Raw genomic sequence first — 69,170 nt, forward strand, 5'->3', positions numbered from 1 at the left:
TTGTGTTAAAGCATGGCTGAAAAGGTGAATGTTGTGTCATCAGCACTTTAAGATAAGAAAAGGTAGCTCTAAAAATATCTGAGTTTTTTCAGGTGTTATAACAGACATCTCATTTAAATTTTTGTTTTACTGTACCGATCCGTTGTGGTGAAGAGAGAGCTGAGCCAAAAGGCAAAGTTCTCGATTTACCGGTCGATTTACGTTCCTACCCTCATCTATGGTCACGAGCTTTGGGTCGTGACCGAAAGAACGAGATCCCGGATACAAGCGGCTGAAATGAGTTTTCTCCGTAGTGTGTCTGGGCTCTCCCTTAGAGATAGGGTGAGGAGCTCAGTCATCCGGGGAGGACTCAGAGTAGAGCCGCTGCTCCTCCACGTCGAGAGGAGCCAGTTGAGGTGGCTCGGGCATCTGGTCAGGATGCCTCCTGGACGCCTCCCTGGTGAGGTGTTCCGGGCTCGTCCCACCGGGAGGAGGCCCAGGGGAAGACCCAGGACACATTGGAGGGACTATGTCTCCCTGCTGGGAACGCCTTGGGATTCCACCGGAGGAGCTGGCCCAAGTGGCTGGGGAGAGGGACGTCTGGGCCTCCCTACTGAAGCTGCTACCCCCGCGACCCGACCCAGGATAAGCCGAAGATAATGGATGGATGGGTTAATCAGTAATGGACATTACTGTTATGCTGGACATTACTGAATAATGTGGTGTAGACTTCTGTAGGAGTAAAAAGACTCCCGAAACCATAATTACATTTTATCATATTTAATCTAAAAGGCAGAGAAAGGCTTCAGTGGCGTACCGCGCACGTGACGTCACCATCTCATGAGCAACGCCCCTTGCCGCTAAGGTTGGGCAAACAGTGTGAGAGCGCACGTAGCAACCAGCCATTACACATGCAACAGATACAATGATATGACCGACTTTTCAGCTGTTAAACTATCGCAAAAGGATGTCCAGGTGCCCAGTTTACTGGTAGCACTGTCCAACAACATACCAACATTGAGCTCAAACGATGGCTTGAGTGTCGAGGGCTTAGAAAGACTGGAAAACGGGCCGAGTTGATAGAACGGTAAGTCGATGTTTTTCTCCTGCCCGGCGTTCATGGCGTCAGCGGCCGTTTTTTTTTTTGTTTGTAGTCACCGTCCAGGAATCGGTATAAATTGTCCAGCCCACCGAACAATTTAGTCCGGTCTGGTGGCCAAATGCATTATCATTATCCAACGGCTGTATCTCCTCGCTGCATTGACCGGTCTGCACCAGATTTGTTGTGAGTCATGGGGGAGCGCTTCCAAACGCGTTCGTGTGAATCGCCCGGTGGACGGGCCAGGAAAATGCGTGACAGCAACTGCGGTGGGGGGCGGCCAGCGGTGCACGAACCCCACCAGCCGGCCGGCACCGCAGCGGTGGCCAATAGGCCGGAGCGGCGCTTGGCTGCGAGGGCCGATCGACGTCGCTTGCGGCTTTAACATCCTTCATATGCGGCCTATGAGCGTACCTCGAGTCGCCGTTGCACGTTCCATAATAACAATGTTTAAAAACCATGGTTAGGAGACGTCTTAGACTTAGAAAAAGCGGCAGTTTTACTGAGTTAAACCAAGGGTAACGTACAGCGAAAGAGTGGAGGAAAACGCATATTTGCCCTACCTCGTACCACGTGATATGACGTCACGTTCTAAAAATAGCTCGCTCGCGGTATGCCGTTCCAGTACTGGTCTTCTACACAACAATGCTGATGTCATTTCCGGACTTCCGAGAGAGATAGGGAGAGAGAGAGAAAGGCATGGAGAAAGAATGAGACTTCAGATTGAGTCTCTCGATTGTTTTCCCCTCAGGCCTTTTAAAGGATAAGATGTATTACACCCATACAGGGGTTCTGTCCATCACATTGGTAGAGAGGAAGGTTTAATGCAGACGTGTCAGCTTGGACACGTTTATCCAATCAGCCATTCCGTCCAGTCAAAGTATGTCAGGTTCTGGCCTTCAGAGTCCGTTCCTCTGCAATCTCCAAAGCAACGATAATGCAGTCCAGTGTTTGGGGTCACATAATCTCCATGAATGCGCCTTTGTTAAGGCTAAGATCAAAATATTTTCTTATGTGCATAATGTTTCAATGTTCCCTGCAGATGTGAAGCAGCAGCTGATTAAGGAAGAAGCTTCTTTAGACCACAGCACTTGTGCTGACCTACATGACCCAGAGCCCCCCCACGTCAAGGAGGAACAGAAGGGAGTCTACATCAGTCTGCCAGGAGAGAAGCTCAATGGGAAGGAGGTGATTAATGCCATCAGGTTTCCAGTCTCTGCTCCTCCCATAAAGAGTCTGGATGATGAACAGTCTCTGCTGCTCTCACAGCTTTATCCAGACCAAATTAAAGGCAGAGAGCTTCCAGAAGAGAATGATGGAGAAGAATCCATCAGGATACAAGATCGTGGCAATGCTTCCATTTCTTTAGAGAATGAAGACACTGAGGAGGATGAAGAGGACAGTGATGTTGAACACCCTTTCTCTGACCTGAAAAACTTGTCAGACCCTGGATATAAGAAATGTTCTACAAAGAAGAAAAATGTGAACTCACGAAGGAAAGTCCAGACTGGAAAGAAACTTGCCTGTGAAGACTGTGGCAAAACATTTATTGGTAAATCCGCTTTAAACACACACAGGAGAATCCACACAGGACAGAAGCCTTTCTGTTGTGATCTATGTGGAAAAAGGTTTAGCCAAAAAGGAAATTTAAAAACGCACATGAGAATGCATACGGGAGAGAAGCCTTTCCATTGTGATCTATGTGAGCAACAATTTGGCTCCAAATCACATTTAACCACACACATGAGAATCCATACAAGAGAGAAGCCTTTCTGTTGTGATCTGTGTGGAAAAAGATTTAGCCACAAATCAGCTTTAAACACACACATGAATATCCATACAGGACAGAAGCCTTTCTGTTGTGATCTGTGTGGAAAAAGATGCAGCCAAAAAACTAATTTAAATATGCACATGACAATCCATACAGGACAGAAGCCTTTCTGTTGTGACCTATGTGGCCAAAGATTTGACCGAAAAGGATCTTTAAACACACACATGAAGATTCACATGGGACAGAAGTCTTTCTGTTGTGATCTATGTGGAAAAAGATTTGTCGAAAAGGGAACTTTAAACACACACATGAGAATCCATACAGGACAGAAGCCTTTCTGTTGTGATCTATGTGGAAAAAGATTTAGTCAGAACTGTAATTTAAACACACACATGAGAATCCATACAGGACAGAAGCCTTTCTGTTGTGATCTGTGTGGAAATAGATTTAGTGATAAAGGAGCTTTAATCACACACATGAAGAACCATACAGGTCAGAAGCCTTTCTGCTGTGATCTATGTGGAAAAAGATTTAGCATGAACTGTAATTTAACCACACACATGAGAATCCATACAGGACAGAAGCCTTTCAGTTGTGATCTATGTCAGCAAAGATTTAGCCAAAAATGTTCTTTAAACAAACACATCAAAATCCATACAGGACAGAAGCCTTTCTGTTGTGATCTATGTGGAAAAAGATTTAGCCTGAAATGTAATTTAACCACACACATGAGAATCCATACAGGACAGAAGCCTTTCAGTTGTGATCTATGTCAGCAAAGATTTAGCCAAAAATCTACTTTAAACAGACACATGAAAAAACATGCAATGAAAGACAGGGCAGGTTTATTTGTATAGCACGTTTAAGTACAAGGACAATGCAAGTGCTTTACATGATTAAAACGTAGGAAAATAACAACTTAAGCAAATAGTTGGAATAAAATGTTGGAAAAGTTAAACAAGATAAAAAAGGAAACGTGAAAGTAAGAGCAAATTTTCTTTCTTTTTTTTAAACAATTTGACTGCAAATTTCAACTAATGATGTTTCAGTTAACAATTTAACTAGAACACACTTAGACTTGGACAACTTTATTTGTCATTTTGTATGTACAGAGTGCATACAGAACGAAATTTCGTTGCATACAGTTTATGGATTATAGTCAGATTCTGGGTGGAATAAGATAACATTACAATATAAAGTGCAGCAGTGATCAACATGTAAACAGTGCAGGAGAAAAACAATGTGCAATCACAGTGTGCAGGATAATGTACAAATCATTTTTGTGTGCAAAATAATGGTGCAAAAGGCATTTGTCCAAAAATGCATTTACGTTGAGTAAGTCAATCCTAAGCAACTAGGTTTATAATCTTGATTTTAAAATAACTTTTTACAGTCTCCTGGAGGTGTGTTCCATATAGGTCAAATATAGGGAGTCAACTTGCTACAACAAGTTGTAAAGTGCTTTGGGGTCATTGGACTAGTTAAAGTGCTATACAAGTACAAGCTGATTACCAGAATAGATTTGAATCAGAAGACCTTAGTGGTCTGGAGGGTAGATATACGGATGTTGTGCCATCTGGCTATTGGGAAGGAATCAAAATGGATTGTGAACAAAGGAATTTCACACATCCATGCAGAGACAGCTTCTCACAGCAGAGAAACGCGCCTGCTATGCGCCTAGACCACTCCTCACACTCTTTCCACGTCTTGCATGGGACTCTCAAGGAGAGGGTCGGCCTTGGGGGCCAGCCATGCTCCCTCATGGGGCTCAAAAGACACACAAGCTGGTAATGGAGAGAAACTTGTTCTTTGCGGAGCGGAGGACCTAACTGGGTTTGGAGATCTGCCAAATAGATCTAATTGAAGTTTGCGGTCTAACTTCTGTGACCGGCCGCCGAAGTAAAGAATCACTATGCCAAAACGATCTTTGTTTATTCTTCTCAGCTGTTGCCTGAAGCTGAATCCAGACAATGTGGAGTGGCCAAAAGCCAACACAGGACTCAGTATCCCAAGCTGAGAGCAAAAGCTGATCTGGATTGTTGCTACAGGGCTGAGTTTCGCATCCCAGGGACTCGACTGCATGTAGGACTTCAGAGTGGCCTGTTCCGTCTGTGTTTCGGCTAGCTCATGGCCTCATGTCTGCTGCTGCTAAGCAGCTATGCCCTGCTTTCAACTTCTCCCAGCTGGAGGCCCCAAAGCGAACCAAACTCACACAAAGGCATCGACAAGTTTGACAGACAAACAAACAGGGAAAGTTGAATGGTTTATTTAGGTTTACGTAATGCGTTGTGTTTTTAAACACACGGAGCTAACCGACGTAGCTCCTGCTAGCTTCTTCGAATCAGTCCTTTGCTGATGTAATTCTAGTGTGTTTTTATGGTTATAACAAAAGTTATCTCCACAAGGGTTTCATACATCGATGGGATATTAATGTTAATGTTAGCCGGTCCACTCATTACGACCAGAATAAAGCCAGAGCTTTTTAAAATTAGCACCAAATGACTGCCATCCTAATGCTATTAGCTTCCGTTAACATTCGCTCTTCCCAGATATGCGACTACGATTCCTTTCAAAAATAACGTTTGTTTTGTTTCGCTCCACCATCGTTCATAAATGCTACGAGCATTATCACTGCATTAACATGGAATATTAATGTGGATTTAAAGGCATTTTGTTTAACTTTAGGATTAGCCGATTTTAGCGACCGATCACTAAAGCAACCCCTACCTTCCAGAGGTATAATTGCGTTAATAAATCGCGTATCGTAAATGTTTACTGAGGTTTACTGAGACAGTCATTCTTTAAAATGTTATTTTTATCAAATAATGTTTTTTTTTTTTTTGTGGCTCGGAATTTGCATTGTGAATGGGTTGAAACACATACCAAATGTTGTTCTGAATTAGTTAGGGTAATTAAGCTCATTCCATGTTTTTTTTTAAGATTAACTTTTGTTCTTTAAATCAGATCTGCAGGGAACCAGGATTCACTGAATTATTCTGCTGATCATCAACACTTTTATTTTGTTTTGTATGTACATAGTTCCTTAGCTTTTTATCTTCATTTTGCTTAGTTTGGTTAAGTCTCACTAGCCTAGTAGATAAGATTTGTTGATTCAAATTGTGTTAATTCAGATAAACAGCACTATATTGTGATGTTCTCTGGATGTTTATTTCTGTTAATAAATTCTTGGACTTGAAGAGAATTTGTCACTCATTTATACTATATCTGTGCAGAGTTTGCTGTTAAAAGATCGCCAGTGCTCGAATCATCCCTTTCAACTATTGTCCTGATGTCAGGAAATCAGGACAATATCTACTGGACAGTTATTTATTAAACATTAAATAACTTAAAACAGTGTGTAATTGCACAACAGAAGTATTTTAAAGTCTATTCTCTGAGATACAGGGAGCCAATGTAAGGACTTTAGAACTGGGGTGATGTGCTTTCTTAGTCTTAGTGTGTCATAGTATGAACGCGAGACTCTGAATGAGAGGAATAACTGAAGCAATGATTTAGTTAAAAGGGCGTTATTGAAAAAATGAGGATGAACAAGAACCAATGGCGGCGGGTCGGAGGTCTTGTGGGTTCTGCTGGAAAAGATTAAGAAGCTGGTGAATAACTTGAGTGGGGGATTTGTGAGAAAACTGATAAACTCACTGAAGTGGTGGTTGGATTTGGCCTAGGGGAAAAGGTGCTGTTCAAAGTCCGGGTTGTTGGTGCAGGTCCTGGTTCCTTCTCTAAGTTGGTTTGTTGGAGGGTGGGCTGGCAGGAGGGCTGAGCAGAGAGTTCCGTGGTTTCTTTCAGGTTCTGAGCATTTAACAGGAGTCTTCTTGATGCGGGTCCAGAGGCTTCAGGGTTCCAGGTCTCTCACTGGTGGATCCAGGATTCTAGGAGGGAAATACAAGGTCTCGGTTAGGTTCAGGTTTGCTAGAAAAGACTTGAGTAACAAGGAGTAGGTCTGTACCACGCTGACGCATAAAACGAACTGACGCCCTCCTTCTTCTTCTCTTTTTTTAATGGCGGTTGGGAAACAACTTATAGGTGCATTACAGCCACCTTCCAGAATGGAGTATGGATCAGACAATCTATTATATTCTCCCTAAAATACCCGTTCTTCTTAGAAAACTAAAAATACTCCCAAAAACTACATCCCCAGATGATCTCTGAAAAAATTCTCTTATATCTAATTTATTTTTATTCCTGCCTAACTCTCTACGCAATATCTGTCTTTCCTGGGTATATTTATTACATTCTAAAAAAATATGTTGGACTGTTTCTAATTTCCCACAATTACAACACCCTGTATTGTGCTTATTAATTACTACAAGAGTACTATTTAATCCTGTATGTCCGAATCTTATCCTAGATATATCTTCTTTTTTCATTCTATTACATTTTCTTAATTATCCAACCTTTGTTTGAATACTATCATAAAAACTAGCATTCCCTCCTTTATCCCACTGTTCTTGCCATTTCTTCTTGAAATACATTTTAATATTCTTTATCTTATTACTGACGCCCTCCTCCTGGCTCCAGCTCCTTTTTAAAGGGTTGATAATTAGCCCTGATGATGCCCGTCCAGCCCTGCAGAGGAGGGAGAGAAAGAAAACCAGACCTGCACCTTGACCAGAGAGTGACATAGTGAGGACGTGGAGAAACTGGGGTCCCCAGACCATTGGTTGGAGGTCCGTGAAACGATGTTATTGGGCCTGAGGAGACACTGCTGAGGATGTGTCGTGGTTGAGCTAAATATCACAATGGACAAATATTTAATTCCGTCCACCTCGTCATGTAAGGTAAAAGCCAAATCAGCTAAAATTAGGAAGTATGACAACAGATCGAGTTTGGCTTGATGGACAATGAGGATGGGAGACCAAAATGTTTTTGTCTTCAAGTGCTAGCAAACGAGCTTTGTATGTAGTGGCATAGCGCGTCAGAAAAAGTAAGAAGCTACACTCAATAGGAATGGACCTTGTGCTTCCTGCTGTGGTGGACATGTGTGAGATTCTACTTGGCAGAGATGCAGCTAACAAGTTGAAAACTGTCCCGCTTTCAGACGACACTGTGAGGAGAATTAAAGAACCGTCGGCTGACATTCAGGAACAGTGATTGGATAGACTGTGTTCATGTGATCAGTTTCTATACAGCTGGATGAACCTACAGACATTTCCACTGCTGCTCAACTGATAGCTCTGGTGTAGATGTTCCCTTTTCCTCAGTGGGTCAGTCTAGTCTGATCAGCCAGTGTTTAAGACCCCTTTGTTTGTTGTGTGTCAGATCAGTTTGTCAGTTTGGGGTTTTGTTTAACTTTGATATATTTTTTTCTTGAGTTAGTTTCTTCATTTGACCTCTTTTAAGGGCCCTGTAATTATTGTTTGGACTTTTGTTACTTTGGGGAAATAAAACCCATTTTTCTTGAAAACCACCACTGTGTCTTCATGCTTGTCCGGCTCGTTCCCTCACAACATGTTAGTCTTGAATATTAAACAGATTAATTGTTTTTGTTGTACACATTGTTCATTTTGCAGATGTGTATACACCATCTTCTGTTAAAAACAAAACCTATACATATAATTAAAACAAATAAAATGAAAATTATCATCAGTATGTCAACTCTGTTTAAGAACACTACTGCTGGGTCCTGGGTAGTTACACTGCAAAAACCTGCCATCTAAAAACAAGTTAAAAATGATAGGTATTAATCTGAATCTCCTCAAATTAAGTAAAATAATCTGCCAGTTCAGTAAAACAATTGCACTAGGTAAGAAAAAAGGAAAAATATCCAGGCTTTAGACAAGTGAGAAATATCTTAAAAGAAGTTGTGAAATATTTATTCCAAGTACGTTAATAAGTCAATTAAACTCAAGACTAGCCTGTTAATGCTTCTTTCAGTTTTCATTCTCAATCACTTTTAATTTGTTGGGCTAATTTGTGGATTAATCAGTTACAGGAATCGCTTGATTGCAGTGCAAGAATATATTACGGGTACCATCATTTTTATCCAGGCCTGTTACATGAGTTTATTTTTTTACATAGTTTTGTTGAAGCAAAAGCAATGACTGATTTTTATTTGTTTATTGTCATAGAATTTTCCTTTATTAATACTTTTTATTAATAATTTCTGTTACCATTGTGGGGTTTTCTTTCATTAAATCAGGTGTACCAGCAATTTTGTCTGCCTGTGTATAGAACTTTATTTAAATTGTTTCTCCTAAACAAAAAAATGTTTTCAATCACTGAATGAAAAGACAAATAGTCTGTAATCTGATTTTATGTTTCTGTCAAAACTGGTAAACCACAGGGAATTCCCTTAGTTTTAGTCATTTGGTTTAGTTCTTTTATTGTACTTTTTTTTTTTTTTGCATTGACGTGTTTTTCACGTAGAACAAAGAAACTAAGCATCCCATTTTTTGTAAAATGTAAGAGCTAATGTGTAAAATAATGTGGCTTCTCAATAAAAATAGTTGAAGAAAGAATCTAGGTAAAAACAAATTGAAAAAAGATTATAAAGAGAGTGGAGAGGGTTTATAAAGCTTTAAAATATATACAAATAAACACAGACACATCTATCTATCAGCCTGACTTCCAGCCAGCAGGATCATGACCCAAAACACAGAAGCAGCCAAGAACGGCTAAGAGTGAAATATTGGACTATTGTGAAGTGGCATTCTATGAGCCCTGATCTAAATCTGTTAGAATTATTTTTATTATTCTATACATATTTTATTTTATTTACCATTTTTATTGCATTTATCAAGTATTTACTCATTACTATTAATAAAGTTTTAAGGTTTGAGTTTATTCAGATATTAAAGTGTTTTTCAGATGACTAATCTTTCTCTGCTATGTTACAGAATAAGGCTTTGTGAAGAGAAAAGGTCTCATTATAAAAGTCGGTTTTGCAGCACCATCTGCAACTGTGATGAATTGCACCTGTGGTTACTCCTTTCCCTGAGAACTGAATGTTCAATTGTTCTGCATAACTGAACTGCTAGTTTATGATGTCGAAGGTCACATTGCAGTTTGCTGCAAACAAAATGGCAGGTATGCCTCAGAACAGATAGGGGATTTGAAACTGAGCATGTCCCTGTGTCGTTCTCCTTGCAAGAGAAGATCTTATGTTGTCTTTCTTTTTTGTGTTGTTTAATGAATGCTTTAGGTGTTTAAACCTGAGAAAATCCTATTGAACATGGATGGAAGGAGCTGAAACGGGCCGTCTGGAGAAGGCAGCCTTCAGTCCTGAGACAACTGGAGCACTTTACTCACCAGGAGAAGAATAATTATCAGTTTCAAGTTATTTCAGTACCTATTGTTACTATTGTCTTTCTTTCATTAACAGAGGGGTACCAACATCTTTGTCCACGTGTGTACAATACCACCATGGAGGCTTCCTGAGGCTGCAGTTGGTTTTACATGATTAGAAAAGAACAAGGAGAGATCTTTATGTTGAATGCATAAGCAGTGCAGGAATATATCATCCAGGATTATCATGATGTACATATATACACAGATATTTCAGAAAATGCAGTTAATCAGGTTGAGACAGCGTTCATCATCCCACTATTTTCCATCAAAGTAGGGAAAAGGCTTCAGGATGGAGTTTCAGTTTCTACAGGAGAAATGCTGTCGATACTGTTAGCTGTTCAGTGGTTGAAGAGGTGAGACCATTAAGATCACTCATTTATTCACACTCTAATTCATCTTTGGTCAGTTTACAGCACAGCCAGTCAGATAGTAGAGCAGACGTATTCATTTAGAGACAACAAACACTTTATAGAATCAACATGATGGGGCTCACAGTTAACTTTCTATGGGTACCAGCCCACTGTGGGGTTAAGGGGAATGAAATGGCAGATAATAGAGCAAAGGAAAGGCCCAAAGGTTTATTAGTTGATACTGATTTTATGTTTAGGAGAACAAAAATAAAGGACATAAGAAAGTAAATGAAAGAGACAAGACAAAAAATAATGGGAGAAAGGAATGAGGGGTTGACGGTTTTAAAATATTCAAAGGAAAATAAGAGAGACGAGAAGAACAGGAGGGAGGAGAGAATTATTTTACCACTCAGACTTGGACATCCTGGACTAAACAGGACTTAATTCATAGCAGGGAAACACCAGACAGGTTAAAGTGAGTTCTGGGAAGATGAGACAATAGAACATTTTTTTTTTTTTTTTTTTTTTTTTGCATTGTCAGAATTATCAGAGAAATCTACTAATTCAAAACCTGAATAGTATGAAAATAAAACTAAATCTTATTGACTTATTTCAGAAAGACTCAAGAGTAAAGAAGTAAAAGCTACCAGGCCAGTTTCTTTTCTAGACAGAATCATTTGTTTAATAGGATCAGGTTTGTTTTTGAGTGACATTAAAGCCATACTCCACACCAGTAGGTGGCAGTAATGCAGCATTAGGTTGTTTGCCAACCACCATTAAACTAGAAGAAGAAAAAGTTATTTCCGGTGCATCGACCGTTCTCGCCTATGGGCGCTGATGGGATTTGGGGGCGCCATCTTGGGGCGGTCGGCAGCTCAGCTCAGTGTATGGTGTTGACCAGGCACAGAATCAACTTAATCAACTATAACTCGTTGAATATTGAACTAATTTTCACGTTTTTTTCCTTAAAACTTTAGGAACTATAGCTATTATAACAAATGAACCAGTGCATTTAAATAATCTTAGTGGGGTTAAAAGAAATAGAATATTCTGACAGGATGTATGTAGCCTATGTTTCAAAACACAGCCACTCATACATTTTTATATGTTTTTTATTACTATATAAACAAACACATTTGTACATGTACACATATATATGTACATATACGTTCCAAAAAGAACCCGTGATGGGAGAAATCTTTGTAGTAGTAACCTTTATTTTATTTTTAAATTACTATATACAATGAAATACTCCATAGTACATTGAAACGAAAGAAACAAAACCTTTTTACAGGTCCAAGCATTTGTTTAACAAATAAAAGTACTATATAACGTTTTTATTATTATTATTATTTAAAAATAACTACTGTGCTGTAAAATAATAATTTTAATCATCAATACGAACTTAAGGCTTCAAATTGCAGAGATCAGCCCGAGTCATTGGATTAGAACAGGAGAAAATGAAAAATTATTATTAAAAAATACATACATGCATGCATGCATGTATGTATGTATGTATGTATGTATGTATGTATGTATGTATGTATGTATGTATGTATGTATGTATGTATGTATGTATGTATGTATGTATGTATGTATGTATGTATGTATATAGATATATACAAAGCTCTGATGCTTTCACAGAGCAGATGCAATTTTGGAGAGACTAAGTCACAAAGACTTTGACGTGTAGACCTGTATCTCTCTACCTAATATTAGAAAACTCACATTCTAATCAAAAATATAAACAATATAATTTCATCTTACTTGTGAAAAGTTATCCCTTGAGTCCTGACGTAGATTTAAACAAAAATGAGCCGCACAGTGCTGAGGCATCATTAGTGTGCTCAGTTTGAATCAGCAGGATTGGGTAACAACTCGACCGCCCCAACATGGCGGCCGTAATTCATGCGCAGCGACAGTCGATGCGGGGTCTACGCTTATTTTATGTCTATGCGGACTCTTCCTGGCAGCACAGTCACGTTGGTCCTCCGGGTTCTTTGTCCTTGTGTTGCTGTGAGGCCAGAAGCGGGAGTGTTGGTGAGGCTGAAAGAGAGCAGCAGCTGCTGCAGGTGATGAAGTCTGGAAAGAAGTCCAGCAGCTGGAGGCACAGCGGAGAAACTGGAGGGAAGCAGGAGCTCAAAGAGCGGCAGGACGCAGCAGAGGAGACACCAATGATGGGGGATGTTTTCCAGCCCAGAGTTCTGCTGCACCCATCAGGTTTGGAGATTTCCTTCTTCATGCTAACTGTGTGCATGGAGCTAAAGTTTAGGAGCCGTTTTCAGCAGCTGATGGATTCCTCCTCTTCATCACAACTCGTTGCAGGGTTTCCCCCAGAAAACTGGCTAAGCCTGCAGCACATCATGAGATAGTTAGCTTAGCATGTAGCAACATTCAGCACCAAGTTTATCTTGTCTAAAAAGAGGGTTGCATGTTTTCTTCTGCCTTTATGTATGGAGGGCCAATCCTGCCACAATTCCGAATAAATACAGAAATAGATCAATGGCTTAATACATAATGGGTCAAAAAGAAGCTAAGTTATAGAATTGTGTGCCACTAAAAACAAGCCCGCTCATATTCTTAATTGCTTGTATCTGGCCACTGTTACCATGGCTACAGTAATATAAATTACACTAACGCTGATCTTTGCTGTAATTTGTTGATAAACTTTTCCTTCCTTTGATGCAACTAGCAGCCATCTTTAAATCACAGCTGGGGTTATTTCACTTTTTCCCACTTTCTAAGCGGGACGTCTCACTGGAGACGACGTTCCAGTTGAGATTTACGAGTTGGAACTTGGAAATGTCCTTTTACCATTCCTACCGGAACGCAGCATAAAATGCTTCCCTGTCCTGCTGAAGAAAAGCCTCCCCACAGCATGAAGCTGCCCCCACCATGTTTTACTGAATGATCAGGGTGATGAACAGTGTTGGTGTAGAGCCAACCATGAAGCTTTTGGCAGTTTGATCAGTTTTAGTCTCATCTGTTCCCATGGTTGTAACATTGTAAAGATCTAGTTGTTGATAAAGCATGTAATGTGTTTCAGTGTTGGCTGCAGATGTTAAAGAAGAGGCTCCTGAAGAACAGAGTCCTGAGGGGGAGCAGCAGGAGTCAGAGCCCCTCCACATAAAGGAGGAACAGGAGGAACCCGGGGCCCGTCAGGAAGGAGAGCAGCTCCTTGTGAAGGAGGAGACTGATAGCAGCTTTCCATTAACTGCTGCTCCTATCAACAGTAAGGATCGGTTTACTTTGCTAGTACTAGAAGTGCACATGTGAAGCTAGCAAGTGGAAGCTAACAAGGAAATAGGACGCATGTTGGCGTCACATGAGCGCATCAGAATGATTGGCTGCAGCGATAGAAAAGGTGATATTTAGCTAACGCGTCTCTATAGTCTACTGTAATATTTTTCTTATTCAAGTCAGAAAACAAAACGATTGTTTTGTCGTCGTGTTGTTGGACAATTTTTGTAGAACTTCTGCTGGCAAAACAGCTGAACCCCCTTTTCTGTAATATTGTTTAATAAAAGAAAAGAAAAAACTGAAGTTTTCCTTTCATAAAAACAACTTTTATATGCCCAGGGTGTTCAGATCAATGATGCAGTGATGCCTTTATCTGCTCCGTAATGAACTTACAGATAAACTTACTTTCAACCATAAATAGTAGCTGACACATTTTGGATCAGGCCTGGCTGAAAAGTCATTTCTGGCTCCACTTCTGTAGGATCCACCATCGCAGGACCTGAAGGCTCAGAAACAGCCATTGTTGGGGAGTTGCTGGCGGCATAAGATGTTAAAGTCCATCCACCAGGAGATTGTCTTGCATTTCTCACGGTGCACATTATTCAAAATAATACGGCTGAACTTTAAAGAATGTGCAGCAAATTTTGTTTTTGGGAGAGCTATGGCACATCCTCAATCTACATACATGGAAACCAAATGTTCTACTTTACAGTTATGCACCACTCAATGCTGGTCTATACTGGAAATAACTATGGCTGCATGTACCGACTATTGTAATAATCGATTAATCAGTCTATTATTTTTAGGATTAATCGATGAATCCGGCAAAAAAACTGTTTTATTTCCACTTCAAAAGTTCTATTTAGGAAAAAAGGACTGAAGGAGCAAATAGGCTAACAAAAAGTTACTACTTAGGTGTTTTGGTACAATAATATCAGGTAATAAATAATTTTGCCTTAAATAATGAAGTTTATGTTGACTAGTTTGTAACTAAATCATTTAATAGTCAATGTTGTCTATATGAACTTCTTCTTCTGAGGGTTTTACATTGTCCTTTAGGGATGCTTATGTCTCAGTTTTCTGTAAGTGTTTTTAATTTACGTCTGACCACCAAAATTTCATTATGGTTACATCACAATAATAAAGAATCTTGAATCTTGTAAAAGTTTTAGAGCCCTGCTCCTCTCCCCTATACAGGACCTTCACTCAGACTTTGCCATCAAGTTAAAACTTAACAAATTATTACCTTCAGAATTAAATTGTATTCTGATTGAGAGGGCTGCTTTATGATCCATAATCCGACCAGAGTCCATCTAAACACCTGTTCCAACATCAGGAGTTCTCCACCACTCTCAGAACCTGGTGCAGGTCCATTCTGTGGAGCCGCACCAGAACCAATGCATCTCTGCGCTTGTTGTTTTTTTCTGCACCAAGGAGTACAAAACTTCTGTGGTTGTTTTATGGAAATTCGTCAACTCTGCTACTCAAGTCAGAGTTTCCACTTTGTACAAAGCTTGTTGTAAGTAAACGCACGTCATGGTCAGATTATTTGATTTCCAGTGCATATAAACGGTTAATTCAGAATACTTCTCAGAGAGAGAGACAGAGAGATCCTCCACGTCAGGTACCTGTATGGGCAGAGTCTGCGATACTCAAGAGTAAAACCTGTTGGTGCTCCATGATGGGAACTCCAGAAACGGCCACCGGCATGAAAACACCCTGTTTAGGATTATTCTACCGCTTCATGTATCAGTGACTGTGTCCATGTCAAATGTGACAGCTGAGCCTCTCCAGCCCCCCTTGGACTGAAAATCTCCCTCCAGTCGTTGGAGGAAGCACAGATCTGTCCAGGGTGGGCACCTCCTCTCGCCCACTGACCGCTGGAGAGCACCAGCAGCCCCCAGTGACCCAGCATGGAAACCCCATCCTGCAGGGGTCTGCAAACTGTGGCTTTAGAGCCATACAAGTTATTAGAGCCAACAGTGGCTCTAATAACTTGTATGGCTAAATATTATAACCTACCAATGTTTTAACATAGATGTAACAGATGCATAACTTAGCAGTTATTTAATAGTTTTAACAAAATAATTGCGTTGAATTTCCACAACAGAATGACCCTAAAGTTACCGGTGATCATTTCTAGGGTGAAACTGTCAGTTCCTGAGGTTCAGTTTTCTCTTCACTGCTGATCAAATCTTTTTCTCTAAACTGAATCTTTCCCATTGTTGTAACATTGTAAAGATGTAGTTGTTGATAAAGCATGTAATGTGTTTCAGTGTTGGCTGCAGATGTTAAAGAAGAGGCTCCTGAAGAACAGAGTCCTGAGGGGGAGCAGCAGGAGTCAGAGCCCCTCCACATAAAGGAGGAACAGGAGGAACCCGGGGCCCGTCAGGAAGGAGAGCAGCTCCTTGTGAAGGAGGAGACTGATAGCAGCTTTCTATTAACTGCTGCTCCTATCAACAGTAAGGATTGCTTTACTTTGTTTCTGGGTCCTGTGTTGCAGCTAAAGACCAAAACTCTCTGGATTCATCAGCTTCCTATCAGACTAAATATCTTTTCCGTCCAACTCTATGTGCTTTTTTCAAATTTTTCTAATTGTATGACCAGCACCTGTACTTGAAAGTGGATCAGCTTCGTCAGGTTCAGTATATGGTGAGACATTCTTCTCCAATCGCGGGTGAGGAATACTGATGTCATATAGGTACACTCCTTTGCATGGGAGTGTAATTCAATTACATTAAATTCAATTTTATTTATATAGCACAAATTCAAACACACGTCATCTGAAGGCTCTTTCCAAAGTCAAATTCCATCAAATCCTCCAGGTTGGTCAGAAAGTTTCCTCTCTAAGGCAAGGCAAGGCAAATTTATTTGTATAGCACAATTCAGTACAGAGACAATGCAAAGTGCTTTACATGATTAAAATACAGGAAAATAAAACAGAATATAAGCAACTAGGCATAAAATGTAGAAACAAAATAGAACATCAATAAACAGTTGGACTAAAAAGTTGAACTAATGCTGTTTCAGTAGAACTGTTTAACTAGAACAGTCAAAAGCAGTCCTAAACAAATGTGTTTTTAATCTTGATTTAAAGGAATTCAGGCTTTTAGCACTTTTACAGTTTTCTGGAGGTTTGTTCCAGATAAGTGGAGCATAGGAACTAAATGCTGCTTCTCCTTGTTTAGTTCTGGTTCTAGGTATGCAGAGTAGGCTGGAGCCAGAAGACCTGAGTGGTCTGGAGGGTTGATGCCCTGATAACAAGTCTGTGATGGATTTAGGTGCTAAGCCATTTAGGGATTTATAGACTAACAGAAGTATTTTAAAGTCTATTCTCTGAGATACAGGGAGCCAGTGTAAGGACTTCAGTACCGGGTCCATGTTCTCTACGTTCTTAGTCTTAGTGAGGACTTCAGAACCGTGTCCATGTTCTCTACGTTCTTAGTCTTAGTGAGGACTTCAGAACCGTGTCCATGTTCTCTACGTTCTTAGTCTTAGTGAGGACTTCAGAACCGGGTCCATGTTCTCTACGTTCTTAGTCTTAGTGAGGACGCGGGCAGCAGGTTCTGGATCAGCTGCAGCTGTCTGATCCACTTTTTGGCAGACCTGTGAAAACACCGTCACAGTAATCAATTCTACTAAAAATAAACACATGGATTAGTTTTTCCAGATCCTGCTGAGACATCAGTCCTTTAATCCTGGAAATGTTCTTCAGGTGATAGAAAGCCGACCTTGTAACTGTCTTTAGATGCTTTTGGAGGTTCAGGTCTGAGTTCATCACTACACCCAGGTTTCAGGTCTGATTAGTGGTTTCTAGCTGAAGCAGCTAAAGCTGTGTGCTAACATTTGATCTCTCATCTATTGGTCCAAAAATCAGTAATTCTGTTTTGTTTTTATTCAGTTGAAGAAAGTTTTGGCCCATCCATGCATTGATTTCTTCTATTTCCTCAGTGCTTGAACTGGTATATAGTCACCTGGTGACATGGTGATGTAAAGCTGTGTGTCGTCTGCATAGTTATGGTGTTGTTTTTTATGATCTGAGCTAGAGGGAGCATGTAGTTACTGTCAGGGTTCTCTGTGCTGCTCTACTCTAACTCTATTCCTCAGGTGTGTCTGGTTGGCTGAGGAGGCGTGGCCCACACCTGCAGCTCGTTGCAGGCGGCTTCCTCTGGCTTCTTAAGCAGAGCGCTGACAGATGGAAGACGCCAGAGCCTTAACCAGTCGTGGTACGACGTGGCCTCTGTCCCTACGCTCGGAAACCAGCTTGTGAGTTTTTTTGCTCTTCGTTTTTTGACTAATTTTTGGATCTCTGTGTTGCCTCAGATTTTGGTGCTTGGATGCACTCACCCGTCTTGACGTCTCGTTCCGAAGAAACAGACCAGCAGAACCGCCTGCTCAGATTTTGCTCTGGCGCTCCCCTCATACTTCCTGGATGTTACCCAGCGAGGCCTGAGATCCCCTCTCCCGGTTTCTGCTGGTTCTGCATTCACTCTGGTCAATCCATCTGTCAACCGTTGCCGACGAGGTTCGCTCAGGATCCCTCGCCAGTTACATCAGCCGTCCTCAGCCACCAGCCGCCTATCTCCAGCTGAGTAGAATCATAGAGTACTCCCGACGCTACTTCTTCCCGGTTAGGTCCGCCCAGCTAAATGGTAAGCAGCGCACTTCTAGCAATTCCCCTGGTTCTACTTTCTGAGTTTCTTACTTCCTCTTTCTTACAGACTCGCCAGCCTTGACGTTCTGACCCAGCCGACTCACCCGTAGTTCCGTCCGTAGATCTGTCTGTTTCCTAAAATAAACATCTTAAAACTGTGCATTGCCTCCCGATCGTATCTGCATGTGGGCTCGTCACCTGAAAACCATGACAGAAGAAGGCTCTGGCCACCAAAGTCCAGCGGATACGTTCGGGCGGCAGTTAGCCGCACAGCAAGAGCAGATGCAGTCGCTAGGTTTAGCCGTAAATTCAACACAGGAGCAGCTTCATAGATTAGCCGCTCAGTTTAGCCAGCTCATGGACACAGTCACTTCCGCGATGACGTCGCCTGTCACTCAAAACATTAGCACCCCGCCTCCCGTCGCTCCGAGCACTGATAATCAGCTTTGGGCTCCGCCACTTGAGGGCGCGTCACCTAGTCCGGATAAATTCTCTGGTGACCATGGGAGTTGCGGAGGTTTCCTTTTTCAGTGTAAGCTGGTGTTTAACCGATCCCCCCAGACATTCGCCTCAGATGAGGTTAAGATATCTTATGTATTACGACTACTAACAGGTAAGGCACTTAGATGGGCTGAGGCTCGATTCCCTGATTGTCAGTCATTCGGGGTTACTTTTCAGGACTTCGTTACCGAATTTAAAACTATTTTTTCACCCGAGTTAGATTCGGCTCACCAGTCTCGTCATCTCCTCTCGTTAAAACAGCACGGTCGACGCGTATCAGACTTCTCTGTGGAGTTTCGTACGGTTGCCGCGGCGGCGGATTGGCAACCAAGACCGTTAAAGGCAGTATTTTTTCAGGCTCTTGATGAATCCCTTAAGGATGAATTAGCCCGGGTGGAGGAACCCGGGGATTTTGAGGATTTTGTGGCATTAGCTATCCGTTTGGATTCCCGGCTACGTAGTCGGAGCCGAGTTAGACCGAACCAAGTCTTGCGATCATCCACCTCTTCCACGCTCACCCATAGGGAACCTCGGTCCGCTCCACCACCTCCCGAACCCATGCAGTTGGGCCAGGTTGGTTTAACTAATAAGGAGCGTCAACAGCGTTTCTCGGGCAACTTATGCCTATACTGCGGAGGGGAAGGTCATTTCCTTAGAGATTGTCCGGTTCGGCCAAAAGACCCAGTCCACCGTTCGTAACGGGGAGAACGGTGGACGTTAGTAGTTCTAGCCCCCGAGTAGTTACTAAGGCGCCATCTCTTTCTCGCTTATATTTGCCAGTTACGTTAATGTTTGATCAAGATACTTTCGATGTCTCGGCTCTAGTTGATTCCGGTTCGGACTTCAACTTAATTGACCAAACCATAGTGGATCAGCTTCGTGTGCCGGTCGAACCTTTACCCGAGCCTCTCCGGGTGTCGTCTTTAGATGGGCAGAGTTTAACTTTAATCACCCATCGCACTCGACCACTAGTAGTGATAGTTTCTGGTAACCACCGGGAACAACTTTCGTTTTTCGTTTTCCCTGTAAAGCGTTCACCCGTTGTTTTGGGTTTAGCCTGGTTAAGTGTCCACAGCCCGCAGTTTAACTGGGCCGAGTCCCGACTAGAATCTTGGTCTCCAGCTTGTCATTCTCGTTGCTTACAGTCCGCTCGCCCTGTATCTGTTACCCCTTCCTCTGAGACAGAATCTGGGGACGTTATTGACCTCTCGCTAGTTCCGGAAGAATACCACGATCTTCGGAGGGTATTCAGTAAGACTCAGGCTTGTTCACTTCCCCCACATCGCCCTTACGATTGCGCTATTGACCTATTGCCTGGGGCTCCACTACCGGTGAGTCGGCTCTACAACATCTCCAGGTCAGAACGTCAAGCGCTCGAGAAGTATATAGGGGAGTCTCTAGCTACTGGGTTAATCCGTCCTTCATCCTCCCCATTGGGCGCCGGCTTCTTTTTTGTTGGTAAGAAGGATGGAACCCTTCGACCCTGTATCGATTATCGAGGGCTTAACCAAATAACCGTTAAGAATAAGTACCCGCTCCCTCTATTATCCTCAGCCCTCGAGCCAGTCCAGAATGCCAAGATCTTTACTAAACTTGATCTGCGCAACGCTTATCATTTGGTTCGGGTGAGACAGGGGGATGAGTGGAAGACGGCCTTTAAGACCCCGCTAGGTCACTTTGAGTACTTAGTCATGCCTTTTGGTTTGTGCAATGCTCCGGCAGTTTTTCAAGCACTGGTGAACGATGTCCTTCGGGATTTTTTGAATGTTTTTGTTTTCGTCTATCTAGACGATATCCTGATTTACTCTCGTGACCTAGAACAACATAAACAACACGTCCGTCTTGTTCTCCAGCGATTATTAGAGAATCGCTTATTTGTTAAGGCCGAGAAATGTGATTTTCACCAGTCTTCTGTTTCCTTTCTTGGTCTTGTTTTAGAGGGCGGACAGGTGAAGTCTGATCCAGAAAAGATAAGGGCAGTAGTGGAATGGCCTGTTCCTGAGTCGCGCAAACAGCTCCAACGCTTTCTTGGTTTCGCTAACTTCTATCGGCGCTTTATCAGGAACTATAGTCAGGTAGCATCTCCCTTACATGCTCTCACTTCCCCCAAGGTTCCTTATGTCTGGAGTCCAGAGGCCGAGGAGGCTTTTAGTAGACTTAAGTCTCGTTTTTCCCAGGCTCCCATACTAGTTCACCCCGATCCAGCCAAACAGTTTATTTTAGAGATCGATGCCTCTAATACCGGGGTGGGAGCGGTTTTGTCCCAACAGTCTGAGGTTGACTGTAAGTTACACCCTTGTGCGTTCTTCTCCCGTCGTTTATCCCCGGCAGAGCAGAACTATGATGTAGGTGATCGTGAGCTATTAGCTATTAAACTAGCGTTGGAGGAGTGGCGGCACTGGTTAGAGGGATCCGAGCAGCCCATCATAATATGGACAGATCACAAGAACCTCTCCTATCTGCAGTCAGCCCGTCGACTCAACTCAAGACAGGCCCGTTGGTCTTTGTTTTTCTCTCGATTTAACCTCACCATCACCTACAGACCCGGCTCCAGAAATGTCAAGCCTGATGCACTGTCCCGTCTGTTTACATCTTCTGAACAAGAGAGGGAGCCGGAACCGATTCTTCCTCCCACTTGTACTGTTGGAGCGCTGCATTGGGATCTGGAGGACAGAATCAGACAGGCCCAACTCTTAGACCCGGACCCAGGTACAGGGCCACCTGGACTTAAGTACGTTCCCCAGTCTGTTCGTCCTGAGGTTTTACGCTGGAGTCATGACACGAAGTTTTCCGCCCATCCGGGCATTTTTAGAACCCAGTCCCAGGTCTCCCGGCGTTTCTGGTGGCCTTCATGGACTAAGGATGTGAGAGAATATGTTCTAGCCTGTCCCGTTTGCGCCCAGAATAAGTCTTCTACTCAACCACCTTCCGGTTTGTTAAATCCTCTTCCCATCCCCAGACGTCCATGGTCCCACATTGCAATTGATTTCGTTACCGGTCTCCCCTTGTCCCAAGGTATGTCAACTATCTTGACGGTAGTTGATCGATTTTCTAAGTCCTGTCATCTTATTCCCATCCGCAAATTACCCAACGCCCTCCAGACAGCCCAGCTCCTTATCAAACATGTGTTCAGACTTCACGGCATCCCTGTTGACATCCTCTCTGACCGGGGTCCTCAGTTTATCTCCCAGGTCTGGCGGCACTTTTGCTCTGCTCTGGGTGCCCGTTATACACTCACCTCTGGATATCATCCTCAGACTAATGGCCAAACTGAACGCATGAACCAGCAACTAGAGACTACTCTCCGCTGCCTTACGTCATCTTCACCCTCTGACTGGAACAAGTTTTTGCCCTGGGTGGAGTATGCCCTTAACTCACACATCACCTCAGCTACTGGACGTTCACCTTTTGAAGTTGCTTTAGGATATCAGCCTCCACTTCTACCCACAGATGAGCTCAGGATTCCCTTCACCTCCGTAAACGACTACATTGCTCGCTGCCAGGACATCTGGAGAACAACTATCACTGCCCTCACTCGCACCGCAGAGCGGAGCAAGAGGTTTGCCGACCAGCACCGCCGACCAGCTCCTCAGTATCGCCCCGGTCAGAAGGTTTGGTTATCCTCCAGAGACGTTTTGTCCAACCCATCCGCTAAGAAGCTTGCTCCCCGGTTCACTGGTCCCTATGAGATAGAGACAGTGATTAACCCGAGCACCGTCCGTTTACGTTTGCCCCCTCACTCCCGAGTACACCCTACCTTTCATGTGTCCCAGATCAAGCCCGTTTTGGACAGCAACTTGTTGAGGGGGGGGGGGTAGTGTCAGGGTTCTCTGTGCTGCTCTACTCTAACTCTATTCCTCAGGTGTGTCTGGTTGGCTGAGGAGGCGTGGCCCACACCTGCAGCTCGTTGCAGGCGGCTTCCTCTGGCTTCTTAAGCAGAGCGCTGACAGATGGAAGACGCCAGAGCCTTAACCAGTCGTGGTACGACGTGGCCTCTGTCCCTACTCTCGGAAACCAGCTTGTGAGTTTTTTTGCTCTTCGTTTTTTGACTAATTTTTGGATCTCTGTGTTGCCTCAGATTTTGGTGCTTGGATGCACTCACCCGTCTTGACGTCTCGTTCCGAAGAAACAGACCAGCAGAACCGCCTGCTCAGATTTTGCTCTGGCGCTCCCCTCATACTTCCTGGATGTTACCCAGCGAGGCCTGAGATCCCCTCTCCCGGTTTCTGCTGGTTCTGCATTCACTCTGGTCAATCCATCTGTCAACCGTTGCCGACGAGGTTCGCTCAGGATCCCTCGCCAGTTACATCAGCCGTCCTCAGCCACCAGCCGCCTATCTCCAGCTGAGTAGAATCATAGAGTATTCCCGACGCTACTTCTTCCCGGTTAGGTCCGCCCAGCTAAATGGTAAGCAGCGCACTTCTAGCAATTCCCCTGGTTCTACTTTCTGAGTTTCTTACTTCCTCTTTCTTACAGACTCGCCAGCCTTGACGTTCTGACCCAGCCGACTCACCCGTAGTTCCGTCCGTAGATCTGTCTGTTTCCTAAAATAAACATCTTAAAACTGTGCATTGCCTCCCGATCGTATCTGCATGTGGGCTCGTCACCTGAAAACCATGACAGTTACTAAATAAATAACTCAAATATAGCACATGCCTAGTAGCATGCCAGCCACAGTTAATCACAGAACATTAAGGCGGACCACTAGTTGCGCTAACATAAGTAATACTGAAATTTATCTCCTCTGTCATCTACTGAGTTGCAGGACAAAGTATGAGTAGAAGAGTAAGCTTGGGTAAAGGGTTCAGTTTCAATTATGTTTTCTTATGTCTCTTTTGATAACTGGGTCATTGGAAATTACGCTTTCAAAGATTATAGAAAAGTAGTCTGATAGGGCAGCAGCAGTTACACTGACTTTGGAAAAGTTTAGACCCTTAGTGATGATGTGATTTAAATAACACGAAATACTCTACAGACCAACTGTGCTGTTGTTTTGGCAATGAGATAAAAAGTCAAGAGCAAAGAATTAAAGCAAACACAGGGCAGAGGAAAAAGATTCCAAGCAGACGGAGAGGCAAAAAAAAAAAAAAACATGGATGGCGTCACAGCTAACAGAACACCAGACTAGGTGTACCTACTATGAAGAAAAAAAAGAGAACAAAAACTTAAGTTTAAATAACAGACAAAGCAAAATGGAGAAAATTGGGAGAACTCAGTAGAGAGAGAAATAGACCCTGATGTCCTCCAGCAGCCTAAGCCTATAGCAGCATAACTATAGAGATAGCTCAGGGTAACACGAGCCACTCTAGTTATAAGCTTTGTCAAAAAGGAAAGTTTTAAGATTAGTTTTAAAAGTAGACGGGGTATCTGCCTCACGGACCAAAACTGGGAGTTGGTTCCACAGGAGAGGAGCCTGATAGCTAAAGGATCTGCCTCCCATTCTACTTTTAGAGACTCTAGGAACCACCAGCAGACCTGCAGTCTGAGAGCGAAGTGTTCTGTTAGGAACATACGGGGTAATCAGAGCTCTGATATATGATGGAGCTTGATTATTAAGGGCTTTATACGTTAGAAGAAGAATTTTAAATTCCATTCTTGAATAATGAGCTCTATTGTTAAATTTCATCACAATTCTTGCTGCAGAAATTCTTTTGTTGTTGCAAAATTGTAGGAAATAATAATAATAATCATTTTTATTTGTAATGCACTTTTAAGAAGAACCTCAGTGCAACAGGTAAGATCATCATAGAAAGGTAAAAGCAAAAAATTAAAAACTAAACATCATTGTAAAATACATAAGAATAAATATGACAGTGGCATAATTGGAAGAGTTTAAAACTTGTAAGTTCTGCTAAAAAGAAATGTTTTCAATCCTTTTTTAAAAGTCTGGATAGTCTGTGGATGATCAGGGAGAGCATTCCATGTCCGAGGAGCGGCAGAGCAGAAGGCACGGTCACCTATGGTGCTTAGCTTATTTGTGGGGAGGAGGAGGTGGTTTGAGTGTTTTGAGCGGCGGGATCGTGTTGTAGTGAGAGGGGTGAGCAGTTCCTTCAGGTGTTGGGGGGGCATTTCCATAGATGCACTGCAAATATTGATAACTGATCCCTGAGTCACTTATTACATGAAGGAAATAATGAATTGATCAAGTTACAGCACTTTATTAAGAAAAAGAGCAGAGATTTCAAGTAATCGCATCCCCGGACCAGCTGCACCCTGAGCCCTTCTTCTCTGCCCCTGATCTCATGGGCCCTTCCCTTGCACCCTGTTAGACCAGGCTACAGTTTTCGCTGTGAGACATAACATAAAGAGCACATCTACAAAGGACTTGATTTTCTAAGCAGGCCAGGTTATATTATACAGAACTACTGGATTAAAGGAAGGCTGAAAGTGGAAAGCAAATAACTAATAGCAGTTAGAAATATTGATTTGTAGGGGTATGTACTGTGGCAGATCTGACTTTTTACCTAATGTTAGTTGATAATATGTATCAGATGCCTTTTAGTAATTCTAATTTTTACCATGATTTTACCAATGTAAAGATATACTTGTTCATAATGTGTGTACTTTGTTTCAGTGTTGCCTTCATATATTAAAGAGGCCTCTGAAGAACAGAATCCTGATGGGTACCAGCTGGATGTCCTCCACATAAAGGAGGAAAATGAAATAATCTGCACCAGCCAGGAAGAACAACTGAGCTTGAATGAAAAGACTACCAGGTTTCCATTAACTGTTGTTCATATGAAAAGGAAAGAGGATGAAGAGACGACTTTATTCTCTTACCTTCCTCAACAGCAAAAAGAAGTCGGAGTATTTCCAACCAGCACTTCATCTGACTATATACAAGGGACAATGAAAGATGGTAACACATATGTGGATTCAATAAAAGTTTTTGTAGCTAGTGAGAATTTTAACAGGAAAAAAGGATCACATTTAAACATACACATGAGAAGCCAAACAGGAGATAAACCTTTTGGTTGTGATACATGTGATAAAAATTTTTCCTCAAAGTCAGGCTTAAAGAAACACATAAAAACCCATACAGAAAAAAAAAACTTTAGTTGTGATGCTTGTGGAAAAAGATATTTCATCAAGTCACATTTAAATGTACACATGAGAAGCCACACAGGAGAGAAACCTTTTGGCTGTAATGAATGTAGCAAAAGATTTTCCATCAAGTCACATTTAAATTTACACATGAGAAGCCACACAGGAGAGAAACCTTTTGGTTGTGATGCATGTGGTAAAAGATTTCCCTCAAATTCAGGTTTAAAGAAACACATGAGAAGCCACACAGGAGAGAAACCTTTCGGTTGTGATGAATGTAGTAAAAGATTGTCCACAAAGGCAGGTCTAGAAAAACACATGAGAACCCATACAGGAGAAAAACCTTATGGCTGTGATGATTGTGGAAAAAGGTTTTCGCTTTTGTCAAATTTAAAGATACATATGAGAATCCACACAGGAGAGAAGCCCTTTATTTGTGATAAGTGTGGAAAAAGATTTTCCTTCAAGTCAGTCTTCAATAGACACACAAGAATCCACAGGGGAGAGAAGCCTTTTGGTTGTGATGCTTGTGGGAGAACATGTTCCTCAAACTCAGAGTTAAACAAACACATAAGAAGCCACATGGGAGAGAAACCTTTTGGTTGTAATGATTGTGGAAAAGCATTCTCCATCAAGTCACATTTAAATATACACAAGAGAAGCCACACAGGAGAAAAACCTTTTGGCTGTGATGTTTGTGTTAAAAGATTTTACATTAAGTCACACTTAAATGTACACATGAGAAGCCACACAGGAGATAAACCTTTTGGCTGTGATGATTGTGGAAAAAGATTTTATATCAAGTCACATTTAAATTTACACATGAGAAGTCACACGGGTGAAAAACCTTTTGGTTGTGATGCATGTAGTAAAAGATTTTCCTCAAATTCAGGTTTAAAGAAACATAGAAGAATCCATACAGGAGAAAAACCTTTTAGTTGTGGTCATTGTGGAAAAAGATTTTCCATCAAGTCACATTTGAGTATACACATGACAATCCACACAGGAGAGAAGCCTTTTGGTTGTGATGATTGCGGAAAAAGATTTTCCGTTAAATCACATTTAAATATACACATGAGGATCCACACAGGTGAGAAACCTTTTGGTTGTGATATATGTTGTAAAAGATGTTCCTCAAAGTCAGACCTAAATAGGCACATGAGAAGTCACACAGGTGAAAAACCGTTTGGTTGTGATGCATGTGGTAAAAGAATTTCCTCAAAGTCCGGTTTAAAAAAACACATAAAAATCCATGCAGGAGAAAAACCTTATGGTTGTGATGATTGTGGGAAAAGATTTTACGTTAAGTCACGTTTAAATATACACATGAGGATCCACACAGGTGAGAAACCTTTTGGTTGTGATTATTGTGAAAAAAGATTTTACATTAAATCACGTTTAAATATACACATGAAAATCCACACTGGAGAGAAACCTTTTGGTTGTGAGGTGTGTGGTAAAAGATGTTGCTTAAAATCAGACTTAAACAGACACATGAAAATCCACACCAGAGCTGTGATCCTTCTGGAAAAACAAGATAAGATGAGATAAAAAAAAACTTTAATGTCCCATAATGTGGAAATTTGGTGGTGACAGTGCCAAAAAGGCAGTTATACACCAAATAATTAACAAAAAAACTAACGTTAAATTTGTTGTAAGGCCACACAGAATTAACTTATCAGAAAGGCCATAATACGTTTTTTACACCAGAGTAAGTATTGCAAAGTTATTGATAACATGGCACATCAGGAAAAAAATAATTATTACAAGTAGACTGGATGATTTTTGTAGAATTGTAAGAAACACCCAAAATTAAATCAGAGTAAGTATTGCACAATTATTCCCAATATGGTATATTCAGGTACAAATGAGACATTAAAGGTAGAGTGGATGGTTTTTACAAAAATTTAGGTAAGAAACATACAAATTCCTTTTTTGAATGTGCGCATTCCCAAGATATTACCTGCTCTTCCACTCCTCAGGAGGATTATGTGAAAAATCTTCCAAATGCACTCTAATCTTATTTCTTTCTTATGAGGCCTTCCTCTCCTCATAAAATTGTAAGACAGCTTGCTTCTTGTCCTCAGCTATTTTCAAAGTGTATGGTCAGAGCAGCGGAGCTACAATGAATGGCAATCCCCAAAGCTAACTGGATACATAAATACTAGAACTGCGCATGCACAGGCAGTAAGCGGAAACTAAGAGGAGCATGCTTGCACATTATCTTTTTTGAGTGCATCACAATGATTGGCATGTGGGACAACTAATAGATAAGGTTATCCCCCGGAACTCAAAGCCGAAAAACACCTCTCACACCTTTAAGTTAAACAGAGGAAAAGCAGCAGCCAATTTACACAACAATGTGAGAAAATAGCTTGATAAATTTGTAGGCAACATGTTGAAGTAGCTAAGCCATGTGTACACAAGTGTACAGTAACATCTAAGAGACTACTGATAGCCAGGAAGGAAATGCAGCATTCAGTTAACTAGGGGAATTACAGCAGCTGATTGACACGATGATGGGAGAAGAACGTGCAGTATGCATGATTGTACTAGCAACATCCATAGTAGCAAAAAGTGCAAATGGACATCATTAGCTGAGAAAAAATGTAAATGAAACCGTTCAAACATTAGCATGTTGTAAAAACATATTGAGTTTGTTAGAAGCAGCAGAGATTATAACAATAGCTGGGATGAAGAACGACTGTCTCCCCTGACCCTTTTCGTAAAGCACATCAGTGTTATGGCTCCTGTCAAGTTTATTATTAACATTAGCACACAGGTACTTATAAGTGTCAAGTGTTTACCGGCATCAGTGAGGTGGATCTGCACCTGTTTTCCCTACATTCAACCTGAGATGGTTCTGCTGGCACCAGTCAACAGAGCTCTGTATCCACTCTCTGTACTCTGCGTCATCCTTATCTTTGATGGTACATAGTATGGCAGAGTCATCCGAGAACTTCTGAAGGTGGCAGCCTTGGGATCAGATGGAGTAACTGCAGTGTAGACAATGAACAGAAATGCTGCCACCGCCGTTCTAGTACTCTTGTATTGGAAATCAACCTGTCAGAGACACTGTCTGGTGTCCTTACATCCTGGGGTTGACCAGTGAGGTAATCCAGTATCCACTACGACATGTGGTGGTCCACAACTGACCGCTCCAGCTTGTTCTTCGAATCATTGATGAATGGTGTTGAAATTATAGAACATGATTCTAATGGTTCTCCCAGGATTTTCCAGGTGGGCCAGAGCTCAGTGTAGGATGGTATCATTCAACTCAATGGCAAGCTGGTAGGCAAACTGCAGTGGATCCAATGAACACCTCACCAGGGGCTGAAGATGGTTGAGAAACCTTATGAGAGTCATGTCAGCGCTACCGGCATGTAGCTGTTGTGATCTTTTGGGTGAACAAACTTAGACAGCTGATTTGCACTGCCTTCAGTAGCCTGGAGCTGATGTCATCTGGACATGAAGCCCTCCTCACTATGGTTTTTACTGCCAGAATGGCAGTTTTTGTATTTTATTTGCGTTATGTAGATTTGTGGCTGCACAGTGGCGCAGTGGGTAGCGCTGTTGCCTTGCAGCAAGAAGGTCCTGGGTTCATGTCAGCCCTGGGTCTTTCTGCATGGAGTTTGCATGTTCTCCCTTTGCATGTGTGGGTTCTCTCTGGGTACTCCAGCTTCCTCCCACAGTCCAAAAACATGACTGTTAGGTTAATTGGTCTCTCTAAATTGTCCTTAGGTGTGAGTGTGTGCGTGAATGGTTGTTTGTCTCTGTGTTGCCCTGTAACAGACTGGCGACCTGTCCAGGGTGTACCCTGCCTCTTGCCCAGTGAACGCTGGAGATAGGCACCCCATGAGGGATAAAGCGGATTAGAAAATGGATGGATGTAGATTTGTCACCAAGACAGACCCTTATTTTGAAAACCCAAAAAAGAGTTTGCCGAGACTAATTAGCTTTACCTGCACACACACCTGTGATATGTGCACACCTTTGATTGACGTGCTGATTATGTGAGCAAGGCGGTTAGTAGAGAAGCTGTGCTGTGGAGCAGCAGCAGCAAGGAAGGAAGCTGAAGATGTCTGTTTGTTCTTCATTTCTACTTCTATGCGGAGGGAGGTATGTTTTTTGTATGTTAATATAACTTTCTTTGTTTACTGTCTTACTGTTACTATAAGTTTATGTTGTATTTCAGTTCAACGGTGGCGTAAGTGTCATATAAAGCTATAAGACGGCGGCATCAAGAGCCTGTAAAGACTGTGTGCAAAGAAAAATAAAGACATCTTGCCATCAGTCAAACAAACTCTTTTTACTGACATCTGAACGGCTAAAGAAGAGGTAGAAGTGACAATGGCCTTTTGCATTTTGTCAAATGTCCGTCAGTCCTTTTTTGTATTACTTTCAGATCCTCTCTATTTACTGACCTTAAAACCCTCTTCTCCTTAAATAAAGTTTTTTTTTTTTTTTGGGTTTATACTAATTTTGCTGTTGGGGAAAACGCCTAACTTTCACAAGGGGCTCAGTAGTGTCCACTTTTACAGAAAGTGACATAGTCTGTGATGCATCCTATTATTCCATCATTGTCCTTTGAGGATAGCAAAGTTCATCTCACACAGTGAAGCTGAAGCAGTCTTTCAGGGCTTCTTCAACCATTTCCTCAGTACCTGTTACAGCTGGTTCTCTGTGCAGAATGGGTTTATACACAGGCTGGAGGTGAACCTGGTTGTGGTCTTCCTCTCCCCTGGAGGGGAAGGGGCGACTTTCTCTTACATTACTTTGTAATGTAAGAGAAAGTCCAGTATTTTGTTTCTGGTGTTGCAGGTAACATGTTGATAGAAAGTATGTGAGGTGGAGGACAAGGATATATGGTTAACATCTCCTGAGACCAGAAAAAGAGCATGGGGGTGTTTTCTTTGTATTTTGCTCACTACAATATGGATAATGTCTCAGGTTGAGTTGAGTGGCTCAACGTAATTTCAAAAGATGTTTAATTGTTAAATACATTCTTAACTATGACCAGTCACTTTGAGGTTTTCCAGTCAGGTTTCCTCACCACAGTACAGAGAGTGCCTTATCAAGGTGTTTAATGACATATGAACACAGACTGGGCCGGCCTCTCTAGTACAGCTCTTGACTTTTTAAAATCCTACTTAAAGAACAGGGACTTTGTGTCAGTGGGTAACTTTACATCAGAGACCACAAAAATCCCATGTGGTGTTCCCCAAGGGTCTATCTTGGGATCCCTCCTATTCAATATCGACATGCCGCCTACTAATAATGAAACATGAAGAAGCAGCATTTACTTTTTAATGCTTCAGAAGACTGCAAAAGTGCTGAAACCCTGAGTTCCTTTAAAGGTTAAAAACCCATTCATGAAGAGTTGCCTTTTAATGTTAATGTTGAAGTTTGTAGTCCAACTTATCTTATATCCTTACCCGCTGTTACTATTCCACTACAATGTGCTTTCCTCTGTATGTTTTTTCTTTGTTCTGTCCATGTACAGCACTTTCATTTCTCTTACTACTGAAATTTGATATGCAAATAAGTTTTGCTTGCCTTTCATTTAATTATGTAATATTTTATGGGCTAAGCCCCTGATGATGAGAATGTCTCGCTCCGCCCCTGGTTTGTACTAATTTACCAATGGAAAGTGTGGAAATCTATGTACAATAAAACCAATGTAAATAGTGTTCCTCCCTTTTATTTGTCTTTATCCTTATTCTAGAAGTAGAAATAGTCAAATAAATAGCCCTATAATTTTGTGGAATCCTAATCATGCTATTATAACTAAGCAAAAGTCTAAACAAAAAATAGTTTTTTAGGCGGCATCTAGTGTTCTTATACTGTATATTGTGTAAAAGAAATTACACCTGCTATTTATACCTGAACTGCCTCGAAGGGTCGACAAATAATTAAAGGAACAATAGCAACAAAATATTGGTAAAAGGGAAACCCTCACCTTTTCTTTTTCAGACGGCTATGGCTAAGAACCTGAGTTTTTAATAGCCTTCAGTCTTTGTTTTTCCATCTTTCCATCAGTCTTCAGAACTCCTGCCTAGCACAGAATTTAGTTTTATAAAAGAGATTGGGTTATGTTGATAAAATGTATTATACTTCAGAATTAAATACTATTTTGAGATACTAACATTGGTTACTTACATTTCTCCAGTTCAACAAATCAAAACTCTTTCCCGCTTATGTTCAAAACTGCACTCAGCAGCTTTCACCTATTTTAGTGCAGATCATATTTAGTTTCTTAACTGGGACCCGTTTCGTAGCCTAGTATTAATTGTGGTAACCACAGTATCCCAGTATGAATCAAAACTTAAATCATTCGCACCACGCACGCACAAACATGCACGCGCACACACACGCAATAGAAAACAGCCAATCAGGAAGAGGGAAGGTGGAATTTAAGGTAGCAAAACCAATGAGAGTGGAGTTAAACAGCACACTGCACAGTCACATGTGCTGCAGATTTAAAGGGACAGGAAGGACAAAGCAGGCAGTGGAGCTACTCACAGCAGCTTTGAAATGACACCGTGGGAACGCTGAGTGCTTCAAACGGAGCACCCCTAAAAATCGCCTAAATACGCCACTGTGGTGGAATCTGACCAAAGACACCTATGTACACTCCATTTCCTCAGTATTAAGGAGCCAATATTTGAATGTCCAGACTGTAGCATCTCTGCGGGTAGGCTATGTTTTTTTTAACTTTTTCTCAGCTAAAAGTGTTAATGTGAGCTTCAGTGTTGCATAACCAAGGATTAAACGATTATTTTACTGTCATACCAGTTCACATTTTCATGTTTGTGATACAAAATTAGAACGTAGATCCCATTTCAAGAAGCCAAATAATAATTATAAATATGTAACCAGTGGTTAAAAGTGAGAGCCTGGTGGTCTTGCTCTGAATGCTTCTCAGGCGTCCACCTGAAGAGAGGGGCCGAAACAGTCTGTGTGGAAGATCGGTCCGCTAATAACAAGCAACTTTGGGCTTGTTTATCTCTAAAGTTACTTGTAACGTTCGGGAGTTGGTGGCTGTGTTTTTGAACATGAAATTGCTTTTTCCAGTTGCCTGTTAAGGTTTTAATACCATTCGTATACTTATGTATAATCTTATGTCATCATTTTATGTAATGGGGTTAACATATTCTCTATATTAAGTTACTAGAAGTGTGAAAGATTTGTGTCAGCAGTTCTCATATTGAAGGGGATTGTTCTTGTGAACCTGCATCCTCAGCACAGGTCAACATACAATGGTTTGGGGGCGGGGGCTACCCTCACACAACTGGTCAGCTCAGATAAGAAGTTGTCTTCCTTTTTCTGCCACACTAAAAATAGAGTATATCCTGCTTTTATGAAATAAAGAAGCTTGCAAAGGAGAAGCAACTTTGGAGAAAGACTAAGACACTGAGGTGTACAGTCCCTCTTCCCTTTTGCCATAGCATTGTAAAACTTATACTGTGTCTGTCTGATCTTTCTCTTTTAAGGTTAGGAGATTAAAATAAACCTATCAATGCCTTTTCTGATTCTTATGCGACACAGCAAGATGTATCAGCCCCACCACCCACACCCTAATCGTCCCTGGCAACTATTTTGTGAGCAGGAAAGGTCCTATTGTATATAAATACCATCTAACTAGATGCATTTATGAGGATTAGAAGCAACCATTGTATTGGAGTGTGGTGGTTTTCGTGTTAGGCTTCTTTTGCTCATTTGATGCCTCCACTTTCAACCAAAATTTAAATCTATATTTCTTATTTGAAAAGCAGTAGTGTAGTTAGTCAGTCAGAATCGGAATCAGATATACTTTAATAATCCCAGAGGGAAATTGCTGTTTCAGTACCATCACCATTACATAAATATCACAAACATTTCAGGGGGGGAGACGGTTCACTGAGGCCGTGCTGCCAAGGACAATATTGTCCACAAGGCACTGCCCTTATCTGTTGAAGGAAGATTACAACAACATGGGGGAAAGGGGGGGGGGGGGGGGACAGATGCTTGGCAATTTATGCTCTCACACACACACGCCGACAGGGGGGGGGACAAACGGGTCAGTTGTCCCGGGCCCAGGAAAGGTGGAGGAGGCAAAACTGACACTCTGACTGACCATTAAAATGTCAGTGTCAGTCAGCGCGCAGCTTCATCCAAAGTGTCTGCGTCTGTGTCACGGCTCTCTGCTGCTCCCCCTCCCCTCTCGTACATGGCTCAGTGGCGCCAGCCAATCAGCATGCAGGCTCAGCCTGGCCCGCCCACTCAGCTCTCTGGTGTTTCTCACAAACAACCGCGGTAAGAAGCGCCGTTTGGCTCTATTTTAATACTGTAAATGAAATAAAGCTGTATGTTTTGTAAAAAGCCAGTTAAATTCAGTGGAGACACAACAAATTTATCTAAGCACTTGAAAAACCATGGGCAAGAAAACATTGAGCGACAGAAACAGAAAACAGGAGATGAAACTTCTCTCATTGCCCCGACAGACCCACAGACTGACGTCACTGACTGAGGCGTTTCATTCCTCCAGAGGACATCCAGGTAGATCAGAGTGATCATCTTCAGCAGCACTAAATGTTAACTTTCAAAGTAGATATTATCTATCATATGCTACTGGAGCCCACACAGAAAATGTAATTAAGACCTTGAAAGAACCCAGTACATATATCCTATTAAAAAGTGTTATTTAAGATAAGGTAACATTAGCTAATCCTTTATTTATCCCACGACGGGGAAATTTATAGGATTAAAGCAACAGGCAGGTGCACACAACACAGACAAAATTACATAAGGATTGAAAGATATAATAGGTGGATTAGGAAAAAACACTATGAACATTATTATTATTATTATTATTATTATTATTTAATTGTAATAATAAAATAAAAAACACAAAACCCGAAAGGTCAACAGTTTCATGATACGTCAAGCTTAGGGACTGGCTAATATACAGCATGTCAAAAAAGCCACATTTTGGCTGCAGTGCTTTCTGTTCTCTTATGAAGAAAAGATCAACCAGTGCACTAAATTCAATAGATGGGTTGAAAATATCCAGTATAAAATACAGAGATTTCCAGGGCATGAAGTAGTTTCTGCGTGTGTGTGTGTGTGTGTGTGTGTGTGTGTGTGGTAGCAGCAGGTGTAGGGGGGGCAAAAAGGCTGTTGTCCCGGGCCCTAGCAAAGTTGTCAGCTGGCCTGCTCTCACAAATAAAGAGTCAAACAACCGACAAAAAAAACCCTCATTGCACGAAAAGCACAAGTAACACAAGACACATATATGCAGAAGGTAAACATTTTGAGACCCATCGCGTGTAAGTTCATCAGTTTTATGAGTATCAGTTATGTGTGTGTGTTTGGGTAAGTGTTTATATCTCCATGAACGCTCTCCAGAGGCCATTGTCCTTGATGTTATCAGCCGGCCAACAGTTCAGAAAAAGCATCCACAGGTGTCCGCAGGGAAGGGGGGTAGCCGGGGGCTTTTCTGAGCATTCTCCGCCATAACAATCCAGGAGTAGAGATAGGGAGGGCATAATCCAAATATGGTATTTGTTATCTGGGCAAGCTGCACTGCCTTTCCTGTCAGCTTTAAGTAATTTTGCTGGCTCCAAATGGTAAATCCAATTTTCCGATTGTTGGGCTTTTCCGCTCTTCACTTCCAGATTTTATCCCATCACCTCTTGAGTTCAACCACCAAAGCCAGTCTGTGTTCCAGCACAGCCAGCTTTTCGGCTCTGCTCCTTCACCTTCCAGGTCTGTCCATTAGCAGCCATAGTGAGCACGTAATTTGCAGCCGGCAGCCTGATCAAGGCCAAATTGCTACCGACATCTGCTGTATTTGCTGATACTTCAAAAATCCACAAAAAACAATAAGCAGAGATCCAAGTATCCTTAATCCAAATGTAAAAGTTTCAAACATCCAGGAATGACAAAGTTGAAAGACACACCATTTTCCATCCAGGAATTTAGGGTGTATCCCACAAAATGAGTCAAATCACAACCGGACGGGTCCCCCTTTTGTTGCCTACCCGTCAAAAAAAAATTATCAATAGTATTGAGAGACCAGCTTACCAGATCCATGTTTTTCAGAGTTCGGTTGATATGAAGAATGTGCTCAGAAAGACAAGACATAGCAAAGCAGGAGAGGGGTGGGGTGGGGTGGGGGGTGGGGGGGAGCTGCAGAGGAGAGAAAAGCCACGACCAACCTCGAAGAGAGACAGAACAGAACAGTAGTAGTCACTTATTTAATTTAGTTCGCCCAGGGTGCCAAACAGGCTAGGACCGCCCCTGGTTCTACTCACATGTCATTCACACACACGTTGCTTTGACAAGTATTTCAATTTCTCAACTGCTGATCGTCAAACCAGGAGCAAAGCAATCTGCATATATAAAATGAGCAGAACAGTGAGAACAAACTTGTTTGCGTAAGTGCATAAGCAGATCACATGCTAATGACCAAACTGCACACATTTATGAGAAGTGATACGCAAATGTAAATAAGTAATACCCGCAAAGCGATTTTTCCTAAGCTGAAACTGAGAATTGGCGCAGTATATTAGTACCTCTGAGAGTCAGGTGCAAACTTGCACACATAAAATGGTCATTGGTATAATGACAGAAGAATGATAGAGAATCTCTCTGCAAGTGACTGTATTTGAGCTTTCAGAATAACAACAGTAGAAAAATTTTAGTGGGGAAAAGACACAGCTTCTGCACATTTAAATGGGCCAGACCAAATCTACCTTGTACTTCTTATCCACTATGGACGCAATCTTTGATGATCAGGTGCAACACATCCACTTTTTGCTCTCACGGTTCAACACAATTTAGGTGTCATTAATTGGAATCTGAAAAATCAGCCCTATGGACTTTAAATGGTGGAGTAATATAAACACTGACTTTTTCTTCCAAAAAGTGGTTCAGTGGTTCAGCTATAGCATTCTCCTTGGATAACTTTGATAAAATATGCAATATATATATATATATATATATATATATATATATATATATATATATATATATATATATATATATATATATATATAAAACTGTCGCAGTTGACTGGTGAGCGTGGCCCACACCTGCTGCTCATCAAGGAGCTTTCACCTCGGGCTTTATAAGGAGCTCAAAGACAGCTGGAAGACGCCAGAGTGTTACCCCGTCATGGTATGCCTAGGCCTCCGATCTGTCTCCCGTGCCTCGTATTTGTGAGTTCTTCGAAACCCTGCTTTTGGACTAACTCTGTGTCCTGTTATTCCCCAGTCTTGTCGTGTTTGGATTTACTCACCTGTCTTGGCATCGTGCTCAGTGAACCAGCTCTTCAGAATCCCTGCCGCTCAGATTTTTCTCTGGCATCTCCACTCATGCTCCCTTGGTGGTACCAAGCCGGGCGTGAGAACCCCTTCCTGGATTCACCTGGTTCACCTACAAACACTCCGGTTCTTCCAGCTGCTCCTCCTGCCTGAGTTTCAGTGGTGCTGTCCGGACCCCTCGCCTGCATTCCATCTGTCAGCCCTCCAGTCACTCAGCCACCTGTTTCCATCAGTGAGTTACGGTCACAGAGTTCCCTTGTCAATCCCCCCCCCGCACCCCCCCCCCCCCCCCCCCCCCGTATAGGTCTCACCAACCAAACGGTAACCGGGGCAGCTTCTGGCACATTTTTCCCTGGTTCAATCCTCAGTAAAATTATCCCCTTTGTTTCCGTAGTCATTCCAGCTCTGACGTTCAGACCTCGCCTGTCACACACACTGTGTGCTTTCCCGTTATTGAGCCTTAAAATAAACATCTTTAAACTGTTTCTGCTTCCGTCTGTGTCTTCATGTGGGCCAAACACTTAAAAACGATGACAGTTTTTACTTGTACATTATGCATAAGAACTGATCACACTGATTGTACAATGTTGAAAAACATTTATTCACATTTTTGAAACTTAAAAACACTGTCCTGAATGACAAAATACATCAGATAGAAATTAAGAAATTATTTAAAATCAATTTTCCACATCTTAAGCTTAGTGCTACCATCTGCTGATTAAAACACAGGGACTTCCTATATTGTCTCTCGTGGACAATATAGGAACTGCAGATGTTAAATTAAATGAAGGACGTGTTTTTTTCAACAATTGTTTTATCATTCTCTTCCTTTTATCTCCTCTTTCTTTGGCTTTCCTCTCCTACTTTGGCTTTCCTCTCCTACTTTCCCATTGTAGTGTCCATATCATTTGAGATATTCCCCGCATGAATCATAATAAAACTATTCATGTTCATAAATCAACCGGAGCACTATGGCAAAAGCAGTACTGCCCCACTTGTGAAAGAAATCTAATGAGCTCTTTTTGGCATTAAGACAACAATTCTTATTGCCGGAACCGGCCCGCGGGCCGTATGTTTGACACCCCTGAACTAAAGCAATGCAGGTTAAAGTGCCTTTAGAGATAAACTCAAGCTCACGTACTGGTGGCGTTTATGTGATTGTGGGGAATAATAACCCAACAAAGATTGTTATACAGGAGTGTTGGGAATATGACTCTTTGAAAGGTAATTGTTTTGGATGGAAAACAAATGCTAAATCGGGAGAATAGAAAATAGAAAATACATGGTTTATCTGACCTAGACCTATTAGTAATGTCCCTTTTTGGTTATTTCCAAAAAATGTATTTTAATATAATGGAATTAAATAAACAGTGGGAAGCGAGCAGGAAGGGTCAGTTGGCAAATCATTATAAGAACCAAATATTATAGCTATATATATATATATATATATATATATATATATATATATATATATATATATATATATATATATATATATATATATAAGTAGATATAGGAATATCATTCCAACAATGAAGGTAAACATTGGGAGGAGATTACCTGATAAGATGTCAGTGTACACAGCAGAAATTATGGTGATAATTATAGGACTACAATGGATAGAGGAAGTAAAACCGGATAGAGTGGTTTGTTGTGTCGATTCTTTGGCAGCCCTTTTCAGTATCCAAAACATAAAATCAGAAAGAGAAGTTTTATTATTAGAAATTCATAAAAGTTTATTCATACAAAATACAAAAACTTTATACAAATGTAAACTTTTGTTGGGTTCCAGCTCATGTAGGATTAAATGGAAAAATGAAAGAGCAGACCAAATAGCTAAAAAATTCCATTAGAACAAATAATATTAGAAACATATGGGAAAAGAGAAGCTAACATAGATGGAACATTGATAAAAGTGGAAGAAATTATTATAGCGTACAGAAATCTATTAATGCCAAAAGTGTGATAAGAAAGAATAGAAGAGAGGAGACTATTTTGACAAGACTAAGATTTGATCATACTGGGTTAAACAAAACATTATTTTTTATTAAAGAAAAGTGAAACAGATGAATGTATAGAATGTAAAGTAACAGAAAATGTAGAACATATTTTATTATATTGTAGGAAATATGATGAAGAAAGGATAAGATTAAAACAAAAGACAAGACAAATAGCAAGGGAATAGAATTTGAAAGGATTAATAGGAACAACAAGAGAGGGGATAAAGGAAATACAGAAAGCTGTTATTAAATATCTTAAGAACAGAGGATTATACTATAAAATGTAAAAGTTTGTTGGTATATATATATATATATATATATATATATATATATATATATATATATATATATATATATATATATATATATTATAGTATAGTAATATATATATATATATATATATATATATATATATAATAGTATAGTAATACTATACTAATAGTAATCATCACATTGATACGGCTCATGCTACATACTCCAGTATGGTAGGTGGCGGTATGCACCCAAAAGTCAAGGTTGCAATCTGCCATTAAACAAAAAGAAGAAGAAATCATTTCCGGTTCCGTTGGTCCTTTTCCTCTTCCAGGCAGCACAGCCACGTGCTGCCGGGTTCTTTGTCCTTGTGTTGCTGTGAGGCCAGAAGCGGGAGTCTTGGTGACGCTGAAAGAGAGCAGCAGCTGCTGCAGGTGATGAAGTCTGGAAAGAAGTCCAGCAGCTGGAGGCACAGCGGAGAAACTGGAGGGAAGCAGGAGCTCAAACAGTGGCAGGACCCAGCAGAGGAGACACCGATGATGGGGGATGTTTTCCAGCCCAGAGTTCTGCTGCACCGATTAGGTTTGGAGATTTCCTTCTTCATGCTAACTGTGTGGATGGAGCTAAAGTTTAGGAGCTGTTTTCAGCAGCTGATGGATTCTTCCTCTTCATCAGTTATCTCGGTTTCCCCAAGAAAATTGGCCAAGCCTGCAGCACATGATAAGCTAGCTAGCTTAGCATGTGGCACAGGAAGTGCTAATACTAGCTTAGCATGTGACACATGAAGTGGTAATCCTAGGGTACAATGTAGCAACATTCAGCATAAAGTTCTTCTTGTCTGTCTGCCTGGGAAAGTTCTTCCAAAAAACGATTTTTGGTTTCTCTTGTCTAGAAAGATGGTTGCGTGTTTTCTTCTGGCTGTTGTTTTATGGAGGACCAATCCTGACATAATTTAGACTATACAGCAATTTATAAGTATTCCTTTATTTAAGATAAGAGATAAAATAGTCTTTATTGATCTCACAATGGAGAAATTCACTCGTCACATCGGCTCATACAAGAAAGTGCAGAGTAGGGAAGGTGCATTCAGTTCTATTTCATCCCTACTGACCGCCAGAGGCGGTGCTTAAAGCACTGAATGATCACTCTTGCACATGCACAGGTCGAGAATTTTATACCAACATGGTCACGTGTGACCCCCGGTGACACCGGTAAGCCCATATAATCACGTGACAATGACAGCTCAGTCCCTTATCATCTTCTCGCATGCAGGTTGTACAGGTGGTAAGTCACTGATTGCTTGTCGCTGGTAGCCTCGAGACTACGGTCGGGGCTGCGAGAATTATCTCGCCCTCCAGAGGCTGCGCAAGCTCCCCTTGTTACAACTTTGCTGTTCCTTTGGTAAGTTGTTTCCCTTTCATCGGCGGGAGCGGGGACGCGTTCGCTCCCCGCGCCGATTTCCCCGTTGCAGGTGGTAAGACGTTAGCCGATTTCGACCAGCTTGTAATGTTAAATTGCAGCCGCGTTCGGCTGCTTATAATGTTAAATAGCAGCCGCGCTGCCGATAATATTAAATAGCAGCCGCGTTCGGCTGCTTATAATTAATTGCCGGTGCATCAGCTGCCTATATTGGATTATTGCAGCCTATATTTTATTACGTAGCAGCCGTGTTCGGGCTTGCTTTTCATTTACTGTGCAGCCGTGTTAGGCTACCGATATTATTATTACTAAGCAGCCGTTTTCGGGCTTGCTTTATCATTTACTGTGCAGCCGTGTTCGGCATGCCTATATTATTACTAAGCAGCCGTTTTCGGGCTTGCTTTATCATTCATGGTGCAGCCGTGTTCGGTTTGCCTATATTTTATTACTAAGCAGCCGTTTTCGGGCTTGCTTTTCATTTACTGTGCAGCCGTGTTCGGCATGCCTATATTATTACTAAGCAGCCGTTTTCGGGCTTGCTTTATCATTCATGGTGCAGCCGTGTTCGGTTTGCCTATATTATTATTACTAAGCAGCCGTGTTCGGGCTTGCTTTATCATTCATTGGGCAGCGTGTTCGGCTTGCCTATGTTTTATTACTAAGCAGCCGTGTTCGAGCTTGCTTTATCATTCACTGGGCAGCGTGTTCAGCTTGCCTATGTTTCATTACAAAGCAGCCGTGTTCGAGCTTGCTTTATCATTCACTGGGCAGCGTGTTCAGCTTGCCTATGTTTTACTACACAGCAGCCGTTTTCGAGCTTGCTTTATCATTCACTGGGCAGCGTGTCCGGCTTGCCTATGTTTTACTACACAGCAGCCGTTTTCGAGCTTGCTTTATCATTCATTGGGCAGCGTGTCCGGCTTGCCTATGTTTTACTTCACAGCAGCCGTTTTCGAGCTTGCTTTATCATTCATTGGGCAGCGTGTTCGGCTTGCCTCAATAAATGTTGCAACCTTGGTGGTTGGTACTTCTGTAGCTACGGTGATCGTAGTGCTCCTTGCAGCCTTTTACGCTGCTGAGGAACCCAAGGTGGCGTTTTCTGCTCAACCGGGTTTCCTGGCCTGTTCGTTCGTCGGCTTAAGTGTCAGGGGTGGCGATTTCAGCTCGACCTGACCTAGTCCTATGAGCATAAGATGCTGGACGAGCCCTACTGCAGAGCGTGTTTGGCCCCTCTCCAGTCGAAGGGTGGGTATGATCTGTGTCCCTCTTGTCTGGGACCAGATCGCCATAGAGAAGCCTTGACTGGAGATGCAATGCTATATTCCTGGCATCTGGTACTGTTTTTCAACATCAGTTGACTATGGCTCGCATCTGTCTGCAGCCAGTTTACGTATCTCTTCCGGCTCTGTCGGAAGAGGACGGTTTGATAGTGGGCGCTTTGAGAACTGCTCTTGCCCGGTTGTAGCTGGATGCTCAACCGAACCAATCTGCGGCTTCTGGTGCTTCTTTCGACGTCCTACTACTAGGTCGTCCTTTGTTTCCCCATTGCTGAATATGTGTAGGTGGTTCATGCCTGTTGGGCAGACACCCAGGCCTTTTTTGTTGCTGACCTCTGATGGCAGGGCCCTGGCGGCCATCCAAGACGTGCTCAAGCTTGGCTTGGGCCATATGCCTTCCTTCGAACATGCCAGAGCATCCCTCAGTGTGGTGCCGGAGCAGGCTTTGAGAGCTAATGCCTGTAGTCCTCAGTGCCGTGTGACTGCCGATCTACTCTGTAGAGTCTATGACTCGGGGTCTCTTGGGGCGACTTGGTAACTCATTGTCGCATTTATTACTGGTCTCCCAGCCTCTCTGGAGGCTCCGCGATTGACACACCTTTACATGCTTTTTCTCTCTTGTCAAGGTAAGTTGGCCGTGTCCTGTCTACCGTTGTTGTAGCATGCCGCCAATTTGATTGGCTCAGTCTCCTCTAACCGAAGCCTGTAGAGAGACCCTGATGAGTCTTCCAGTGATTCTGGGGAGTTATTTGGCTCTGCTGCGCTTGCAGCGGTCAACCCAGGCTTTGCGTACAAGGCAGCAGCTGGCCGGCCTGCATCGTAGGCAATTGGCGTCCTGCTGGGAGTGCCTCTGGTTCACTTTAACACACCTTTCCCGCCCCAACTACACCTTCTGTGGGGCAACCACGGCCTGCTTATGGCCAGTGCATCACCGAGCTGGCCCACCGCCAGCTCGGTGATGCACTGAGCACTTTACCCAGGACTAGCTTGGCTGCTGGACCGCTCTCGTTTCTGATCCATGGGTGGTGTCTACACTTACCCAGGGTTACGTGCTACAGTTCCGCCACCGCCCTCCTTTTCCTGGTCGAGTCAGGATGACGGGAATTCGCGACCAGGTAAAGGCTCAGACTCTGAGCCACGAGATGGATGCCTTGCTGGCCAAGGGTGGTATATTGCCTGTTGACCCCCTGCGGGACCCAGGGAGCTTTATACTTAAGTATTTTTATTGGTCCCAAAAAACGGCTGCGGACTCGACCCAAATTTGGACCTGAGAGGTCTGGATGTTCTTTCGAGACCACCCCCTTCCACACGTTGGGAGGGGATGTGCTTCAGACAATCTTCTCCAGGCAACTGGTTCACCCTGGTTGACATGAGGCACGCATACTTCATGTCCCAATCGCACCATGTCATTGGCTGTTTTCTCCGCTTTGCATTTCAGGGCAAGCCTTTCGTCCAGGGTTCTCCCATTCGGTCTCTCTGTCCCTACGTATGTTGCTTGGTGCATTGCTGCAACACTGTGTCCTCTGCAGGCCAAGGGGTTAAAGATCCTGCCCTACTTGGACAATTGGCTCATCTGTGCGCCCACAGAGGCCCAAGCCACTGCAGACACGAGCACATTACTCGTCCATGTAGACCTATTGGGTCTACGTGTGATCTGGCAGGAGAGTAACTTAGTTCCATCTCAAGATGTCACGTTCTTGGAATCACAATGGACTCCCTCACTGTGACCGTTCGCCCATCTCCTCAGCGTGTCGAGGGCATTCTGCATATGCTGCCGACTTTCTGTCCGGCCGTGCACCCCCTTTATTGCTTATCTTCATCTGTTGGGCAAGCTGGCTCCTGCCACTACAGTAATACCCCTGGGACGGTTGTCTCTGCGACCACTGCGGATGCGGTTCACAGCCTGAGGCTGGACCCTTCTCGTACGCGGTGCCATCGCACGACACTGTGGGTGTCCTCTCACTGCCTCGCATCACTGGCTCAGTGGCAAAATGCAGTATTAATGACAAAGGGTTCCACTTGGTTCGCTGCCGTCTCGACAACAGGTTGTCTCTACTGGCGAGTCCGCCACGGTATGGGGCGTGGCAGCGACAGATCGCCCGGGGTCACGGTCTCAGCGGAGGAAAACTGCAGCACATCCACGCCTTGGAGTCAGAGTCTGTGCAGCGGGCGTTGCAGCACTTCCTCCCAGACCTGTGCGGACAGCATGTCTTGGTGCAGTCAGACAATACTTAAGTGGTTTTTCATATCAACCATCAATTGGGGACACGCTTGTTAACATTGCTGTGGCTGACCCAGAGGCTCTTGACCTGGGCAGCCCCTGTTCTCGCCAGCCTGAGAGCTGCCTACATTCCAGGGGTGCAGATGTTTCGGACGATATTCTGTCTCTGGGACGCCCGCCACCGGGGGAGTGGAGACTCCACCTGGAGGTAGTGGGGGTCATTTCGGAGTAGTACGGAAAAGCAGCTGTAGATCTACTTCGTCCGAAGAGACAACACATTGCCCACTTTAGTTCTCCCTGGCAGACAATGCCAGTCCCCTGGGTCAAGACGCACTGGCACATGACTGGCCGAAAGTGCTGTTCTGCACTTTTCCGCCGCTTCCCATGATAGGCCCAACACCCCCGAGGGTCCTTCAGGAGGGGCATTGGGTCCTTCTAGTGGCCACCTGGTGGCCAGGGAGAATCGGGTTTCCTTTGCTGCAGAGGCTCTGTTGCAGCTCTCCAATGCCTCTTCCCCACAGGACGGACCTTCTGTCACAGCTGGGGGGTCAGATCCTGCATCCCAATCCCAGTCGCCTCCAACTCTGGGCCTGGCCGCTACCGGGCCGGCGTTTCCTTCAGAGTATGACGGAAACATCGGACATATGATGACTAATGCCTGGGCCCCTTCCACACGACTGGTTTATACCCATATGTGGAAAGTTTAGCAGCTGGTGTCATGCAAGACATGAGGACCCTGTACACTGTCCTGTTTCTCTTATTTTAACCTTCCTTCAAGCGCTGCTTTCTCAAGGTTGGTCTCCATCCACTCTGGAAGTTTATGTTGCTGGCATTCGGTGGCGAGTGGAGAAACGATAGGCCGTAACAAGGATGCCTTGTGTGTCTGAGAGGTGCCCGATGTTTGCAACCTCCCACATGCCCTGTTGTGCCTGTGTGAGACCTCTCTCTCTCGTCCTCGCTGCCCTGCAATCTCCTCCGTTTGAACAGTTGGCAGATGCAAGCCTTGAGTGTCTGTCAAAAGACTTTCTCCTTGCCTGGGCTTCGGCGAAGCGGGTCAGGAAGCTACATGTGTTGTCTGTTCACAAGCCCTGTTGCCATGGGAATCCAGCTGATGTTATTCTCTGGCCTGATGTTGGGTTTCTTCCTACTGTGGCCTCATTGGCAGGCCACACTGTGCCCCTCCAGCTTGCTTGCCTTTATACAGATGGGCCTAGCCTTTTTGCCCTGTTCGGGCACTGAAGGCATATGTCAGACTCACAGCTTCTCTGCGGCAGTCTGATAATCTGTTGTTTGCTACTCAGGGCCCTGCGAAGGGCAGGCTCCTTCTAAACATCGTCTTGCACGTCGGATTGTGGACGTGGTGGAACAAGCGTACGTTTTACAGGTTCGCCAACCCCCTGCTGGTGTACGGTGCCATTCCACCAGAAGCATTAGTGTGGCATGGCCACTATGGCGGGGGTCACTCTGGAGGCTATATGTCCAGCAGCCTCTTGGTAATCCCCGAATACCTTTGCAAGGTTTTACAGGGTTAACTTGGCCGACTTTCACCCTTTGGTGGGGATCCTATCCCAGCACGCATCTTCATCCCAGTGTGGTGGGCGTGCTTTCAGGGTTGTTTATTTCTGTGTGATTCCTCAGGACTCTGTTGGTAATCGTCATCCAGTGCTTTAAGCACCGCCTCTGGCGGTCAGTAGGGATGAAATAGAACGAAAGTTACGACTGTAACTACGGTTCTATGAATCCCGGATGACCGCCAGAGCGCTCGGTCCCTCGGAATCATCGTGTTGTTCGCGAGAAGATTAAGGGACTGAGCTGTCATTGTCACGTGATTATATGGGCTTACCGGTGTCACCGGGGGTCACACGTGACCATGTTGGTATAAAATTCTCGACCTGTGCATGCGCAAGAGTGATCATTCAGTGCTTTAAGCACCGCCTCTGGCGGTCATCCGGGATTCATAGAACCGTAGTTACAGTCGTAACTTTCGTTATATACACTGAATCTTCATATATACAATGGATCGAAAAAGAATACCAAAAAAATACAAAAAAGGAAATGGGAGTGGGCATATGGTGTCTTATTTACATTCATAGTGGTCTATATATATATAGATATATATATATATATAGATATATATATATATAGATATATATATATATATATATATATATATATATATATATATATATATATAATATAAAATATATATAATATAAAATATATATAATATAAAATATTATATATATAATATAAAATATAATATATATATATATATATATATATATATATATATATATATATATATATATAAAATATAATATATATATTATATATTATAGTCCAATAAAGGATATTGGTGATGTGTGACAATGAAAGTAAATGCTATTTTTGTAGGACATCTGAAATTGACCATAGACCCTTTAATTTGTTGAGAACGTGTATCGAGCGTTAATCCTTATAACAATATAGTTAAAACATATAATCGTCATCCTAGTATCAGGTAAACATTCTTGGTATATTGAAGTAATCAGGTACCACCACATTAAATAAAGTGTCCCTTTTTTGTTGCAAGGCAAATTTATTTGTATAGCACATTTCAGTACACGGACAATACTGCTTTACATGATTAAAATATAGGAAAATAAAACAGAATAAAAGCAACTAGGAATAAAATGTAGAAACAAAAAATAGAACATGGGAGAATAGAAACTGAAAGCAAACATTAAAAACAGTTGGACTACAAAGTTGACTAGAACAGTTGAAGGCAATCCTAAACAAATGTTTTTTTTTAATCTCGATTTAAACGGAACTCAGGCTTTTGGCAGTTTTGTAGTTTTCTGGATGTTTGCTCCAGATAAGTGGTGCATAGGAACTAAATGCTGCTTCTCCGTGTTTGGTTCTGCAGAGTAGGCTGGAGCCAGAAGACCTGAGTGGTCTGGATGGTTGATGCACTGATAACAAGTCTGTGATGTATTTAGGTGCTAAGCCGTTGAGGGATTTATAGACTAACAGAAGGATTTTAAAGTCAATTCTGAGATACAGGTCACCAGTGTAGGGACTTTAGAACCGGGTCCATGTTCTCTACTTTATTATTCTTAGTGAGGAGGCTGGCAGCAGCGTTCTGGATCAGCTGCAGCTGTCTGATCCACTTTTTAGGCAGACCTGTGAAAACACCGTTGCAGTAATCAATTCGACTAAAGATGAACACATGGATTAGTTTTTCCAGATCCTGCTGAGACATCAGTCCATTAATCCTTGAAATGTTCTTCAGGTTATAGAAAGCCGACCTTGTAATTGTCTTTAGATGCTTTTGGAGGTTCAGGTCTGAGTCCATCACTACACCCATATTTCGAACCTGATCAGTGGTTCCTAGCTGAAGCAGCTGAAGTTGTGTGCTAACTTCTGTTCTCTCCTCTATTGGTCCAAAGATTATTACTTCAGTTTTGTTTTTATTCAATTGAAGAACATTTTGGCACATCCATGCATTGATTTTTTTTCCATTTCCTCAGTGCTTGAACTGGTTCATAGTCACCTGGTGACATGGTGATGTAGAGCTGTGTGTCGTCTGCATAGTTATGGTAACTGATGTTGTTTTATGATCTGAGCTAGAGGGAACATGTAGATATTGAATAGGAGGGGACCCAGGATGGACCCTTGGGGAACCCCACATGTGATTTTTGTCATCTGGGATGTAAAGTTACCTACTGACAATAAAAGTCCTTTAGGTAGGATTTAAATCAGGTGAGAGCTGTACCAGAAAGACCAACCCAGTTTTCCAGGCATTCTAACAGGATGGAGTGATCAACAGTATAAATGCTGCGGTCCACAGAACCAGCACTGTGGTTCTTCCACAGTCTGTATTTATATGGATGTCATTAAACACCTTGATAAGGGTGGTCTCTGTACTGTGGTGAGCACGGAAGCCAGACTGGAAAACAACAAAGCGGCTTGTAACAAAAAAACAACAACAAAGGACATATTTATCCAATTGCATCCCTTTGCTCCTGACACAAGGGATACAAAATCTGTCGGGGATAATTCTTGGTCATTTAAGCATTTCTCTTTAATGCACCACCACATGTTTCCTCCATCAGAACAGACTCTGCCGACATTTCCACGGCCAGAAGGCGCTCAGTGCTCTTGACTCTGTTGAAGTTTTTTGTGCAGCCATCCTCAAAAACTGGTCCTTTTTTATGTTTACCAAAGCAGGTAAAATATCTTTTGAGTGTTCTCTCACCTGGTAGAGATGTGATTTTACCTGCGTGTGGACCCAGGTGATTCTGAGCTGAAAGTAAAGGAACGACGACTTAGTTTAGGAGAAACATTAAAGGAAGCTGTACACTTGATTGTAGTGCACATCTTGCAGATTGCGCATGGACATGTTAAACCTTATAGTTGAGCGCACTTTCCCCATGCTTCATGTCACTAGCAGAAAGTGTGAAAAATGTAGGAATTTCTCACAAAAAATGCAGGCGATTGGTACCCTTTGACGATTGATAAAACTTTTGCGGATAGTCCCTGTGGCTCGCGGAATGTGCTCAAACCAGGCTGCAGGAACAAACTAACTAACTTTCTTTTTTTTTTTTCTAGGGTGCACACTTATTGAGCAAACATTTTATTTGCTTCAGGCTGAAGAGTGACTCTGTGACCACTCCTACAGTGCTGCAAAAAATGTGTTATCTGGCTTATTTTGAACGCGTTTGGCTGGAAAAATATCTCTGGGTGGGTTAACATTTTCAAATCATTTGGTGAGTTTTTGGAAGGAATTAGTCTGAAAATTATATCAAAACACCATAGTTATAATGTTGTGGCAGAATAGTCAAAACATCTACATTTAAATAAACCGCCTACTTGAACTTGATTTATTACCATATTTTTCGGACTATAAAGGACACTTAAAGTCCTTAAATTGTCAAAATTTCATGATGTGTCTTATAAACCAGTGTGCCTTATACGTGATTAAAGTTGCCTTACTGACTGATTTTATTTGGTACAATTTGTTAAAAAATCTGTTAAAATGTGTAAGTACGACTTTGGTTAGCAACGAAGCTGCTCCACTCAATGGATAATTGGAGAATTACGGTACCTGATCGAGCCCCTAAGCTGTCTACAAGACTGCCTGGCTTGAATGTCTAAACTAGATGTGCATTCATGTAAGGCAGCCCACACCCATAGTACGCACTAGCAACAATAAACCTAATAAGTTAATTCAATATTAAAGTTAACTTTATTTTGACCTTATGTAAGAAACAGGGCAGTGTAGTCCAACGACTATCCTCCAACAGAGACAGATAGAGAGCTGTGGAAGTAAAGGGACAGAGTGATATTACATACTTGGGTAGAATATTTAATGCGCCTTAAAATCTGGTGCGCCGTATGTGTGGATATAGACATATTAGGCACATTGGACAAAGCCTAACATTTTGTTTTAAAAGCATGGCTGAAAAGGACAATATTGTGTCATCAGCACTTCATGGTAAACAAGGTAGCTCTGCAGAAAACTGAGTTTTGCAGGGGTTATTACAGTCATGTCATTTTATTCTGTGTTTTACTGTACTGCATGTTCTGTCAAACAATTAACTCCTACAAGATTTCCTAAAATATTATTAAAGTGTGCCTCAGTTCATAATGAGATCCAAATACTATCTACTGTGCATAATGTGTTTCCATGTTTCCTGCAGATGTTAAGCAGAAGCTGATTGTTAAAGAAGAAGCTTCTTTAGATCGCAGACCTCGTGCCGACTTGCATGATCCAAAGCCCCCCCACATCAAGGAGGAACGGAAGGGAGTCTACATCAGTCTGCCAGGAGAGCAGCTCAATGGGAAGGAGGTGATTATTGCCATCAGGTTTCCAGTCTCTGCTCCTCCCATAAAGAGTCTGGATGATGAACAATCTCTGCTGCTCTCACAGCTTTATCCAGACCAGATTAAAGGCAGAGAGCTTCCAGAAGAGAATGATGGAAAAGAATCCATCATGATACAAGATCATGGAGATGCTTCCATTTCTTCAGAGACTGATAACGCTGAAATGGAGGAAGAGGACAGTGATGTAGAGCACCCTCTCTCTGAGCTGAAATACATGTCAAACTCTGGATATAAGAAATGTTCTACAAAGAAGAAAAATGTGGAGTCATGTAGGAAAGGCCAAACAGGAGAGAAGCTTAGCTGCAAAGACTGTGGCAAAACATTTATTAAAAAATCCTCTTTAAACGCACACATGAGAATCCATACAGGAGAGAAGCCTTTCTGTTGTGATCTATGTGGACAAAGCTTTAGTCAAAAACAATATTTAAAAACACACATGAGAATCCATACAGGAGAGAAGCCTTTTTGTTGTGATCTATGTGAACAAAAATTTAGTCACAAATCAACTTTAAACAGACACGTGAGGATCCATACAGGAGAGAAGCCTTTCTATTGTGAACTGTGTGGAAAAAGATTTAGCCAAAAAGAATATTTAAACATACACATGAGAATCCATACAGGACAGAAGCCTTTCTGTTGTGGTCTATGTGAAAAAAGATTTTGTCACAAATCACATTTAAACAGACACATGAAAAGCCACACGGGACAGAAGCCTTTCTGTTGTGACCAATGTGAGCAAAGATTTAGTCACAAATCAGCTTTAAACACACACATGAGAGTCCATACAGGACAAAAGCCTTTCTGTTGTAATTTATGTGGCAAAAGATTTAGTCACAAATCACATTTAAACAGACACATGAAAATCCATACAAGACAGAAGCCTTTCTGTTGTGACCAATGTGAGCAAAGATTTAGTCACAAATCAGCTTTAAACACACACATGAGAGTCCATACAGTACAAAAGCCTTTCTGTTGTAATTTATGTGGAAAAAGATTTAGCCAAAAAGGACATTTAAACAGACACATGAAAAACCATACAATGTAAGACATTTCTTGTATAGCACATTTCAGTATAAGGACAACACAAGTGCTTTACATGACTTAAACGTGGGAAAATAAAAACAGATACAAACAATTGGATTAAAATATAGGGATGTTGAAACAAAATAAAACAGGAAAATGGAAACTAAGAGCAAATATTAATGATTTTCTAACCAATTGGACTACAAATTTAAACAAATGATGTTTCAGTTAACAGTTTAACTAGAACAGTCAAAGGTAATCATAAACATGTTTCCCCAACTGACTGACTTTTTAAACAATGAGAAGCTGTCTGTTGCTATTGTGAGGGATGTTGTGACTTGACACCTAACATCACTGTGTGAGAATTTCAGCTCATATTTCTCTTATGTGAACACTGATGCCTGGGACTGGGTGCTGATCCATTTTCACCTGCTGCAACAAGACATGGATTAACAGGTAAAACAGAAGAACAGCTCTTGGAGTTATCTTGTGACAGAACATTGAAGGCCAGATTCCAACAGGAAAATCATGCAAACTTTTGGGCCTCCCTCTCACATGAGTAACCTGAACTGGCTGCTGAGGCCATGAAAATATTGCTGCAGTTTCTGACCACTTACCTCTGTGAATCAACATTTTCAGCTCTGACTGTAGTGACGAACAAATGCAGAGCTGGTTTACAAGTGGAAGATGATCTTAGAGTTTGTTTGTCATCCATGCCTCCAAGAATAAACTGTATGGGGAGAGACAGGCTCATCCTTCTCACTAATTGTCAAGAGGTTATTGATGTCATTGATGAATGGCTTGACTGTGTAACGAAGCCTAAAGCAGATATTCATAAATGTTATTTTGTTTTTTTTGCCAATACGTATAAGAAGTTTGTTGTGGTAAAATTTAACAAATTAAAGGTCTTTAATTTGAGTAATGGACCAAATAGGGTTCACTGGAATTTCTTTCAGTCTTCTCACATTTTATTTTTTGGAAGCATTAAAATGTTATATTTGAACAAAACATCCTGTGAATATATAATTTGAATAAATGTCTTCTGTATTTAAAGTGTTAAAATCTTTATTTTAATTCCTTTAGCATATTAGTGATCAACTGATAGAGGTTTTTGAAGGCAGATGCTGATTATGTTGACATCAGTCTATCCTATCAGTCTATGTGCTGCCTATTTTTTGGGCTTATATTGAATATGATATTCCCTTGTGTTTTTTATATGATAAAAATTACACCATTCCAACAAATATTGCACAACTCACATTTTTAACCAAAAATTTTCCAAGACATGTCATTTAAATCCCATATTAAACAGGTTTCCAGAGTTAAATTTTTTCACCTCCGGAATATTTCCAAAATAAATCAATCTGTAGTTTATTTGATTTTTATGGTTTATTCCTTTTAAATCAGTTTTTGATCTATTCAGTTTTGGCCGTGGGAAAGACACTGTCTCAATAGGATAATGGGTAGGTAAAAGTACAGAAGCTGCAGAGAGGTGTGTTAAACTACGGCTCTGCTTCCTGGTCTGGACCCTGATTTGTCAGCATTTAGGAGAACCAATAAATCCGGCCAGATTCCTAGAAAGAAGAGCTGCACCATCCAAAGTGGGATGGATGCCGTCTCTCCGGATCAGACCAGGTTTTCCCCAGAAAGTTCTCCAGTTATCAATGTAGCCCACGTCGTTTTCTGGACACCACTTAGACAACCAGCGGTTGAATGATGACATGCGGCTAAACATGTCATCACTGGTCAAATCAGGCAGGGGACCAGAGAAAATTACAGAGTCCGACATTGTTTTAGCAAACTTACACACCGAAGCAACACCAACTTTAGTGACCTCCGATCGGCGTGACCGGGTGTCATTACCGCCAACGTGAATAACAATCTTACTGTATTTACGCTTATCCTTAGCCAGCAGTTTTAGGTAAGATTCTATGTCGCCCGTTCTGGCCCCTGGCAGGCATTTGACTATGGTCCCTGGTGTCTCTAGTGTCATGTTTCTGACTATGGCAAGGAAAGGCAAGGCAAGGCAAATTTATTTATATAGCACAACTCAGTACAAAGACAATGCAAAGTGCTTTACATGATTAAAATATAGCAAAAATAAAACAGAATAAAAGCAAGTAGGAATAAAATGTAGATAGAAAATAGAATGTAAAAAACACACAAACTAGTGGTGTTTCAGTTAATTAGAACAGTTGAAGGCAATCCTAAACAAATGTGTTTTTAATCTTGATTTAAAGGAACTCAGGCTTTCTGTACTTTTACAGTTTTCTGGAAGTTTGTTCCAGATAAGTGGAGCATAGGAGCATGCTGCTTCTCCGTGTTTGGTTCTGGTTTTGGTTCTGCAGAGCAGGCTGGAGCCAGAAGACCTGAGTGGTCTGGATGGTTGATACACTGATAACAAGTCTGTGATGTATTTAGGTGCTAGGCCATTCAGGGATTTATAAACTAACAGAAGTATTTTAAATTCTATTGTCTGAGATCAAAGGAGCCAGTGTAAGTAGAGCACATAACTGGGGTTATGTGCTCTACTTTCTTACTCTTAGTGAGGACACGGGCAGCAGCGTTTTGGATCAACTGCAGCTGTCTGATCCACTTTTTAGGCAGACCTGTGAAACCACCATTGCAGTAATCAATTTGACTAAAAATAAACGCATAGATTAGTTTTTCCAGATCCTGCCGAGACATTAGTCCTTTAATCCTGGAAATGTTCTTCAGGTGATAGAAAGCCAACCTTATAATTGTCTTTAGATGCTTTTGGAGGTTCAGGTCTGAGTCCATCACTACTCAGTTGTTATTACTTCAGTTTTGTTTTTATTCAACTGAAGAAGATGTTGGCACATCCAGTCATTGATTTCTTCTAGGCATTTGCTCAGTGCCTGAACTGGTTCATAGTCACCTGGTGACATGGTGATGTAGAGCTGTGTGTCGTCTGCATAGTTATGGTAGCTGATGTTGTTGTTTTTTGTTATCTGAGCAAGAGGGAGCATGTAGATGTTGAAAAGTAGGGGACCCAGGATGGACCCTTGTGGAACCCCGCATGTGATTTCTGTAATCTCTGATGTAAAGTTACCTACTGATAAAAAGATTTCCTGTCCTTTAAGTAGGATTTAAACCAGTTGAGAGCTGTACCAGAGAGGCCGACCCAGTTCTCCAGGCTTTCTAACAGGATGAAGTGATCGACAGTATCGAATACTGCACTGAGGTCCAATAGAACCAGCACGGTGGTTCTTCCACAGTCTGTATTTATATGGATGTCATTAAAAACCTTGATAAGGGCGGTCTCTGTACTATGGTGAGCACGGAAACCTGACTGGAAAACGTCAAAGCGGCTGGTCGTTGTTAAGAAGGTGTTTAATTGTTGAAATACAGCTTTCTCAATAATCTTACTGATAAAGGGGAGGTTTGAGATGGGCCTGTAGTTCTGGAGTAGAAGTTTGTCTAAATTGTTCTTTTTCAGCAGTGGTTTGATAATTGCTGTTTTTAGGGACTGGGGGAAAACACCTGACAGAAGGGACGTGTTTATTATCCGAGTCAAATTAGACGCTATGACAGGCAAAACTTTCCTAAAGAAAGCTGTGGGGAGAGCATCAAGGCAGCAGGAGGAACTTAGCTGGTGAATGATCTGCTCTAAGCTTTTGTAGTTTATCTGGCTGAATTGGGACATTTTGTCAGGATAAGTCCCAGCTGAATACGGCTTTGGTTCTAGAGCTGGTGTGGATGACAAACTGATCCTCTAATTTTTAGTATTTTCTCAGTAAAGAAGTTAGCAAATTCATTGCAGGCCCTGGTGGAGTGGAGTTCGGAAGCCACAGACACAGGAGGATTTGTTAACTTGTCGACTGTGGCAAATAAGACACGAGGATTATTAATGTTTTTCTTGATGATCTCTGAGAAGAAAGATTCTCTTGCATTTTTTAGTTGTAAGTTATATCTGTAAAGTCTCTCTTTATAGATGTCATAGTGAACCTGCAGTCTGTTCTTTCTCCACCTGTTATGAGAAAAATCCAGAAAAGGAACCTCTGGGCTTTGTGGAAAACAGGGGGAGGGAGGTGCAGTCTTGATCGGTGTTTGTGGGGATGGAAGTTTTTGGTCCTCTTTTGAGATCCGGGATGAATCCTCCTGTAATTCTGACGAAGCCTCTTTCTGTGTCATCTTTCTGACCATCTTTATCTCGGCTTGTTTGGGCTGTACTGGGCTTATCGTTTGTTTTGGCACTGGTTGAGCTTTGTTTTGAAACAAAGCTGATGGTGCATGGTTCACAGAATAGAAGATGTTTGAAATCAGCCGTTTTGCACCTGACCTATTTAGAGAGAAACCATCTCTGTTCAACAGATGTCTCCTCTCCCAAAAGCTATTAAAGTTGTCTGTGAAGGTTAAAGTTGTTTCTTTGCATGTTTTTTCCAGCCATTTGTTAAGCATCAGAACTCTGGAAAAATCTCATCTCCACAATTAACGGGCGCTTGAGGGCGGCTGAGAAACACCTTGACATTAAGGCCATCAACTAAGTTCAGCAGACGAATGTAATCCTCTTTCAATACTTCTGATTTTCTTATCCAGAGGACGTCGCCCAGGGCTTCAGCTTGTATTATGAGTTTTTCCAAGGTCGGGCGTTCTTTCAGGATCCTTGGAAGGATGTCTGATATATCAGACACCAGGCCAAAGTTCTTATCGTTATACATCAACACCTCTGTGTTTTTCCTGTTACAGAAATGTTTAATCCCACTTACAGATCCATTGCATAATATCAGGGTCCTTGGCCCCGTAGCATGTCTTTTTTCTGGTAGCCTAGTGTTGACATACCTCTGAAAGTCGTCATGATTCTCCTGGGTTACATCTTGGAGTGGAGCAAATCTGTTTCGTACATTTCCAGCAGGCTTACTCCTATCATTTGTTTTGAGAACAGCCTGCTGTTGTTTCACTTGTCCTGGGACAGTTCTCTGTAGTATAGGCCAGTTTTCTTTGTCTAGGTGCGGGGTTCCTTGATCCTTTGGTCTTGCACCCAGAGTGGTCCAGGGATTCTCATTTTCCTCAGGGATCTGTTTGTTCAGTGAGTTGCTGGGCTGGTGGTCGCCGTTCGGAGTCAAAGACAGGGTTGTTTCATTTCCATACACGCCGTTTACATCATAATTCAGTTCAAGTCGGCATATCTTCTGTTCTATAACAGCGATCTTCTGTAGAAGCGTGTCAAGGTCCACTGTGGTGAAGGTAGGCATCTTTCCAAAATAAAAATAAAAAATAAATAGGAAAATAAGTAAAATAACTAAATCCAACTTTCTGTGGTTTTGGCAAAGAGATAAAAAGGAGATAAAAAGTAAAAGGCAGGAAAATGCAAGCAAACAGGGAGCAGAGAAAAAAGCGTCTGAGCAGTCAGAGTGGCGGTGCATGATTTAGCTATGGAGCTGCCAATCACCAGAGTTGGCTTCTTAATGGGTGTGTCGCTGAGTGGGGTAAACTTGTTAGAAACGCCGACGGACTGGTGGTGACCTGGGGGCTGAAATCTAGAGCTATACTTCCTACGAACTGTCACCCAGCCGGCCTGGTTATCCGGCTGCTCAGGGGTGGTGCTTCTGGAGGACCACTACGTGAAGTAACGCTAGGTCTATGTGGCTCTGCGCTGACAAAGGGGCGGCAATCAGCTGGTTTTTCAACAGTCTCCAATTCTGACACCCTCGCTTCCAAAAACACTACATTTATTCCAAGTACCATTATCACTAAAGGAGGCAGAGGAATAACTAAACATCTGACACAGAGAGCAGGACATAGGGGGAGACTTAGAAAGAGATGGAGAAGCTGAAGTAATAGGAGAAGGAGCCATTATGAGGCTAAAGCTAGACTAGCACCTTTTACCACGCCAAAAAACAAACCGTGTGAGACACGAAGAGTTCCCAATCATTTAATTCAATCAGTTGCTCCCATGTAGCCCCTAAAAGGGTGACGTTTTCAGTCAGCTAATTTATCTGGAAATCGGGTGAGAATTCACCGGATTCAGAGTGTCTGGGAACATAAAGTACATTTTCCTGAATTGACGCGTATTCTCTCTGACCGCAGCTTGGTCTGACCTAAGATGGCTGCTCCATTGGCACGTCTCTCACCAGACAACGCGGCGTCTACGTATACATGTCTGTGCTAGGTACACCTGGTCTGACGTTCTGTTAGCTGTGACATCATCTAGGGAAGACGGATCACCCGCTATTACCATGTATTGTAAAACAGATTACTGTTAATGTGAGCTTCTGTGCTTTCTGTGTCTCTGCTCTGTCTTCTCTAAGCCCCAGTGGGTCGAGGCAGATGAGCGTTCACACTGAGCCTGGTTCTGGTTCTGCTGGAGGTTCTCCTCCCTGTTAAAGGGGAGTTTTCCTCTCCACTGTTGCTTCATGCATGCTCAGTATGAGGGATTGCTGCAAAGCCATCAACAATGCAGACGACTGTCCACTGTGGCTCTACGCTCTTTCAGGAGGAGTGAATGCTGCTTGGAGAGACTTGATGCAACCTGCTGGGTTTCCTTAGAGAGGAAACTTTCTCACCAACCTGGAGGATCTGATGGAATCTGACTTTGGAAAGTGCCTTGAGATGACGGGTTGTGAACTGGCGCTAAATAGATAAAATTGAATTGAATAAAAAATAGCTAACACCCATTACAAATAAAGGCTTCAACCAAGAGATGTAAAAACAATACAGTATCACTACATCAATATAGAAAAATAACTGAGTTAGAGATTGCTACAGATTCTTCGAAGAATTCATGCTATGTCATGATCTGCAATTAAACATTTGTCAGGAAAAAAATCTAAAAGGTGGAGGCAGAGAGTCTGTTCAAAGGCAGTATCTTACCTGCACAAATGAAGGACAAATACACTAATTTAAAAAAAGTATATTTTCAGTTCCCTTTATTACAGTGTGTGTATGGATTCTTGTGTATCTATATTTTATTTACAGATGACAAATAGCATTTAAATTTGTTGACACTGAAAGGTTTGAGAGTAGAAACTTTGTAGAGGTGATTTTGTCAAGGTCTCTATCTGCTCAGCATCAGTTTGCATCTCAAGTACAAGAAATGGTCATTTGCGGGCGCGTTGGTGGCGCAGCGGGTAGCGTGACCCATGTACAGAGGCCTTAGTCCTCGATGCGGTCGACCCAGGTTCAACTCCGACCCGCGGTCCTTTGCTGCATGTCTCTCCCCCTCTTCCAACCCCCTTCCTGTTAGCCTACTGTAATAAAAAGCAAGCCACTAGAGCTGCAACACCCCCCCCTCCCAAAAAAAGGTAATTTGAAGATAGCAATGTTCATCATTCCTACTTTTGTTAGGACTACGTCTTAATTAAAAATTTGCCGCTGTCTGACATTTCAGATGCTGTTATACATCTTATTGCTGTCAGTGATCATGCTCCAGTTTCTTTAACCTTAATAAATAAAAAAATAACCACACAAAATAAAACCTGGAGATTTAATACATCATTGCTTAAGGATGAAGAATTTATCAAATATTTTAAAGTAATAGTAATATCATCTTTATTGTCATTGAAACATACTTTGAAACATACATTACAACAAAACTTGTTCTCTGCTTTTAACCCATCACCCTTGGGTGAGCAATCAGGGGTTAAGGGTCTTGCTCAGGGACCCAGAGTGCAGGCAGTGGGGATCGACCGGGTACTTGCATCTTTCTCAGAGCGCAAGCGCGCTGCTCTAACCACTAGGCCAACACTCCCCCCGAAAGCAGAGTGGGCTTCATATTTGGAATACAACGATCAACCAGGGACCTCAGCATCTATCCTCTGGGAGGGAGGGAAATCATTGATGAGGTAAAAATAATTCCATTCTAATCTCATAAAAAGGAGATAGAAAACAAAAAGATTCAGGAATTAGAAGAACATTTAAGTTACTAGAAGCCTCCCAGGAAGAGGGTAAGCTGGGTAAAATCTGTAAAGTAAAATTAGTATTAACCCAATATATTAAAGCAAAATGTAATGAATAAATCAAGTTGAATAATAGCTTTATTTTGTTGTTTTACAGATTTTACAGTCTGATAAAACCAGTGAATGCAATTATTTCCTGTTTAACTTTGAAGCAGAGCTGCTCCACTGTGAAGGTTCTGATGACAAAGCTGTGATTCTGGTGTCCCCTGATGTCAGCTTCAGTTTCTTCATGGATCAGATGGACAGACAGACTGTAGAGACGTGTTCTGGCCTCAGTTACCCAGAAATCCAGCCCTGCTACTAGAGCCTGCTTTGCCCCGCCCTACAAAAGGAAGTGGAAGCCTTTACTTCCTGTTTGACAGTCTGACCTTTGACCTGACCCGGTCTGGATGGAGGAAGCACATGGAGCAACCCTTTGGGTAAGTGAACTTTGAGCTCAAGCGGTGACTTTAAACCTGTAACTGTGTTAATGTGACTGAATGTGGAGTTCAGATGGTGAGAGAAGAGGAGAAGGTTTAGATGTGAGGAGACCTGAAGCTGCTGCTTTGCTTCTCCAGCTTCTGGATCGGCTCAGTCAGACTGGTTCAGAAGTTGGATTCAGATCTCAGTTTGTTGCATTGGAACACTAATAGAGGTCATTCAGATCCAAGGTTCTTCTAGCTCAGCTTTGGTGGTTGGTCTGTTTGCTGAGGAGCTTTCACAACATGTTGGTGCTAGCATGTGGAGCAGAACATGCTAACTCCTTTGACCTGCTTGGAGATGTTTGACTGGGTTCAGAGACTCTGGTTCAGTTGTGATGTTGAGTTTCTGAAGGTTTGATGAACTTCTTTGAGCAGGTCAGCTGAATTTAGCATGTTGGACTCAGATGTTGATGCTGAGATGTTTTGGAAGTTGTTGCTGAAGCTCAGATCAGATGCTGTTGTTGAACCAATGTGGATGGTCTGTTTTAGAGTTTCCATGGAAGAAAATGAGATTTGAATCAAGCTTTGAAAGTATTTTGATTGAGAAAATCCAGAAGCTGAAGAAGTAAAGCAGCAGGTCCTCCTCAGATCCAAAGGTTCTCCTCTTGTTCTCCTGATGTAACTCCACATTCCCAGTCAGGTTGATCCAGTTTCAGGTGTCAATAAAAAGTCAGCTCTGCAAAGAGCATAACCCCCTTCATGAACCTCCTGAGAAGCCGGGGAGGGGACACGGCCCCCTCACCCACTCCCTACACTGAGACATACTTACCTCTCCAGGTCACAGCTAAGGCAGGAGTTGAACCCAGGACCTCCACCTCTGGTATCTTCTGGTCACAGACAGTTCCACTGCACCATCAGGTCCACTCCCCTCTCAGCGTTCTTCTCTTGGTGCTTTTAAAGTTTTCATTCAGAATCCAGGACTCATCAAAATACAGACTCTAAGGTTCTTCATAACAATAAGGAGCCTGATAGTAATTTGAACTCAGACCTTCTAGATTACCAGCCTACAGTCTATCACACTGAGCTACTGACTGACACTGGTTTAACTCTTTCCTATCTTGTTCAAATTTCTCTCAAATTGTTCAGTTTTTGGTTTATTTAAAACAAGGAGCTCATCTGTCTTGATCTCGTGACCTCCATAGTGCTGATATCTGAGCAAACACCCTGAGCTATCTAACCAGACGTCTTTCTGCTGTATCCAGACTGTAGAGACGTGTTCTGGCCTCAGTTACCCAGAAATCCAGCCCTGCTGCTAGAGCCTGCTTTGCCCCGCCCTATACAAGGAAGTGGAAGCCTTTACTTCCTGTTTGACAGTCTGACCTTTGACCTGACCTGGTCTGGATGGAGGAAGCACATGGAGCAAGCCTTTGATTTGATCCAGTAGTCAGAATGAAAACTTGCTCTTCAGGGCTTTAAGTGGAGCAGCAGGTGAATGTCCACACACTAAGTCAGCAGGACTAAAACCTGGGGACTCTTTAGTTGCTTCACTGGGAAACGAGGACACCAGCAGAGAATCAGTGAGATGTCTGCATGTTTTGGTGACTGGGACCCAGTAACCACACAGGCTGGCTACAGTGTGGGGGGGGGGGGGGCTGGTTCCTCTCAGGACCCCCAGACTCAGATAGTTTTTACCTTGGCTTGTTTCTGAAGAGCCCTGCAGACGTTCTCCTGTGTTCCTCTTTGTCTGGGTTCCCAAAGCCAGCAGAACCAGCTGTGCAGCGTTCCAGTCCTCGGGTCAGAAGCAGCCTCTCCATGGGTTGTTGGTGATAAAGCCCAGCGCTGCAGCAGGAGGCCACGGACCATGAGAGCGGCTCTGAGCTGCAGCTCCTTCAGTCGTGTGACATTCTGTTTGTGTTGCTGCAGCTTTCTGAATGGACCGTGTTTGTTCTGCTTCTTCTTCTTCATGTGTATTTATGGAGCCACGCCTCAGTGACATATATTTATGTACACTGGAGAAAAATCTGATAAAATAATGGAACACTAACTGCATGACTTTTAGTTTCATTATTATTATTTTAGCTTGAAATAAACGCTTTTAAAAGTTTTCTGGCTTCCAGGACTTTATTTTATATTTGCATTAAGTTGATGAAAATGCATTAAAAAGTGGACCTTTTGTGTATTTTAGTGCAGGGGTTTCCAGAGTGGGATGTGAGATGATTTTCTGCTGATGTGCTAAAAAGATTAAATATTTCCCTATTTGTGAAACTTTACAAGATGTGCAACAATTATCTATCTATCTATCTATCTGTCTATCTGTCTATCTATCTATCTATCTATCTATCTATCTATCTATCTATCTATCTATCTATCTATCTATCTATCTATCTTTCTCCCACCTGCTAAAAGTGGGTCATCAGTCTCTGGGTCTGTTGTTATCTGAAAAGTTTCAGAACCCTTGTTTTAGTGCTAGTTCAAAGTTACCTTTTTTAATGCATAACTATTGCAAATGGATTTAAATTGGATTTGTATTCCTCTTCAGCACGTCTGTTTCATCACCAGGTGAATAGTTCTTCATTATTTAACAAATATCCACCTATTTTATCTGTATTTCATGAACTGGACCAGAATCAGAGCTCCAGGTGGTGTTGGACCTTCCCAGGCTTCAAACTCAAAGTACTGGATGGAAAGATTTTTAAGAGTTAAACTGATCATTTTGAAACATGGACCATTTCCAGCATGTGAGGACAGACTGAGAGAAATAAAAAAAAAATGTTTTTCATGTTCTGAGGAGAAACTTGCTTCTGAAGTGAAGCCAGAGCAGAAGCTGTGGAGCAGAACCCAGCTGCTCAGAGTTCTGGTTGGACCTGCTGGGCTGTTTTCCAGGAGGAGACGAAGGTTTGGGATGTCGACGCCCCTTTTTGGGATGTCGACGCCCCTTTTTGAGATGTCGACGCCTCTTTACCCCCAAATAACCTAAAATTTAAGTCAAATACGAGAAACGTGGATATTTTCGTAGATGAGCGAGTAGCTCAGGGAGTAAGAAGACATGCTGGTTGGCTTACTATTACCTAAAGGTTGCAGGTTCAACTCCAGAGGGCATCTTGCTGCTTTTTGCTTTCAATAGAGGGAAATTGGAGGTAAAAGTGGTCTAGTCCAGGAGGCGAACCTGCAACCTGTGACTCTGTAGCTCACGTCTTACTCCTCTGAGCCACCGCTCATCACACCAGAAAGGGTTCTCAGGCGCCATTTGTCCCATAAAAATTACAGATTTTGGTAAAAAAAAAAAAAATCCAGGAATGAGCCAGAAGCTGAAGCTCCAGTCGAGGAAGAGGGCTGATCAGGAGGTGGTTTGTTGGTCTGAAGGCTCTTGGTTCTGCTCCACAGATCATCACCTGCAGAGTCTCCTCACACGGCTCTGCTGCATGAAGCCACTGAAGCTCTTCAAACCACCAGGAGCCCGGTTCTTACACAAAAAGACTTTATTTTTCCTCAGTATATTACTTCATGTTTACATAAATAGAAATAGGTTTTCTTTTTGGACTAGTCCAGAACCCCAGAATGAAACATTTAAAGGCCAGCACGGCATGCAGAGTCACATTTCATCATAGAAAATAAAACAGGTAAAAACTGAGTTTTGTTAGTCTTCAGCAGAGAGAAGGAGGTTAGTTGAGCCAACTAGAGGAGCCTGAACATGATGAGGAAACACAGAGCGTACGGGCAGAATCACCAGCAGGAAGTGGGCTTGGAGCCTTAGAGACGGATGCAGGAACAGCAGCAGAGGGAGACGTCTTCAGCTTTCATCCTGAAAGTCTGAACTCATCTGTGGAGACCACAAAAACCCCTTAGTTTGACTTTTCTTCACAGAGGAGATAACCGCTGTTAAATGTGCTTTGGCTGAATCTCACCATTGTGCACCTTGGAGAAATAATTGGTCCTAACAATGAAAGCAGAGCAAAAGCAGCACTTCTGAATATTAAATAAACCAGCAGCCCATTTATAGACTGTTTCAGCACAAGCTGCATTTATGTAAATACTACATGCTACATTTGTCCTTCTGCATATTTTAGAACATTTATTCTGTAAGTTTTTCAATTTTTTCTTTGAAGAGCCAAAATGGTTTTAGATATTTAATACTTTTTATTTTTCTGATCGTTTTAACATTTTTGAGAGTGACCTTTAGGAATGCTTATGTCTCATTTTTTAAATTAAGTGTTCTTAATTTGAGTCTGCCTCTTATTATTCTAAGTGTCTCACCAATATTTAATTATGGTTACATAAAGACTCTTGATTCTTGAAAAGTTAGTTTAAGGCCTTCCTCCTCTCTCCCATACAGGACCTTAACTCAAAATTAAACCTTAATCAACAGATTATGACCATCAGAATTAAATTGAGAAGGCTGGTTTATGATCCATAATCTGATCAGCGTCCATCTAAACTCATGAATTTACAGCGTCTGCATGTGGAGGATGGAGCTGCAGAGCTGCAGCACAGAACATTTTGGGATGATCATCATTTCCTCTCCACAGCAACAGCAGGAGTTCTCTACCATCTTAGAACCAGCTGCAGGTCCATTCTGTGCGCTCAGAACAGTCAGAACCAACACACCTCTGCCTTTATTGTTGGTTTTTCCTGCATAAAGAAGTAAAGAACTTCTGTGGTTGTTTAATGGAAATTCAACCACTCTGCTAACGTCAGAGATTCTACTTTGAATAAATCTTGGTGCAATAAACACGTCCTGATGAAATTATATGATTTAGAGCCCATATAAACGGTGCTTTCAGAAAGCTTTATTTCCTTTTAATCCAAACACGTTTCAATCCGATCAGGGAAAGTTGGGCATGTAAACAAGCTCCTGTCATTAACCAGCTAACAGGTTTAGAGCCGCTTTACGAGCTACCAGACTGATGTTTACGCGGCAGCTGGAAGAATGACTTCAGCCGCTCAGGAACAGCAGTTCTCACAGCCCTTGTTTGCTCACTTTGAAACGGAACAAACTTAAAATATTGTAATGACTTACCTTGCTGTTGAGCTTCCATCGCCCTCATCAATGACTCCATGTTGTTTCAGCTCCTCCATCATCACTGTGGCGTTCCCATGCCATGTCAAATCTCCCATGTTACTTTTTTCTTTTTCTTTCGAAATGCAACATGCTCCCTATCTTTTAAAGACTTAGTTGGAGCCGTGTTCTCTGTGTCTTCATTAGTAGAATTAGCTTAAAAATCTGTATTTGAAAAAATAGTCTCCGCCTTGCTGAGTCATCTGTAAATAAAGTTTTTGTATTTTATTTGCGTTATGTAGATTTGTGGCTGCACAGTGGCGCAGTGGGTAGCACTGCTGCCATACAGCAAGAAGGTCCTGGATTTGAGTCCGACCCTGGGTCTTTCTGCAGGGAGTGTGCTTGTTCTCCTTGTGGGTGCGTGGATTCTCTCTGGGTACTCTGGCTTCCTCCCACATTCCTAAAACATGACTGTTAGGTTAATTATTCTGTCTACATTGTCCACATTGTGTGAGTGTGTGTGTGTGTGAATGGTTGTTTGTCCTGTGTCACTGTATTGCCCTGCAATAGACTGGCGACCTGTCGAAGGGCCGGTTTAGAAAACAGTAATCATTAATCTTACCTCATTCTCTGCTACACTGCAAACATTTCAGCAGTTTGTTAGCTGAAAAACAAGCCTTACATTTGAAACGAATCATAGTCGTGCATCTGGGAAGAGGAAGTTACCGGAAGCTAATAGCATTACGCTAGCGGACATTCGGCGCTAACTTTAAAAAGCTTCGGCTTCATTTTAGTCGTAATGAGTGGACCGGATAACATAAACATCAATATCCCATCAGCGTATAAAACCCTTGTGGAGATAAAGTTTGTTAAAACCATAAAAACATACTCAAGTTACATCAGTAATGACATAGTTCGAAGAATACTAACGAGGCTAACGGTGAAAGTGCATTACGTAAACCTTCTAAATAAACCATTTAACTTTCCCTGTTTATTTCTCTGCCAAACCTGTCGGTGCCTCGGTGTGAGTCTGGTTCACTTTGAGCATCCAAGAGAAAGCAGTACTCCAGGAAAACGTTGGTCATTTCAGCAGCAGACATGCGGCTCTGAGCTAGCCAATACGCGGTCGGTGCAGGCCCCGGGTTGTAGTCGAGTCCCCGGCATGCAGCAAGCGATTTCAGTCCAGATTTTGCACTTGGGCACATGGGTCCTCTGCTGACTGCTCCGACTGGAGTCCTGAGGAAGCAAAACAAAGCAGGTTTTGGCATGGACAGATTCTTTACTCTGGGGTCTGACGCAGAGTCTAAGACTGCAGACTTAACTCTGATTGGCTCAACAGTACTCCGATGCAAGTCAGGTCCTCCGCTCCGTGGAGTACGAGCATTTCCCCCTCTTGTTGCTCCATTGAAGTGACGGCAAATGAGTTTCACAGAAAGCACATTTACTCAGCTTGTAAGCCTTTAGCCCCATGTGGCCCACATGGTGGCTGGTCTCCCCAGTCACCCACTCCTCCAGCGTCTCCAGGAAAGAAGTGGTGGTGGGACTGAGGTGAGGTCTGAATCTACAGCAGGGCATCCTGCTGTGAGAAGCTGTCTCTCTTCCTGCTGCTAGTATTTTTAAACTTCCTCTTGTACAGTTAAACACATCAGGAATTATGTATGTTTAAAAAAAAAAAGAAGGTAAATACACCTTTACCTTTAACACACATTTGTTTAGGATTCCCTTTGACTGTTCTAGTTAAACTGTTAACTTAAACATCATCTACATTTGTAGTCCAATTTGTTTGTTTCCATTTTCCAAAATTTTAATCATGTAAAGCCCTTTACATTGTACTTGTACTGAAATGTGCTATACAAAAAACTTGCCTTGTCTTGCATTGTATGGACTCTAGTGTGTCTGTTTAACTGAGATTTGTCTCTAAATCTTTTTCCACATAGATCACAAAAGAAAGGCTTCTGTCCTGTATGGATTATCATGTGTCTGTTTAAATGAGATTTGACACTAAATCTTTTTTCACATAGATCACAACAGAAAGGCTTCTCTCCTGTATGGATTTTCATGTGTCTGTTTAAAGTTCCTTTTCGACTAAAGCTTTGACCACATAGATCACAACAGAAAGGCTTCTGTCCTGTATGGATTCTCATGTGTGTGTTTAAAGCTGATTTTCCCATAAATGATTTACCGCAGTCTTTGCAACTAAGCTTCACTCCTGTGCGGCCTTTCCTAGATAACTCCACATTTTTCTTCTTTGTAGAACATTTCTTATATCCAGAGTCTGACAAGTGTTTCAGCTTAGACAGAGGGTGCTCTACATCACTGTCCTCTTCATCCTCCTCAGTGTCTTCAGTCTCTGAAATGGAAGCATCTCCATGATCTTGTATCCTGGTGGATTCTTCTCCGTCATTCTCTTCTGGAAGCTCTCTGCCTTTAATCTGGTCTGGATAAAGCTGTGAGAGCAGCAGAGACTGTTCATCATCCAGACTCTTTATGGGAGGAGCAGAGAATGGAAACCTGATGGCATTGATCACCTCCTTCCCATTGAGCTGCTCTCCTGGCAGACTGATGTAGACTCCCTCCTGTTCCTCCTTTATGTGGGGGGGCTTTGGGTCATGCAGGTCGGCATGAGGTCTGTGGTCTAAAGAAGCTTCTTCTTTAACAATCAGCCTCTCCTTAACATCTGCAGGAAACATTGAAACACATGCTCATTAGATAGTATTTGGATCTCAGCCTGAAGTGAGGCACATTTTAATAAAGATATATTTAGGTAATTTAGAACAAATTCTTTGACAGAACCGTAAAACACAGAAGAATATTACATAACCCCTTCAAAAACTCTGCCCTTTCAAGTACACAGCTCTCTATCCGTCTCTGTCGGGAGGACAGAGTAGTTGGACTACACTGCCCGGTTTCCAACATAAGGCCAAAATAAACGTAACTTTTATATTCAATTAACTTACTTGGTTTATTGTGGCTAGCACGCACTCCAGGTACGGGCTGCCTTACATGAATGCACTTCTAGTTTAGACAAAGTCAGGCAGACTACTGAGGGGTTTGATCAGGTACCGTAATGCTCCCAATATCTATTGAGTGGAATGGCTTTGTTGCTAACCAAAGTTGTACTTACACATTTAACAGATTTTAAGCACATTGTACCATATCAAATCAGTCAGTAATCATAACTTTAATCACATATAAGGTGCACAGCATTAACAGGCGCATGTTACGTCTCCAAAACCGTCTAGGGATATTATAAAGGGGAGGGGCTGTAACAATGTATAAACCAGGGAAAATGAGGAGACAAACCAGGAGGGTAACAGTCAAATTTTATTATTCAAACCAAATCTGAGGAAATTTTAAAAGGGAAACTGGGAACCTAAAAAGGAAAGAAAGGAGAGAGTAACCACCAGAACCAAGATTTCTAGCAACAAACAAGTACCCGTACACAACACCACAAAGCTGCAGCACACATGCTGCCCAATTGGCCAAGAGGCCTCGAACTTCAGTTTCCCGGCTAGCCTTGTACTCTGCTAATAAGAGATCAGCAGACTAAACCCAGTTGGGCCTGCTTAACCTGCCGGAGCTCAGCAGCAACCTGAAATGGGGGAAAAATCCTACATGCAGCCACCACTGCATGTAACATCTCCTCCCATAAAATCTAAGCCCTAAGAGAGAAAAACACACAAATAATATCAAACAGCACACCAACCTCCACCTTTTATGATCAACCATACACACAGGGTAAGGCATCTGCCACCACATTCTCCAAACCCTTCTTGTGCTTAATTATGAGGTTAAATCGTTGTACCATCAACGACCAGCGCATCAACCTTTGGTTTTGATTGTACATCTGTGCCAAGAACACAAAGGGGTTATGATCAGTGATACGGTCACTGGAGAAGAAGAACCCAACATACACCTCAAAAATGTTGTAAGGACAAGAGCATTCTAAGAGTTTCCTTTTTAATGGTGGAATAATTCATCTGGTGAGTTTAAACTTAGCAGAAAAGTAACTTAAGGATGGCGCACCCCATCCTCACCATCTTGAAGTAGTACTACACCAGCACCTTTAGCACAGGCATCCACTTCCAGCCTGAATGGCTTACTGACATCAGGAGCAGCCAAGACTGGAGCACGGGCAGAGAAGAGATTTAGCTGCTTTGAAAGCCTCTTCACACTCACTGGTCCACACAAAGGGGACTGCAGGACTACATAAAGCTATAAGGGGAGCAACACAATTGAAAAGTTTTTACAGAAACATCGGTAATAACCAACCATTTCCTAGAAAACGTTTCAAAATCACGTCTTGTCAAGGGGACAGGATATGCCAGCATCGCCTCCACTGGACGCCACCTACCCAAGGCCAACCTTCTTGCCAAGGTAAGTAACCATGGCCTTTCCAAATTCATATTTTGCAAGGTTAAGCGTGAGAGATGCTCCGTGTAACCGTTGAAACACAGTTTTTCAAGATGGAAACATGCTCATCATTGTAGAAGATGACCACACTCATCAAGGTATACTCTGCAGTGGGGAACATCTCCCAATACCATC

At 42.2% G+C, this 69,170-nt stretch overlaps 2 protein-coding genes and 1 long non-coding RNA gene across 4 annotated transcripts; all 3 read left to right on the forward strand.

The window, feature by feature from the left end:
• Nucleotides 1-1,271: 1,271 nt before the first annotated feature.
• On the forward strand, nt 1,272-3,418 carry LOC110368195 (gastrula zinc finger protein XlCGF8.2DB; the record flags this gene model as incomplete). Its single annotated transcript, XM_036129881.1, has 2 exons — nt 1,272-1,293; nt 2,319-3,418. Coding segments are annotated over exons 1-2 (1,122 nt in total), but the record flags the coding sequence as incomplete, so codon positions are not given.
• Nucleotides 3,419-13,691: 10,273 nt separating this feature from the next.
• LOC110367670 (zinc finger protein 260) lies at nt 13,692-37,525 on the forward strand. Of its 2 annotated transcripts, none has more exons than XM_036129878.1 (2): nt 13,692-13,736; nt 25,474-29,525. In XM_036129878.1, coding segments are annotated over exons 1-2 (2,022 nt in total). In that variant the 5' UTR covers nt 13,692-13,735; the 3' UTR covers nt 27,495-29,525. The 2 variants fall into 2 exon arrangements, 1 of the variants encoding a protein (XP_035985771.1); XR_004928699.1 differs by lacking the exon at nt 25,474-29,525 and adding an exon at nt 37,200-37,525 and having other exon boundaries at nt 13,698-13,736.
• Nucleotides 37,526-40,028: 2,503 nt separating this feature from the next.
• LOC118559158 lies at nt 40,029-50,670 on the forward strand. Its single transcript, XR_004928700.1, has 3 exons — nt 40,029-40,083; nt 50,100-50,248; nt 50,330-50,670. It is a non-coding gene; the product is annotated as an uncharacterized LOC118559158 (long non-coding RNA).
• The last annotated feature ends 18,500 nt before the right edge of the window (nt 50,671-69,170 follow it).

The sequence above is a fragment of the Fundulus heteroclitus genome, unplaced genomic scaffold (assembly GCF_011125445.2).
Source record: "Fundulus heteroclitus isolate FHET01 unplaced genomic scaffold, MU-UCD_Fhet_4.1 scaffold_244, whole genome shotgun sequence".
Lineage (NCBI taxonomy): Eukaryota > Metazoa > Chordata > Actinopteri > Cyprinodontiformes > Fundulidae > Fundulus > Fundulus heteroclitus.